Source organism: Thermobia domestica, chromosome 11, assembly GCF_964235325.1.
Source record: "Thermobia domestica chromosome 11, izTheDome1.hap1.1, whole genome shotgun sequence".
Taxonomy (NCBI): domain Eukaryota; kingdom Metazoa; phylum Arthropoda; class Insecta; order Zygentoma; family Lepismatidae; genus Thermobia; species Thermobia domestica.
In genome coordinates this window covers 209483519-209555607 of record NC_137464.1, presented here as the reverse complement: position 1 = coordinate 209555607, position 72089 = coordinate 209483519, and the positions used below count along the sequence as shown (strand labels likewise).

Genomic DNA, 72089 nt, shown 5'->3' with positions numbered 1-72089 from the left:
CCTGCCCCCACAAGTTACGGCCCTGTATGGGAAACGAACATTTTATTTCTTAACACCTGAATGTACCTGAGGGTGACATATTATAAATTAAATAATTAAATATATTTAAACTGTGGTTAAAATATCTGGATGTACAATGCAGAAGAGCAAGAACACTTAATGTAGTATTGTAACATGATTTTTTTTCAAATCCTTTTAAAATAAAAATACCCCTTTGGAGGGAAGAAATTTAAAAGAAAATAACAATTAATGTTAAAAATCTATATTTATAGTACATACTTCATTAAGAATTTCCATTTTTAAACATATTTCAGACATTTTTATTACATATTTATATACGAGGGTTGATATTACATAAAAATCTAGGCTCTACTGGTGAAAAAAATGAAGAAAAGTAATAGACCCAGCGGAATTCGATCCAAGGTCTACGCTAGACAGTGTCTTGGGCTACATTGCGTCACGTATCCTTCAGGTTGAGCTAAGAAATTAAATTGCCCGTTAGGGAAGCTATAGGTTTGCGTTTCCCTTTTTATCTTAATATATATCATAACTTACGTAACACTTCTGCAAGAGTTGATAGAACTCAAGGAAATCAACAATACGTATATTCTCCTATCTTTTCTTCTTCGAAAGTAGAAATTAGTCCTAAACTTCAAAAGCATCTTGAGGAACGTTTTGAGACATTTTACTCGGAAAGAATATGTAATTTGTTTCTGAGTTGAAGAAAGAAACTAAGAGTAACTCAACTCAGGACTGTATCATTATACAAATCTTAGCATCTCGTCTAGCTTACAGGAAGGTTCTGAATAAGCAGAAAATTTTTGTGCAATATCAATAATCTGTATACACTGAGAAAAATCTGTTCTCCGGACAGTGGTATATTGTACAAATATATGGAATCCTCTTGCTTACTACAGAAATCAGTACAGAGCACACGTTATCCGTACGCTACATAGGCACTGCCCTTAGATGCTACATCATGAGGTTGCAGGATGTCTGACATCTAACAGTCTTCCGTATATCACATGCATATACTTATGTTACATTCCTCAGCTATATATATATATATATATATATATATCCATTTGTATGTGGGATCCTGACCGCCTATATTGTTTCATACGGAAAGTACAAACAGATGGAACACTTATGCAGAAAGTATTATAAAACATGCGCTTTCAGTTATACGTTTGCTGTACGTTAAGTCAAAAAACTACAGGATTTACAAACGTAATATATGATTTTACGTACGCCACATACGATATTTTTCTCAGTGTAGGTAAGTAGTCGCCTCATTGAACTTCAGCCGAGGAGAACTGGGTTCGAATCCAGGTAAGTTTTAACTTGTTAAAATGCTTAAATTCCAATCCATACTCAGTGTTACAAGCAAGATCTTCTCAGCAAAGTATCATAAATGGCAGCAAAGTGCTATAAATGAATTTCCTTCAATCGTTTTGTTATAGATTTGATATTATGTAGTGCATTTCTAACTCATGTATAATCAGTTTTTATTTCTTTCTTTTCACATGCAGTGTGTAACGAAATAATACTGTGAAGTAACTGTGTATTGGATATGAAGTGACGATGAGATAATTGTATAAACTCTAATTTAATTCACTAAATTCGATTATTTTATTAAATTACATTATTAACGAAAGAAACATGAACTTTTGAAAACTCATTGAAAGAAAACTTTGATCAGAACTGTACATTTTTAGACATCTGTTGTAAACACATTTTTGTTAATAAACTCGACTAGCTTCCTCTTTACCTTTCCGCATACCTTCAAGCATAGTCTGATACTTCCCGATTCATTGGACTCTTAGGTCATCATTCTTCTTGAGCTGAACAAAACCACGAGGAACACAACAACAAGGGGTATTCGACACAAGATTAGGATAGGTGCAGGATCATCGGAGAGAAGCGGATCGCACCGTTGGAGAATAACCATCTCCATAAGTCAAGAGTACTATTCTGTCGGTTCATCGCCGCAGACACCTTTGAGTTTGTCAGCAGAGTAGTGGAATGAAGATGTAGGAAAACATCATTGGAAACGCATGAAGACGAGAGAACTCGACGCCCCTTGCAGATCAACAGGATAGAAATCCAGATGTTGACTGTCTCCAGTTTATCCAGGCTCCTCCAGAGCAAACCACTCATCATCCAGATGACCAGGACGACACCAGTCTAATTGAGTTTGTCAGGCTAGTGCTCATTCTTTATCTTTTAATCATAACCTATTTCTCTCTCTCACCTTTTCCCAACTAGTCATCTTCAAAATTAAAACATTTGAATTTCATTTAAATTCAATCATAATTTGGTTGTTAAGTACCGTGTTGTACATCAGTTCCATCCCCAATTGTTACATTATTCTATGAGTATTTTAGAGATTCTTCTGAGCTACACCTGATGGCACAGCACCGGCACAATACATTATATACACTATGAGTTTAATGTCATATAAATATGATGCTCAAGCGGTTCTTGTGTCATAATAACTTAAGCTTCTTTCGTGATATCGACTGTAGAAATGTTTATGTGTTTCGGATTACATATCTTTCATGGCGTTTGTAAGCAAAAAAATCATAAACCACAACAAATGGAATTTTTCAACTTCAACAAATGAAACCACAACAAATGGAATTCAGATACTTAGGTAGGGTACTGTACATACATAAGAACGAACGAACGAGCGAGTGAAGAGGCGAGAAATTCCCGAAATAGCTGTTTTCGGCATGTAAAAGCTATGAAACGTATGAATCAATTGAAATCTTGAATCTTATCCTTTTTCTTCTTTACGATTACAATGTCCTTTTATCATCGCCCCAAAAGTAAGAAACGAACGTCATAACGAATATGAAATACATGTTGAATTCGTGTCTGTATCTGAAGATTGTGTAGTCTTGCCATGATAATTCAGACCAAATAATGTGTATCCTTTTCAATAACTAACAAGGAAATGGATATTTTAAAACTGGTCATGTCTTCTTGCAGCTGTGCTGGAAATATTTTATATATTATTTTAATTCTAGGTCATTTCAAATTAACTCTTTGATTATTTATTTGTGAAATAGTAAAGTTCTTGTGTAGCTGACAGTTTTCATCTGTTTTCTTTTTCTCTTCTTCTCTTTATGTTACGTACATACAGGAAGGGAAAAAATCGAGCGCATTTTAGAAGGAAAAGTCGTAGATTTCGGATAGAGGCGGCTTTCCTGGTGCTGCCCTGCCACTGCAGGAGAGCTGGAATCTCTATGTTGTTGTAATATGCCATTACAGTCTAATGAGATTATGTTTTTAATAGAAGGGTGCCCGACATTTTTTTGCACCGACTGTACTTGACGTTCAACAAAAAATTTCTGGCTGTTCATATAATTCATAATATTGTTCGTTATTCTATTTCAAATTAACATGGAAAACTGTAAAAAATTCATTAGGAATTATAGTTTTGGGAATCAATATCTTTATTTATATCTAAATCAGTTATAAGTCTTGTATATGGATGTGTAAATGGATTATTACAATTCTTACGGTGTCAGTGCTATTTGAAAACATAGGTCCACTATTGGACGGAACTTTCAGATTAAATAACCAATCTAAAATTCGACAGAATTTTCAGGACCACCCTTCATCTCTCTTTTAGATACCTAGGTCCCTTTAAAAACTAGTTTAATCCAGATTTTATCAAATTTTATTCGTTTCAAAGCCCCACCGCCAAAAATGCTTTGTTTTGATTGGATGATAAACCCACGCTATGATATTAGGGCGCAATTATTTTTTTCCATGCCGGGAAGTGTTACTGAAGACACTAGATTCTGATCGTCTAGCTTAAAAGGTCGAAAAGGAGCTAGAAAAGCTGCAAACAAGGTAATATTTGGGATTTTATTAACATCTAAAATCACTGGAAGTCTTGAGGAGCCATGAGCTATTAAATTTCATAGTAAGACTGGACTAAAAAGCTGAAATAGTAAGTGCAATATAGTGAAGCCATGATTGCATCCACCGATCGCTATGGACAGGATTCCGAAGTAGTGTGATTTCCGTTTTCCTTTTCCTAAAACCGGTTCTGAAGATCAGTGTTTTCCCCTGATATTTTTCACCTTCCAATTTTCCTGCTAATTGAGGGTTACAAGACCTGTCCATTATAGATTTGTTTATGTAGGTAGCGAGTGATTTTTTTTTACATACATGGCGGTATTTAATTTTGTTGTAGTTAGTATAGTTATCATAATGCACGTGTAAATTTACAGTAAGGGCTCCTATCTGACTCCCAAATTGGGAGTACGGCTTCCAGCGGAATGAGTTGAACATGTAGTTTGTTCCGGGTTCCTGCCCCTTCAGGGCAGGGGTCCTATTGTTAGTTAATACTTCGATAGGTCCCCTCGGGGCATTAATTAAACACTCAAGAATGTGATTTAGTAAATACAAGGGCCAGTTGGCCTTGTTTCTTTCTTCCCCTTTCCTTTCGAGCCGATTTAAAATGGTAAAATATGAATGTTTTCTGTGTATATTTATTAGTATAACATGTATTAATGATAGTGATGATTGGTGTGTATTGGCATGATGTGTCTTGTAGTTTAAGTAGTATGTGTATATTTGTAATGTAGTATCAGTGGTAGTGGTAGTTAAGCGATGAAAGAGTGTGTGAGATAATTAAATATAGACAGTGTAGTATTTACTATGCGATAAATTGTTTATTATTCCGTTATTAAGTGAACTCATACACAATATTTAAAAGTGAACGTAATATAGTACAACAATTCCGTGTACAAGGTCACATTCAGTTGTTCAAGGGTTGATTATATCGTCGCTAGCCCTAGTGTCAAAAGTCAGTACTAACCGCCATTCGCATGTCGATATTCTTAGTGATTTAGTTTCCATGAAATTGACCTTTCTTTTCGAAATAAAACCTAGAAGGTCTAATTCACAGCCCATATGGATGTACAGTTAGGTCAAGTGACCCAATATTAATATATCCTGAAAATTACAACATTCTGCTTAGTCTAGAAATCGAAATATTTAAGTAAATAAACAATACGTAATTTTTTTAACAGAAGTCGGGCGATATGATGCTAGTTCTTCGCTTTGAAATTATATTAAATGTTCATTTCTTTCTTCGTGGCTGCAGAATTTCATAAACACTAAATATTATCGCAGATAATTCTATTTTCAGTGAACATACGTAGGATTTTTTTTCCTTTCGTTCTTAATAAAGCTACCAGGTATTACATAGTATTGTGTGTGTGGTGAAAGAGTCTTGAGTTCGAGTGAGGTTGTCGTGCGGTGATCGGAATGGGAAATGTTTGTAGTGACTATAGATTTTAAAGTGTTATGATGAAATGTGTATATAGGCTGGGTGTAGATAGAGGAGACAGTGTGTTTGTAAAATATAGCGTCGTAGTAAATGAAAAGAATGATGATAGGAATATTATATGAATATTAATATGAATATGAATATGAAAGTATATGAATATTGTAGTAAATGAATATAGAAGATAGGACACCCGTATAGTTAAATATATATAGTAGCCCAGTGAATACTTCGCCACGTGTGGATATATATATATATATATTGAATAGATACGTGTAGCTACAAACATCTCGGGTTCTGACCCCTGCACCATAATATCACGCGAACCGGAGGGCGATATATAGTCGGACTATGGTAATACTTTGTAGTTTAATGTGTTATAATAATAATCAACCATAGTAATACCATCTGATAGCATGGGTAGCATCATATAATCGCTGACTAGACATATTGAATAATAAATTATGAAAAGACAGTAGTAGTTATACAACAGGGCTGTAGTGAATTATATTTTCTGGTCGGTTTTAAAAATAGAATATCCTGCTCCGTGAGATTTTTTTTTCTTCACGTCACCTACTCGGGCTAGCTTACAATGTTCATGGAGGCGACAGCTCTGACAGGGTTACAGAATCAAAACAATTAGTTATTAAAATTTATTATACCGTACCCGGGCATCGACCTCTCCCCCCTTGAATATTTTCGTTTTCTTTTCTTAGTTTCCAAACTAGATAGTGATGGAAATTAATCGATGCCTCAGAATTTAGCGCATTCTGCGAAGGGGAGCTATCGGTGAAGTTTGGCAATAGAAATCACCGATCCAAAATTCAGTTTATTTAATTTTTTTTTATTTTGGCAAATCACTAATTAGGGATATCTTAGCTATTACTCTAGTTTCATTACTGTCCTTGAACCTTCTTAGTTCTTCTGAGGGGTCGAATATTTTTTTTCCTTACTTAGAGATTTCAAAATTGGGGACGCAGTTACCTGGTCCCTTCCCCCTCTCCTTTTATCCTGCTGGTCTGGGCCGGATACGGGGATCGGATTTCAATCTTACAAGCAAATTCTTGTGGGATTGGGATCTGATGGACACAGAACTTGCATCCTTGGCAGCAGGGCCTCCCTCCTAGTTTACGTATTTAAGTAAACTACCCTCTTTCGGCATATGTGAATATTTTTGGCTATGAGTTGTTATATATTTAAATTCGATCACTCTTCTGTGTAGTGAGTAGTACTTTAATCTTTCTCCTTTCGTTGGCGCCGCTTTCTCTCTCTTGTCTCTTTCTTCCTTCTTACTTCGAGATATTTTTTTTAATTTTTCAACCTCCCCCCCCGATTTTGAACTTGTCGCTTACGATTTATTTAACGTACAACTCTGAACTGAAATTACCAGCTGAGACGTTGCAAGACACGATTCATGGATAAAGTAGATATTGATTGGGTCCGCCATCACATTTTGACCTATCGCCGAAATGAACAAAGACTTCATATTTGACGACACTTCAATTACGTTTTTTCACCGTCGTCCCTACAACGACTTATCAAAAAGATAGTCGTAAACCTGGTTCGTTTGCTGAAATAAAAATTCGAAGTGGAAGTATTTCTTTGGCATTAAATCTCACCTTTTTAATGAAAATGACAACGTCTTTAAACGGTGCTAAACTGGTTTATTATTTGATATAACTTTAATATTCTTTTCTTAAAACTGTTAAGTACACAAACTCACTGACTAGGTAACCATAAAACATGTCCATATCAACAACTATCCCATAATAATCTTACATATATTAAAAACATTCTTCTTTTGTTAATATGAAATGAACATTCTACTAAGTATAGTGCACATGTATGAGTACTTTCTGCCCAAGGTACAGGTAAATATTACTCAAACCAAAGTATTTTGTTATATAAAAATGTCGCTCGACAAAGGGACTGAATATAAAAGTCATGAGTTGGCTTGGCTTTTATCTTCAAGAACCACTGGTCCGTTTACATTAGTGTTCTCACATTACATATGTCCATCATATTTTGATCGCACCTTGTGTATCTATTCATTACATTTCACATATACATTAAACAAATCTTACATTTCATCAATATTTATCTTTAATTACATTAATTATATTTATTTCATTATTATCCACTATATTATTAATATATTTTCTTATTAAAATATCGTCGCTTACTTAATTAATCGTCGAAGAGTGCGATTTCAAAAAATGTAAAGGACAAACGTCGGTTACAAATAATATTAATCTTTACGGGCGCATTAAATAACAAATAAGTCAGATGTTGCATTTGAAGGTATACATAGTGGCACTAAGATGTTATAATAAAGAAGAATATCATTCAAGGTAGTCGTTGAATAATTGATTTTATAGAATGGATCTTCTTTTTAACATAATCTTTGACAATTAAATTTTCAACACAAATCAATCTAATATAAATAATCTTTGCTTTTAATTAATTATAAATCGAATTATGATTCTTCACATTAACAAGAAAGAATAGAAATCATTTGAAAATTAATTTTCCAGTCTGCCTAAAACTCTATTTAAGCATTTCAAGTATTTTAAGAATCGTTTTCATTATTGATATTAACACATAAACTCAAAAATAAAAATTTACAAGGATCTATAACTAACATGAATTTAACTTAATTTCAGTAACGGTAATCAGGTTACATTCGAACTTGCATACGGTTCTAATAAAGTACACTGTACTGCGCTATCATGATTAGGTTCTACATGATGTTGTACATGTCTTTCATCGTGATTCTGACTTTGGTATGAAGTCCCATCTCTTGATCTCCAATTACGTCTATCCACGTAGTTCGCTGTATTTCTGGAATTTCGCCATACATTACGTCGATTTTTAAATCTATTTTGACTATATGGTCTAACATACGAATTGCTACTATTAATTAGGTTAGGCGAATTCCCTACATAACCTTGCCTATTGTGCTCATTTTGATTGCTAGAGTATACTCGGCTTAGGTTAGGTTCTGTATTATTCACACTCCGAATATTTAAATTCCGAACAGGCACCAAATGATCTGAATTATTCTTATTTTTACCTATTCCTGATTGTGGATTCATGGCATGGTATTGAGTTTCGTAGCATTGGACAAGCATCAATAAATGGCTGAAACTCATACACTGTGTGGAAAATAAGATCTGTTGCAGTTTAAATGGAAGCAAATTTCGAATCGATGCTATTATTCTCGATTCCGATTGCAAAGGATTAACGACCTTTAATTCGTTGTAGACATTTACAACAAACTCTACAAGAGATTTGTGCAATCGAGGATTGAAGTGTTGATTTCTAAGGGTGGCATCTCTATTTGCCAGCAAAAAGTCATTTTCGTAATTTGCAATCAATGCCGCTTTGAATTCCTCATATGTACTAATGTGATCACGTATTGCCTTAAACCATAAGGAACAAGGTGGGAGTAATACATGGGGTATTAATTTCATATATTGTGATCGATCGATAGACATTATATTGCATTCGTCTTGGAATTTCTCTAAGAAAGAAGTAGCATTCTCATTACACTTACCACTGAATTTGCTCATAGCTCGAATTTCACTCATCTTAACACTTAATTTTACCTTCTTTTTCTCATTCCTTGTTCTTGTTAAGTGATAGTTCCTATCCGTGACATGCTGTGTCGTGACACCATCTATGTTTCGCTCATCAGTACTCTTCGGACAACTTTCTTCTAGTATAATATCTTCATCAGACCCCGGCGAAGGCGAGTTCGTCTCTGGTGAGTGGGGAAACTCAAAGCGATCACTACCCAAGTTATTACGGTAAATGTTGTCTTTAGCCTGTAACGTTCTAATCTCTTCTTGAATAGTAGCTAATAACTGTGTATTTACACGTATGTTATTAGAATTGTTGCTAACCTGGATCTTTTGCTGTTTAATGGAAGATTCTATTACTTCTAAATCTTTTTTTAAAGCACTAATTTCTTGGTTTTGATGATTGTGCTTTTCTTGACAATCATCGGATATCCTTTTTAACTTTTCCTCGAACTGTGAGGATATGTCGTTCACCACCTGGACAATTGTCTGTTTCGTTTCATCTGATTTCTGTTCTATCCGTCTACTTAATTCTTCATATTGCTTGTTAGCTTCGTCAAACCTCAGTTCTATCTTCTGTTCCATGGTCTGGTTAGCTTCGTCAAACTTCTGTTCCATTCGTCTACTTAATTCTTCATTTTGCTTATGAGCTTCGTCAAACTTCTGTTCTATCTTCTGTTCCATGGTCTGCTTTAATTCTTCGTATCGCTTGTTAGCTTCGTCAGACTTCTGCTCTATGATCTGCTTTATCTCGGTAGACATCTGCATTATTTGTCGCTGTACAGCTAACAAGAGTCGATCCTCTGATGACAAACCTGGTGTTACACTAGTTTCACCTTGGTCACTAGTATTTGATTCCTGCTGCATTGTTTCGTTGTCCATTTTTCTTATGATTACTTTACCACTTCGCAATATGGTTAAGTTCGTATTCGTTAACTGCAGTATAAAAGTAAATTCAACCTTACTCTTCTTCTTCGGGAACTGAATTTACAAAGTCCCGGGTGAGGTAAACCAAATTTTTACAACGACTTATCAAAAAGATAGTCGTAAACCTGGTTCGTTTGCTGAAATAAAAATTCGAAGTGGAAGTATTTCTTTGGCATTAAATCTCACCTTTTTAATGAATATGACAACGTCTTTAAACGGTGCTAAACTGGTTTATTATTTGATATAACTTTAATATTCTTTTCTTAAAACTGTTAAGTACACAAACTCACTGACTAGGTAACCATAAAACATGTCCATATCAACAACTATCCCATAATAATCTTACATATATTAAAAACATTCTTCTATTGTTAATATGAAATGAACATTCTACTAAGTATAGTGCACATGTATGAGTACTTTCTGCCCAAGGTACAGGTAAATATTACTCAAACCAAAGTATTTTGTTATATCCCTTTAAGTTTTTTTTAATCCGTTGGTCACTTTCCTTTCTGTTTTGGTTTTCGATTACCTTGTAGTTGATCTGGGCCCAGAAATTGTATTTTGATTTATCTAGTTATATCTTTAGAAATGCTCTGTGTTACGTGCCTGCCTCACAAAGTTTTTTTTTATCATTTAAGCGCGAATTGATTATATAAAAGTTAAAATTTATAGACGCGCGGTGTCAGGTGAAAAAATCAATTTTCTTTTTCATATGTAATGTCGGAAGTCATTTGTTTTCTTGTACTTGCAACCTTTTCTAAAATTTATTGTTGGGGTGATTAATTTAAATGTGTGCGCATTTATTATAAATATATATATAGAGAGAGAGAGAAATGAATACGTCGAAATGTATATGTAATTAGTATGTGAATATGATTTTAAAGTAAAAGTATGATATTAAATGTATTATGAATATATGTAAGAGCGCTCGTGTCCGTCCCCCTAAACGTGTATTGGTTGCTATAGTTTACCAGTGAGTTTTCCGACGAATTTAAGAATGTAGATTTTGTCAAGAATACCGCCGTGCACTCAAGTAATTTTCCTTTTCTTCTGAATCAATGTAAATGATAACCTCTGTAATTATGTAATGGCATGTATTGAAAAGTAACGGCAGGTCTAAACGTAACCCACATCATAACGAATATTATCCCTGAACTACTAACCTAAAATCATTGTGGAAAGTGCACCTTGAATCCTTCTCACCTGCATATGTATCCTGTGACTTGACCAGTTTTTTTTTTCATCCTCAATTTGAACCATCATACTCCGTACACCTGTGGAAGATTGTTTTTCTTTTTTTTTTTAAATCCGAACCATGTATACAGATATATAAAAGTGATCTAAAGGAAAGGTCCCATGACGTGTCCCAGTGTTGAATAAATAACTTGAAATTATTCAATTAATAAGGTTGGAAATGGACCGTCTAAGAGGAGAAACATCCTCTGGTGAAAGTGATTTTTTTCGAAATCCCTAGATGGGTATAAACGTAGCAGTATGCAATTGCAGATATAAACTGTTAAGAGCTACAAACCAAATATAGTCGATGAATGGGTTTTTTGTAAACCACTATATATATATATATATATATATATATATATATATATATATATATATATATATATATATATATATATATATATATATATATATATATACACAAACTAAGTTAAATGGAGCGAAATGTTTTGGACACTACGACTAGTGCGTGATTTGTGATTTGAACGCTCAAAATTATTAATATTTTATTGATCAATGTGAGGTAGAGACTCATATAAGTTCTAATACATCTAAAAGTTTTTTTTTCTTTTCTTTCCTCTTTGTCCAAATTTTTTTAAAAGTGAAATAAGTGTCTTTTTTGCGTTTGTCGCAAATCATAATTTTGCTTTAGCATGCCTAAGATATGATACATGTAATTATATATTTTTTCTTTTCTTTCCATTTGTCAATATGATTGAATATACAAAATTTTACTAAAATATAACACTATGTACTCTATTAATATATAACCAAGAACTTGTGCTTTTAATATTTTCTTCATAATTATTTGTTTTGTCTTTTCTTTTCACTATGGATGTAATAAATTATTTGTATCTTTGTAGTTAGTTGGTTTCCTTCAAACATATATACACTGTCCTGAGTGAGTGAGCGTGTGAATGCATGATAGATTTAATTTAGGTAATTTTAGTGATATCCTTTGTCATATTAAAATCTGTAATATATGTGACATGTTTTAATAGATGTGTTAAGGTAAATAACCTAGGTCATGAAGGACCGCTACTAATGGTTTAAATCGGCTCTAGGAGTGAAACAAAAATAGCAGGATGAGCCTAAATACGACATCTTTCTTCCAGGAAGTTGAAATTCTTATTGATACGATACATAAATTTATATTGAGTTTATAAGTCTGATTTTTTTTTCCTCTTGGCTAATTCATATGTGTGGTCGATCCTAGAGAACAGAGTTCAGATGCTGGATGGTTATCAATCACCGGTTGGAATAACAGTACAAAGAATGATTTCACTTTTCTCATTCCAAGGTCTAGGTCTGGGCAACCCCACGATCGTGGTGCCTGGAGCTAGGTCTGGGTGGTATGAGGGAACATGTGTCTATTCCGAAGCATTCCAAAATTGATTAGTCGTTAATAACATTTAGAATGATTCATCTTTCAAGGACTTTCTCGAATTCTTACTATATTTCCGGAATTATCCAGTAATCTGTTTCTTATTACAATACCCTATTTCTTTTTCTTTCTTCTTTTTCTACCTCCTCCTTTTACCCTTCTACTTTCTTCTCTTTCTTTTCTATTTCTGAATGAAAGAAAACGGAGTCATGACTGAGAGTAGTCGCTATTGCCACGGTCAATAAGTTGTTTAGATTCTTCGGGAGTCCGATATGGAATAATTAACAATAACAAGAAAGTTTATTGAAATTTACTTTATTGGAACATAATCAAGATTTCAATTAGTAGGTGATGTTTCGTAATCGCCCTCGTTAAAGAGAATTAATTTTAGCGACTCCTCTACATTGCTCTTTTCTTCGTTTATTTTTCTTCGTTTACGTTTTCTTTCAATTGGCTAACCGTGACAGGACCTGTTGCCCTGGAAACGGCGGTTTCTAGGGCAACGGACAACGTTTTCTTTCATTGTAGTGCAGATTTTATGTACTGCGTTGAAAGAAATAGAGCTAGGTCAGTCTAGATAAGCGTTTCTCAACATTTTTTTTCTTTGCGGCACACCAAAGTACGTTTCAAACTTTCGCGACAACCTTGCATGTGATTTATTTTTCTAGATGCAAAAAAAGCAAACACATAAAAATACATAGAATACATTTTAAAAATATATGGAACGAGTATGAGATACAAGTCTCACAAGCGAATTACGTAAGACTATTGAATAGAAACATATTAACATAAAGATACTTATGACTCTTAAGCTTTCCAGCTTTAAACTTGGAATTCAAGTTTGAAATCAAGTTGATTGGCGAAAATTGTTTATTTTCTTTTAAAGGTAATTTCTTTATGGAAGATCTTTGAAGACACTAAAAAATCTCGCGACACAGCAGTTGAGAAACGCTGGTCTAGATAGTGTATATGTGTTCGTTATCTTTGCACATATGTTCCGTACAGATTTTATAGACGCTGCTATTTATTTCATTTTCTTCCACGTATATTTTTTATTACCAGAAAGGAGGAAACTCTAGTTCATACATAAGAAAGGGCCTGAGTATAATACCTAGGTAGTGTCCGTACAAACCAGAAATGGTTTATCAAAGTACATAACCTTGATTTTCTGTTTTCTGCACAAGCCAACGAAGGACGTACATAATTTTCTGTCTATTTGCGGCTGTACAGATAGATCTTGGAAAGTAGCAAACCTGTTCTACTTAGTCAGGTACAGAAAATCTTCCATGTGATCCTGCTAAATTTCTCTTCTCTTTATTTTCTAGACTAAAAATAAAGTCTTTTACTAGGTATATGTGTAAGATTCCTAACTAACCAACTAACTAACTCTATAGCCTATGGAACCCGGATGTTCAATACCGCGTTTACAAAAGCTCTCCAGTGACTTCTATCCTTAGATAAATGCATCCAGTTTCTACTTTGTATTCCAATCTCTGCGAGATCCACCTTAATATTGTCCTCCCATCTGCGCTTAGGTCTTCCTAATGGTCGTTTTCCGATTGGTCTTCCAGTCAAGATTTTGAAAGCGTTTCTACTTTCTTCCATTCTAGCTACATGACCCGCCCACCTAAGCCTCCTAGTCTTGACGACCCTAACAATGTTGGGTAGACCATATAAATTATGTAGTTCCTCGTTATGAAGTTTCCGCCATTCCCCATTCCCGTTCCTCTTAGGTCCGAATATTCGTCTGAGGATCTTGTTCTCAAATACTTTCAGTCTATGTTCTTCCCTCAGAGTAAGTGACCATGTTTCGCAGCCATACAAAACAACAGGCATGATTATCGTTTTGTATATTTTAAGCTACAAATTCCTCGACAGAATTCGCGACGACAAGAGATTTTGAACCGAATAGTAACACGAATTCCCTGCTTTTAGTCGACTTTTAATTTCTTCGTGGATATGATTTTCCTCTGTTAATATTGATCCTAAATATTTGAAACTATCCACTTTATCAAAAGTGTTATTTAATATTTTAACGCATCTATAATTTGCTGTATTACGGTCTCGCACTTCCATGTGCAAAATTCCTATTATTATTATTATTATTATTATTATTATTATTATTATTATTATTATTATTATTATTATTATTATTATTATTATTATTATTATTATTATTATTATTATCATTATTATTATTATTATTATTATTATTATTATTATTATTATTATTAAAATAAGCAAAAGGCGGGTGTAAGTGTTGTCAAATATGGGAGATATGAGACTCTAAAGTTCAGAAATTATTGGGTTAGTATAGAGAAACAAACAAATGTACAACTACCACAATCCTACAAAAAGAATAAATATTCAGTTGGAAGTAACTACAGCATACACAGCATCCAGTAACTAACGAGCTTGATACAGGAGTCACCAAAAAAGGGCACATCTTAGAGTGACACTGGAAAGAAGAAGTCCCATGTTAGGCCTACATAGGTTAATGCAGAAAATCTGAACAGCACACGTCTTCCTGTAGCTCAGCAATTTCAATGGCGTTTGGGTAGAATCCGTATCCAGGCCGGTAGCCAGCCCAGAAATGTAGTAGGAGGGACCGGTAGAAGTTATGGGAGCCCGACTCAACCATATTATAGTTCATTTGCTAGCCTACCATAAAAAATTTAGAAAGTAGTAAAAATTTAAGGGGCCCCGGCGCCCTAGCCCCCAGTGGATGCGGGCGCGTCCTCTAAAAAAAAAAGTACAGAAAAGCTGTGGCACGAAAGACAAGTCTGTGACAAGAAAGTACGTCAGAATCGACGATTCGCAAAGATTAATAACCTGTGATAGGTGTCAGTCGAGAGCAACTATGGTCAGTGTAACGCTTATTCACGCCATATTACCGGCTTATAGAGCATGGTCCACTACTTACAAAAATCCCTAATTGTCCGCAAGACCCTGCTGCAACGCAGACATTGCGCATTCGGAACGAATATCGAGAGATTGATAAGATAGATAGGCGGATGTAGAGAGATGTACGTGTATGTGTGAATGCAGACAGTTGCAATGATTAACATCGCATACTTTGTTGTTCGGTATCGTCATTATTATTATTGGTATAATAATAATAATAATAATAATAATAATAATAATAATAATAATAATAATAATAATAATAATAATAGTATTTCGAGTTTACGTTCCGTACTTTTTGGTCATATAGTTCTTCAGAATCTATTCCTGTTCTTCATTATCTGCATCAAGAATTTCAATTTTTCCTTCCTTCGAATGTTTCAAATATAATTTGACCTCATTTCCTTCCTTTCCTTTGTTTCCGTCACAGTCCCATCCACTTCACCAACTTTTTTTTATCACCAGTGACGTCACGCTTCCTCTTTGGCATTCTATGTGGGTTCTTGTAAAAGAAAAAAAGTAAGAAAAGAGCTATTTCTAACTTATTGAACAGTTCCATATTTTGTTCAAAAATGTTAATATTCAACAATCGACTTTTTGATCTTTTAACATGCTGTTGACTGGTTGATTTTTTAATAGTTGATTCGTTCGCACTTAATGGATGAGTCAGAGTCTACACACACACACACACACACACACACACACACACACACACATACACACACAAGCAAAAATGCTTTGATAGGATAAAGTTTAACAAATATAAAACTGGAAATTTTCATATTATAGAAAATGTCCCTTTTTCCCTTAAGAAGCGAAATTTTCGGAAGCATGGAAATACGTATTCCCTTATTTTTAGCGAAGAGTTTATTACGCATCTTCATAACATCAGGGATTTTTGAGATATATTACTTTCACAACAAATGTTGAACCCCTCTTAAACCCCTTAGGATACGCATTTCTAAGAATTCTTATTTAGCTCTTGCTTTCCTGGCAATGTGAATTCTCTGTCCGAATTTCACTTTCATACCTGTAGTAGTATGGCTTAGGCAATAATGAGCCACAAACTTCTATCTTTTTTTTTTTTTTTGGTACTAATGATCAGGTCAGTAGCCAGCCCAAAAATGTAGGGGGGGGGGGATCCAAGCATATTGTATTTCATCACCATATCACAGTTTATTTGCAAGCCTATTGTGAAAATTTTAGGGGAGGCAGCAAAAATTTAGGGGAGCCCGGCCCCCCTAGACCCCCTGGATACGGGCCTGCTTGTGATGTTGCGTATTATTGAAACAAGTGATCTTTCTTTTTCGCTCTTAGTAATTTTTAACTCCAAATTATATCCAATAATTCTGTAATGACAAGTAAAACTCCTATTATGTTCCACAAAATAGTAGTATTATTACGAGTGCTCATGAGAAATGCTTTACAAACATAAGCCATACTGTTGTAAACAAATCAGTCAGTCCTTAGTTGTTATCTTCCGTTTTCCTTACAGTGTATTCCAAAAGAAAATTGAATACTAATAGTGTTAATGCATCTTCTCGTTTTAGACCACTCTTAATGATAGTGCTCGTGTATAAGTATTTCACTACTGTGGCTTTATTTTAGGATCCATTTACACAAGTTTAAATATAACTAGCTTTTTATTTTGGTATACCAAATACGGTTTCCTATTGCACTTAATCTTAAACCAAAAACTTATTAGTGGAAGGATGGATTTTTATTCCAAAATATTAATTGGGGTTAATGGCCCCATCTCTCAGAATTTCACACCCTGGTAAGGAGAGATAGGAGCAAAACACAGAAAAAATCTAAACGTTGAAGAATATTGAAAATATTTGACGTTTGGTTTAATTCAGAGCAGCACCTACGGTGGTGAGAATCCACCAAGTATATATATATATATACATACAGGTGACTGACAACAAATCTAAAAACACTTCATACAGGACACGTAAGTTTGGCCGTCCACTGTACAACACATTATTGCGGTTGTCGATCGTTTTATTGTTTTCAATGTGTCGTGTGGACCTTCCCCTTCCTTCAGCCAATTCACCTGTGAGTGTCGCGGTGTAAAAGTGGTGCGGTAAAATGGGCGACCTGACAGTCTTCCAAAGAGACATGATCGTTGGTGCCCGTCTGGTTGGAGCTTCAGTGGCAACAGTGGCGAACATTGTGGGGGTATCAAAAGGCACTGTGTCCAATGTTACGAGGGTATACACAATTCATGGGCAAACAACATCTGCAAAGCACAACAGTGGTCGAAAGACAATCCTGTCAGATAGGGACCGGAGGGCATTAAAACGGATTGTAGCAGCTAAAAAGATTGCCGCAATGAAAATTACATCTGAACTCAATTCCGGCCTACAGAACCTGGTTTTATCGACAACAGTGTGACGGAAACTTCATAAAATAAAAATTCATGGCAGGGCCGCAATCGGCAAACCCCTGGTCACAGTAATAATATTTATACTCTTTATCACAAAATTATTTATATTGTACTGTTTATTAAAAAATAAATACAAATATTATTTGAAAAGTAGTTAACAAGGCACCTAGACAACATGATAAGTCATCAATTACCGTTGAGTTCATTTTTCTAGTCGCTGCCTTAACCTAGATTTTTGGGTAATTCAAATTCTGGTCACACTGTAATTTCTACGGATGGCAACACTGAAAATTCTTTCGATTCGAATTTTCGGGTGTAGAATAACATTATCTATTATTGTAGTAAATTACATTCTATTATCGATTTTCACTTGCGAAACACGGGCAAAAGAAAAAATTGTTAGCTTTTGAAAAGTGTTTAGTAGTCTGCTCCCTAAAGTAGTAAGTATGCGACTTTCCTTTACTCCCTAATTATTACGTAATTTTCTTATCTATATTTATACATCTTCTTCTTCTAATTCACATTTACTTTATTTCTCTCTCTCTCTCTCTCTCTCTCTCTGTATATATCTATATCTATCTATCTATCTATCTATCTATCTATCTATCTATCTATCTATCTATATATATATATATATATATATATATATATATATATATATATATATATATATATATATATATATATATATATATATATATATATATATATATATATATCATATATCATTATATTCAATCTATATCTCTTATTAACTAATATTTTCTCTTTTTCTATTCACAAGTTCGACGTCGGTAAATGTGAATCTACTGAAAACATAAATTAAGCTGATTCAATCACAAATACAGCCATATTCCTTCCAACTCAGTGTCAATTGTTTTACCTTACAGAATTCCATTCTTGTTTAATGAAAACTTAAACGTATCCAAGATCCAGGATTATAGAGTTTGATGTAAACATGAAATTTTGACGAGTTTATCTATACTTTTATATTTCAAATTACTTCGATTTTATAATGGCAGATGACTTAGGGGGACGGAGAAAGTATCCCCCGAAATCTCTTGAAATTAATGTTTTATATTTATTTATTTATTTATTGTCTCCGTGCCACTACGTAAAACAAACAATTATATATATATCCTGTTGCTATTTTTTAATTCAACCCACTCTATAAAACGTTGAGTTGAGTTTATTCTGAGTTTAACGCCCCGTTCAGCAGCGAGACTATATAAGATGTGGACCTACTGATTAACGAGGAATCCGAACCACATGAGCTCCCGCCCGGGAATCTCCCACGCCAACGGCTATAATTGCAGGAAACATATTAAAATTACTTATTTTGGACACACTTTCTCCAGCAGGTCAATTTTGTAAAATCAATACGTTTTTTAGTAATTTCGATTCGAAGAAAGCTTTCAATTTTTTTAAAATTTAGATCATAGAATGCACCATAGTTTCAAAATTTTATGTAGTGCGCTGCGGTTCAGACATACAATAGCGACGCATTACATTGTATTTTTTTTTTTTTTTTAATTAACCACAAGCAAAGTTATTTCGGTCTTCTAGCTTTGTAATCTATTCACTCAGTATTATTCATTCATATATAATTCACTGTAAATATCTAAAATAAAATATTGTATCGTCTACAATATTTTGTAATAATCTTAGCCAATGCTTCTCAAAGTGTGTGTTGCGACCCATTGGTGGGTCACGGGCCGTTGTTTGGTGGGTCGCGAAAAGTTTAATGTTTGCAAAATTTAAATGCTTTGAAATACACTATCATTGTATTTGAGTAAAAGTAGGTGGGCTAGAAAATACTTTTTTTTTATTATTTAATGTGGGTCGCAGTAACAACAAGTTTAAGAACCACTGATCTTAAGAAATAAACAAACAAAGACAATTTAATTTAATTTTCCTGCGCTTCGTACATCTTTTGGTTTGATTTGATTTTATGTTTAGCATCTTGTTCAGCAGCAAGACTTTATTAGACGTGAACCTACAGCTTAACCCTGTATCCTAACCACATGAGCTCCAGCTTGGAATCAAACGCGAGTCTGCCACGCCAAAATCATATAAACCAACCATTAACCACAAGGGTACGTGGTTAATAATAATAATTCTAATGTATTATAGCATTTAACCAACAAAATATGTCCAAAGATAAGATATATACCAGTCGATATATCTGGTTAAGCTGAACAAAATAATATGGATGAGTATAATCCTCATGTGTAATTTTCGAGAATACGAATTTTTTTTAAGATAAAAAAATGATACTGTACATGTACTATACCCACGTTATTATAGACATGAAAATTGTACTGAATTATAGAATCATCGAGCGTTTCACTATTACACTAGCAAAGATAACAATACATAATATTGTTAATAAGAGTTAGGAATAGTCCAAAATTTTGATTAACTCTTAAATTTTATTTTATTGTATTTATTTATTTATTTATTTATTTTTGTTTAACTATATGATACCTGTCGGTAGATTGTCCGACCAGGAAACCTATATATTCACCTGACGTTTTCTTCTACCTAATCCCTTTCAAACTAATTGCCTCCTGCTTCTATGCACCGAGTTTGGTAGCCTTTCTGCTACTATGAATAGGCCTGGGAACCCTCAGATTGGGAAGTGCTACGAGAGTAGCCGTGTCATTTCACTAGATCTCTCGGGTGCAAAAGTGAGTTTGTTTTTGGTACCTTTTGATTTTTTTGGGAGGAGGTAAATGTCCCACGAGGCAATATCCGAAGAGTAGGGAAGTTGACGAAACAGCGAAGTCTTGTGCTGTGGTGAAAAGGATAAGCATATTGGCTGCATAAAAGGAATCATTATCCTGGTGCAGTTTTCGGGACGTTGAAGTCCACAGATCTAGTCATTTCGGCCAAAGAGCGTCACGTAGACGACGGGAAATGTCTCAAGAGAACTTCTTTGTATTTGTACGTCCTTCCTGTGCCTACTTATGTTGCACATTGCCTCAGCAATCGAAGAACACAATCAACATTTGTTTGAGTTTGCTTCGTACGTGGCGAATTTCTCTGGGTTTTTGCGAGCTTTGTGAAGTGTTGGCTAGGTCAGATGTATCCACTGAATCTACTATAACTTCGTTCTCGAGTCCTAACCGTACACTTATGTCTTTATCATTTTAGCCGCACCGAGACGACAGAAGATCACCTAACATAATCTCTCCTCTACAATGAAAAATGCAAATAAAAGTAACGCCATCTTCTGGTTAAAGACGTCATAGACTCCTTTTCCAAGATGCAAAATTTCAGTGTGAGGCCCTTCATGAATCACACTACACGAAATACTTGTTGACAGGCTTATTAACTATAGCGTTTAAGGCAACAAGAAGCATAATGGTTCATCGTTCACAGAAAAGGGGAAAAATTATACACATGCGTTTCGTCGGGCCTGCGTCAAGTAGAAAATGTACAGCAAGAAAATGATAACTATTCGAGATCATTTTGAAAATAATAACTATTCTCTTTAAAAAAAAAAAAAAAAAAAAAAAAACATTTCGAGAGTAAACAATGATACTAGTAACCGAAATTTTTTTCTACATGTATTTTCCATCGGTAATTGAAGATCTCCCTAGTTTTAGTTTCATTACAGCTTTCTCGAAACTAGAGTCAACAATCTTCCCAAATTGAATTCACACCTAAACATTGAACTAGCGTCAAAGGGGAGCCTCTCGTTACGCATTAAATTCTTCTTGTAGTTCATAAAGTGCAATTGATTACAGTTTTTCATAATTACAGTAACGTAAAGCGTCATTATATCTCATTATAATATCTTAATTTTATTTAATTCTTTATAGTAAAATTATACTTGAAGCGATGGACTATTTTGCATAACACTGACCCCGCAAAGTGTAGCTCATGCTTTCGCCTCTGGTGCGTGCGGTTCGATGACTGATAGGGACACTCAGTCGAAAAAGCGTTGTAAAAGCTTTTTCAGTTCAGCCACCTTGAGTGAGTTCTTCCTTGGTTTTTCTCTTTCTTACCTAGTAAATTCCGGGATGGTACTCACATAGGGTCTTCGCTTGCTTCCTTATCTATTTCTTTATTTCTCCCCGATTCGTGGAGAGTCTGATCGCTGAGGGACGTCATCCCTTATACGTAATAGGCTAATATGGCCGTAGATGGAGAAAGCCCAGAAAGCTAATTTCTAATGCGATTTTTGTGTAGAAATACACCACTCAGTAACTTAGCAGCGTTATCACCGTTTTCAAGCAGCTGAGGCCAGTTGAGTGATCTTGTATTCCAACTATTATAGGCGAGATAGTGGAATGGGAAACGGCCTACACTCAGAGAGTTGCTGTTGCATGATTGTCTATTCACTCCTCAATTGCACTGGGTTTAAGCCCTGGTCGGGGTACGAAATCCATGTTAATAGTAAATCTTATCCTTCATAATCTCGATATTGCATAAGCAAGACAACATTAAAGGCCTGACATACTAAGCAAAAGAAAATGGTAAATTTTGTATTATTTTAGTACATCCAGGCTATTAATAAATGTAGTGATCGTTATTCCAACAAGTTGGTGATAGAGACCAGAAAACCGAGCATGACAACAGTATGCTGACGGTAACAAAAATAGAATACTCCTAAGTCTTATACTATCATCTTTCAAAACTCTATCTAAAACGAGTCATTCCCAACTAATTCTTCTCTTGGCTGACGACTGCAAATGATTTCGGGAAATTAGGACAGCTCAAGATGTGATTGAACAGCAAAAAAAAAACCTCTCAGATCTTCTGGTGTAGCATGTGGAATCTAAAAGTAAATCCCTTAAAATCTTTAAACAAAAACAAAATCCCTTCTACCTACTTCATTGCTAAGGTCTCATCTCAGAAGGATCTCGGGGTTATGTTCGATGCAAGACTTCTGTTTACTGATCACATTGCTGCCATGACCAAGAGTGCTAAGCGATTATTAGGTCTCCTGTACAGGTTTACAGAGATTACGGATATTACAGCCTTAAGTATATTCTATAAAACGTTTATTTCAACCAAAACAGAGTACTGTTCCAACATTTGGAGTATGGCTAGCGTATCAAATCTCTCTCGCATTGACTCAGTTCTAAATTTCTTTGTTGCCATTGTCAGGAAAAGAATACCTTCTGTACGCTGTTAAGTAAACCTGAATTGTTGACTGTTCTTGGCATTTGTACACCTTCATCTCGTCGAATGCTACTTGTTATGATATTTCTTCATAGAATTCTAAATGGAAAACTTAGAACTGAAGAACTATTCTCTGTTTCACATAAGCTGATAGGAAAAAGAAGAAGTTTTTTCCCCCACCACGCTCAAGTACAGGTGAATGTTGGTGTTCCGTCTTCCACCATCAGCCCCCGCACACGGAGGTATAGAGTGTATCTAAATATGTCTAGGCCTAAATAATAAATTACAACTTTCATAATAACACTACGTATTTTAAAGCACTTAATTACATTTATCTGCATTAGTGAGTAAGTAGCACATGTGTCACTATAATGGAAATTTTACTGAACAGTTGTATTATTTATTTTCCTTCTTTTTTTGGCGGTCGGGGTTGTGACATAATGTTGGAATGGCAAGGGATAGCACGGTTTGTAATTGAATTGGTATTTACTGTATTGATAGAATAATTTCACAATATAAAATCGGAAACCAAGTACGACACCGAACTCCAGACTTGGCATAGTGTTCCCACCTGCTGTACTTTTATACATGAAATTACATTACTTAAGGAGCGCACCCGCGTAAATACGATGTATCCACACAGAAATCCTAGTCCTTTATTTCTCAGTGTGGTGGCAAAGTACCTTTTTATTTGTTTATTTGTTTGTTATTTATTAATACGCGGCATTACAGTAAAGCATCACATATATAAGATTAACCAACATTGAAGTCTTCTGAGTTTATTAAGGGAAGAAGCATTGATATGGTTGACTTAAAAAACAATTCCAGATTAATTGAAGCCTGACACGAAGTAGTAACTACAGATGCCACGCAATTTGAACAGGCCATGTCTGAGTATGCCGTTTGCAAGCAAAATTATAATTATTGGAGCGTAACCATTATAGTGAATTTGACGACCCTAAAATCCCCTAAAATTTGGCGCCTTGTGCGGTTGCAATCCTCGCCCAGCCCTTTCGTCGGCCTTGAGTCTAGTCAATTAATAATACAGGAAATTGACTTTTGAATTGTTACTTGATTATTTTAATAAAAACGGAGTTGTCAATAGTGCTGACGACCGTTGTGGGGGAGGAAGAATAACAGAAGTTGGGAAATGAAACGAAATCTTTGAGTTTTACATATGGCAGTTATAACGTGTACGCTAAAGGAGACTGTGATGACGAGAATGAATGAAACAGTGGAAAGAAAAAAGTAGGAGGAAACGAGGGAACTCCGAAAAATCTGTGAAAACAGTGCTTTTCCACTACAAAACCCACTTGGCGCGAGCTGCGATCGAACCAGGGCCTCATGCACCAGAACGCTTTACCACGGAGCCACTAGTTTGGAGTTCTCACAGAACACTTGTCTGGAGGTCAATGCAATTAATGGGTGCTTACTTGCATTAACTTCAAATTCTCTATAAAATCAAATACAAATACACACGAAAGGACAAATAATACTGAGTAAAAGGTATTAGTATCAGTTGCTGGTCTCCAGAGGCTCTGTATTCATATTTTGGTCACTCTCGTTAGAGTCGTCACTGTTGTCTCAAAGGTTAACGATTTTTTCTGTAACTTCGTCAGTTATCCTGTAAAGTTCTCAGTATTTCGTTTCTTCCATCTCCACTACATGTTGCACAATCTTTCCACTTTTCACCTGCTACCTTTCTAACCCTTCCTCCAAAAGAGTCTTCACTTCACTAAGTGTAAAACGTTTATTGTTTCGTGCCACATGTCCCGTTGTTTGACTCCAAATCAGTTCGATTGGATTAAGTGTACAGTAGTAGGAGGGTATTCTGAGAACTTCCCTACCTGAAGAGGCCGCCATTTTGTCCACTTTATATTTGCAGCATTCACTCTTGACTGCAGGAGGTATAAGACTAATTAACTCAGTTTTAACGAACGAGTTCTCATAAGAAATGCTTTTGTTTTACAGCCATTTTTTACTTTATTTTTTGTCCAAGACATTGTGGGAACCCGGTCTACCTTTACTCTGTGATAAGATGCGTTATCCAAGGCTATAACACAGTTCGCTTCTAGGTGTGGAAGTATGTTCTGAAACAAAGGCAACATTTTACCTTTACCGGTAGGGTTCTTAAGTCCATTGGAGAGTCCAGAAAGAAAGGCTTGTTAACTAGAATTCACAGTTTCATCTACCATTACCCTTGACACAGTATGAGAAGCATTTACCCATGTCTAATCAAGATAGTAGATTTTCCTACTCTCTGCTCTGTACTTCTTAATTTAACTAAGATATTTTCTTCTTCATAATACGATGCCATCCCTATCAACTACAACAGACCTTTTATTGCCCCATACGTACCTGAATTTCATTATTTTCAACAGTCTATGGAGAGTTGTGTGAGAAAAGCAGGCAGTGCATCATCGGTATTTACAGCTACCAGAATTTTATTTAATGTTGGCAATTCATTATGTATCTTTGATCGAATTGCCGATTTCATGAAGTCATAGTTTTCCGAGAAGGAAATACTTGTACGCGTATTTTTGGGACTTTGAAATTTATTTTCATTGATTTTAGCCTCTCGCCTAATTCTACAACCAGTTGTCTCTCCTACACTTGTCTATTTCCCAATCATGTCGGCTAATTCTCCAACCGTTAAATTAGGGTGTTGTTCTCTTAAGGCATAGAAGACATTCAAAATGCAACGCATCTTACCACTTCGTAACGCTTTCCCGGGCTCATGTTTTATCACAGAACTACTGCAAGCATCATGAATTGTCGCTTCACAAAGCACTAAATACGCAATTATTTACAATTTAATATGGACTAAAATTTGTTTCAGATAATATAAACTATACAAAATATAATGGATAGAAAATACAATTTAATATGCATTAATTTCACACGACACTATATGTAAGGTAGTCGCCACACACGCTACATTCATACAATATTTGCACAGGTCGATAGTCTGCGTACTCGATAATTAGACAACCAGAAGATTACCTTCCTTGAAATTGTAAATAAAGACAGAATCTCGACAGGATTGATTTGCTTCCTCTCCCGATTCTTAAGTGAAACAATGATGGAAATTAACTTTATAACGAATTGATTCTTATTTCTAGAAATGCAATTTAATAAATAGGACTAAAGCCAAAACTTTAATGCATAAGTTGAAAGAAAACTTTTCTTAAAAACAAAAATTAAAAACAGTAATTGTTATTCGGAGTTGACAGGTAAAAGAAATAGCAGTGCTTTCTCAACATCAGGTGCGAGCGAATTGACGTACAAATTAAGAGTGTACACGATTCTGTTTATTAGAAAAGCTTCCATCCCTGTGAAGGTCAACGGCTTGCTTTCCCCTCTGTACTGGAGAGTAGTGGGAGGGAGGGGAGTTTCCTATCAGATTTACTGGAATAAATAATAATCTCTAAATTTAATACTCGGGTACCTGCTAGAACAACTAGAAATAGTGAACTACTTCATTACAACACGCCTCGATTATCAATTGTTCAGCGTTCTTTGTTCCATAGACTGGCTTCTGAATTTAACTCCATTGCTTCTGACGTGGATATTTTTAAATCTGCGAATGTATTCCGACGGGAAATTATTGCTACACTTATACGAGAGAATCTTAGTTTTATTTCAATTTGGTATTGCTACACTTATGGACCTTTATATAGCTTTTTGTTTACACTTGTTATTGTTAATTTTATATTCTATGTTATATAGTTTCAGTGTAAAATGGCTGCCTTTCTGTATCTGGGAAATAAATAAATAAATAAAATAAATATTCTGTGACGTCATAGTTTACTTTTCGCATTCTGAATTTAAAAAAAAAAACAGAAAGAACAAAGAGCGAACATCAAAGTTGGCATCCATAAAAGCAATGCTGACAGACAAACAAGAACATTGATACTGAGGTCCATTACTTTGCAGATACATTAATAGTGGGTGAATGACTACTCGTACTGTCAACACTTGTGTATTTCATTCTCCTATTTCGTCCCTCTCCTTCTTTGCTTTACATATTTCTCTCTGTCATTTCTTCTATCCTGAAAGAATGCTCCTACGTCATACAAGAGCCAAATTGAAAATGGATGATTAACTTGTATGGTTAACTCGAATCATATTCTGCACCGATCAGAGTTTTTAACACGATTGTTATTACTAAAAGAGGATTCATTTAGTAATAGACAGACAGAAGAATATTGTTTGCTCAACAGAATATCTTTTTATTGGCACTCAATAATATTATTCTCGTATGTTGTACATACTAATGTGATTCAAAGCCTTAAATAATTCTGTACTAACAACATTAGGTTTGTCCATATTTAGGGTTAAGTAGATTCTATGGCAGTTCGTTATCTTCTGACGCGTTGTTTAATAGTGACAATAGCTACAAAATATCTATTATAAACTGAGAAAGTACACATTAACGATACGATATATTACTTAATTTTTTATCTTTTTACATGTCAGGATAATCATACCTATTATAAACTGAGGATACACACATTAATTGGGCGGTGTTATGCAACAACCATTCCACTCAGAACGAGTAAGTTTTGGGGAAATACCAGTTATATGTTTCTCAACCCTATAAGATATTACTAATGTCTGGATTTGTATGTAATTACATTTTTTCCCTTCATATGTAGGTTCGTCAAATCCTTAAATGTTTGTGATTCACACCTATAGGGTGCTTCAACTCAAGTTTCATATTACATATTTTGAGCAATATTACATATTTCTATCGTTTCTACACACACACACACACACACACACACACACACACACACACACACACATATATATATATATATATATATATATATATACACATATCTCATAAAACTGTCTTAAAATTTTGCGTTTACTGATATTTTAATTTAAAATTAAAATAATTAACTCTCCAACTGTGTAAGGTTTGCATCTAGATTCAATTTTGTCATGTCTATTTTTTCGTTTATTTACCGAAAGAGAAATCTCTTTCTCTTTTTTTTTATTTGTCAAACCATGGTTTGCCGATAACAAAAGAAATATAAGAAGAAACAAGTAAAAATCCTTCCTCCGGGGTACATTAGCAGCTCCCTTTATTCTCAACTCTCGAGGAAGATAGATCACGTGCCTGAGAGGAGACTGGCCAGGAAATTCCTAAAATGAAGTCTATTTGATTGTTATCGGAAGTCGGATCGGAAGAAAGATGAAAGCATATCCTGCAATTCAAGTTAAAACTGCATGCTAGTGTGCTTCCAGGAATTTACTGCAAGAGTTCGTTCCAAGAAGCTGGCGACAATGGCAATATCATAGCAGGTAACCTAAGCTTTGAAAGAACTTCGCTTGTTCAACTGAATGACAGGACGACAGTACTCTAGTATTGCAGTTGCAAAACGCAAATGTTCTGTATTGACTGTCGAAGTTAGGAATGGTTCCAGTTGCCTCAACTTTATCCGCGAAATTGCGGTTGTGGGTAACTATCGATAATGCGTTTACTACGGACGGTAAAGTGGTGTTGTACCAAGTGTTTATAAAACAAAATGGATATTCAATGAAATCTCAGAACATTTACGAAGTGCACTCCATGCAAGAAATAAAAATTTGCGAACTGCAAAAACACAAGTACTCTTGACACAAATGCATCAAGATACTTCATTGAGTGAGTTTTTCAAAGACTTGTGCCAAGCAGTGATAGCAGCAAACATTCCCTGGAACAAATTTCAAGTGCCAAAATACCGTGCTTTTCTGGAGAAGTATTGCGGGCGTCGAATTCCTGACGAGTCCACTCTTCGAAAGTGTTATCTCGAAGTTTGTTATAGGGAAGCTATAGATACCATTACGGCTGAAATAGGTAGTTCATATATATTTTGATTTCTGTGGACAAAACAACAGACGTTTTGGGACGTTATGTAGCAAATTTAGTGATTGGAAAGTTAAGTGCAGATGCTCCATCTAAATCCTATCTATTTGCGAGTAAATTGCTGGAACGCACGAATCATTCCACGATTGCTCGCTTTGTAAACGATTGTCTTAAAGTGTTGTGGCCGGGAGAAGTTGAGGAAGAAAAAGTCTTTATTCTCTATACAGACAGTGCAGCGTACATGTTAAAAGTGGCTAGAGTACTTACAGTTTTTTAGCCTCACTTAATTCATTTCACCTGTATGGCCCATGCTCTTCAGCGTTGCTGAAGAGGTGAGAGACAACTTTTGCGAAGTAAATCAACTAGTTTCTTCCACGAAGAAAATGTTTGTTAAGGCTCCACAACGGGTTCAAGTTTACAGAGATCAACTGCCAGACGCGCCACTTCCTCCGGAGCCTGTGCTAACGCGATTGGGCACTTGGATACAGGCAGTACATTTCTACAATGAACATTTTTTAAAAATAAGCCTGTTGTTCATTCATTTCAATCGGAGACTGCTGTGTCAGTTGGTATTGCTCAGAAACTGTTTAATGACTCAAAAGTAGCGTGTGGTATCGCATACATAGACAGCAATTTTGGTTGGCTACCTACAAGCATTAAAAGGCTAGAGATTGTTGTGCTGCCTCTTCCGGAATCCACGGAAATCATAGAGGATGCAAAGAGACTGCTGCAAGATCTGTGTGGAGATGTAGAAGAAAAAGTTCGAAAGAAACTAAATGCAGTGCTGAAAAGAAATCCGGGATACGACAGCCTATTGGCAGTGTGTGAGATTCTCATTGGTGAAACAAGAACCCTTCTGAAGATATTTCCCCTAACTACATCTTCCTGTTGAAATACGCTCCTGTTACCTCATGTGATGTGGAGATATCATTGTCTGCAATCAAGAATGTTTTATCCGATCGCCGACAAAATTTTACTTCTGATCATTTGGAAATGTACCTTATAACCCATTGTGCAGCAACACACACTTGAACTGCAGGCACATGTTTTGTAAGTACTTTATTTCAAATTAAAAATGTTCATTAGTGAAAATATTCTTCAATCTTAGTTCAGTTAGTATTGTTTAAAAGATAAAGGACTGATCTTCCCTGCATGAAATAAATGCATATAAAACAATACATTTCGCCTTAAGTTGCTTTTAGTATTTAAATTTGTATATTGCGTATAATTCATTTCAAGATTGGGCAGTGGTGGCGGATGCGCATTTAGTCTAAAAGGTTCTAGATTTGAAACGGGACCACACCACACCACATGAGATTTCTGACGTACAAATGCCGTATGCATTGTTTATCTCGGGGCTTTCCTGTTTCTCTCTAGCCGATTCACATCTTCCTTCATTCGCGTCTGATTTTTATTATCCTGCAATCAGGCACGTCAGTGACGTATGGGTGTCTCAGCTGTTCAAGCATTTCACTTCATTGGGGGACTTGCATTAAGCAGGATAAAGTGTAGTAGATTTGCCTTTTTATTTTCATAATTCGTTTAAATATTGTATACTCATACGCGTGTTAATATTACGTTTTCATAAATATGTAACATATGTAATATTACATATTCTTATATAATATTATATATTTCATACATTTTAAGCGATTTTTGTTACATATTTATGTACATATTTAGGAGGTTGATATTACATAAAAATCCGGACTCTAGATATTAGAGTATGTGAGTTGACTTTTCTCTTCATAGATGACAGACCGATCGTAAACGCGTAGCAGATTTTTTTAGTTATGATCTTACTTAAGTTCGAACCCTCCAGCAGGGTTACGTCATTTTTTTTTAAAAAATTTCGTGGGTTGATTGGTTGTTGCATAACAACGTTCAATTGTATGTGTTTCTTCTATCATTTTATGTCTAAGTAATAATTATCCCTGAAGCAATACCTATCAAATACTGAAAATGCACACATTAATTGTATCATAGGTCTATTACAACGCATCACTTGACCTTCCATTCTTTTATATGTCAAGTACTAACTATCCGTGAAGCAACATCTATTCGTATTATAAACTGTGGCTCCGCGTAGCGTAGTCGCTAATACTCTTGCCTACTGTGCAAGCGGTCTTGGGTTCGATTCCAGGTGGGGGCAATCAGTGGGAGTGGAAAGTATAAAACGATTTTTCAGGTCAGCCACCTTGAATGAGGTTTTCATGGGTTTTCCTCAGTCACACCAGGCAAATGGGTACCTAAAATAGATCCCAGGTCGCTTCCTTCCTTTCCCAATCCTTTCTTCCTTCCTTTCCCTTCGCCGAGGGCGTCATCTCTCAAACGTGACGGGCTAAGTGACCATAGATGCCTAAAGCCCAGAAATCTAAATCCTAAATCCTAATCGTGATATAAACTGGGGATATACAAATTAATTGTCTATCCTTTTGTGTCAAGCAATAATTATCCCTGAAGCAATGTCTATTGCAAGCATAAAATCACACATTAATTGAATATATTACGATGCACCACTTAATCTTGCAAATTATTATATATCAAGTACTAATTATCCGTGAAGCAACATCTATTATAAATTAAGGATACACACATTAATTGTATGTATTACATAGTATAATATTCTTTTATGTCAAGCAATAATTGTCCCTGAAGTAACATCTATTATAAACAGAAGCACACATTAATTGTATATATTACAATACATCACTTAATCTGGCATTGTTTTATGTGTCAAGTACTAATTATCCATTAAGCAACATCTACTCGTATTATAAACTGTGGATACACACATTAATTATATTTGTTATTTAGTCTTCTATTATTTTATGTCAATTATCCCTGAAGGAAGATCTAATGAAAACTAAAAATGCATCACTTCAATTGTTTTATATATCAAATGCTAATTATCCGTGAAGCAATTTACTCGTATTACAAACTGAGGCTACACACTAGAGACCTGCACGGGCCGAATTTTCGGCCCGAGCCCAATCCAGCCCGAATGTACCTAGGCCCAGCCCAGCCCGGGCCCGAAAAGTTTTAGAGATTTTCGGCCCGAGCCCGGCCCGGCCCGATAGTTTTTTCAAAATTCTTGGCCCAAGCCCGGCCTGGGCCCGATAAATTTTAAAAGTTTTTAGCCCGACCCCGGCCCGATAAATTTTTTTAAAAAATTAACTCGAGCCCCAATCTTTCTCGAAATTTAGTACTAAATTTGACCTAACCCTCAGAAACATTTTCTAAACTTTGGTTCACAACCTGACGCTTGCCTCCCGAATGGTACCATTGCCTCCTAGAACTTTGCCTGTCATCGAGAGAACAAAAACTCCATTACCTGTAACAAAAATCTAACTTAATTGATTATTAGCATAAAGTGAAGATGGCAATATTGTTTAGCGACAGGCAAAACATTCCCACCTCTTCTTGCCATATTTTGGGTTTAGTGAAGGTCAAGGTCAGAGCTCAATTTACCGCATAATGCCTGTAATCCTCTATAGTTAAAGTGGAGCCGCTAAGCAACACAAACTGTAAATAGCTATTGCATTCTTTGTAACATTTTTCACGGACACACTTCTTCAACGTTTGGCTTTATTCCAATTATCGTTTAACGAAAGTCAATAATTATTAAAGAATTGCAATTGATCGGCCCCAGCCCGGCCCGACCTCAAGCGAAATCAGAGTCAGCCCGCCCAAGCCCGGCCCGTGCAGGTCTTTATTACACACACTAATTGCATGTATTACTTAGTCTTCTATCATTTTATACCAAGCAATATCTATCAAAAACTGAAGATGCACAAATTAATTGTATGTATTACAACGCATTACTTAATCTTCCATTGTTTTATGTCAAGTACTAACTATCCGTGAAGCAACATCTACCCGTATTATAAACTTAGAATGCACACATTAATTGTATGCATTACGAAATATTGCTTAATCTATCATCTTTTATACAGGACAATTTGCCGATTATTATGATCCTTGGATAATTGGTTTATTCGTGCTCTTTCTTTTTAACATTGCACATCTCTTCTTCCTGTAAGGTGATGGCATAGTTCTCTTGACTTCTTTCACTAGACAGAATTTGGAATGTTTCTTTGGCGGGAAGACACTTTGGTTCATCTTTGATAGCAGGCGAAACGTGAAGAAGTAAATTACTTCAATTATGCTTAGGACACTGAAGCCCAAGAATAGTCCAAGGATTCCGCCACAATTTGCTGAAAGAAAGAAAAGGGTTAAAAATAAATTTATTGAGAAGAGTAATCAAAATTTAATCTCCTTCATTACAGGAGACATACGTTAAACTATTTTCCTAAAGATACGTACGGTTTATAATCTAGAATCACATATTTCTAACATTTACAGAAGAAATGTGTAATATTAGTTTAAAAGTACATTGCTAAATAATCAAACTGTGTAGGCTTCTTACCTCTGAGACATGTAATAAAGTAGAAGGTGGAAGGTTTTAAGCAGAGAATTGTCCATAAAGAAGCAATTACAAAGTGAAATGAAGTGAAGCACACCATGTGAAGATAGTGTGTTAACTCATAATGCTGAACCATACACGTGTCTCAAAAATGTTCGGAGTAAATAAATGTGGAAAGTATATGTAGAAGGCGAGGAAAAAAACACATTTGGTGTTGTATTTGTCATCATGTATCTCCACATAACAACGAGTAATGCTTTGGGCACTTGGCCCAGCCACCACCTTCCGCCGTCCAGTACCTTCGGCGCCCGGTACGTTTATCCACGCCCCGCGCAATCTCTAATCTGCGGTTAGAAGTAGGAATGAGTACTACCATAAGAAAGTGAAGTGCTAAATATGGCCTGGTGGTTGCAAGATGAACTACAATATTTGGCAACTCTGTGAATGTTGCTCCATGTGATATTACTGCATTTCTATTAGTATAATCAATACTTGAGTCTAGGTCAAAACCCCCACAGCCAAAACCCCCACACTCAAGAAATGTCAAAACGCCCACACGATCGGTCATAACTCCCACACAAACGGACAAATCCCCCAAACGCACGAACGGTCAAAATCCCCACAGCCAAAACCCCCCACACTCAAGAAATGTCAAAACCCCCACATGATCGGTCAAAACTCCCACACAAATGGACAAAACTCCCACACATAGCAACGGTCACAATCCCCACATAAATGGACAAAACCCCCACACAAATGGACAAAACCCCCAAATGCAGAAATTGTCAAAACTGCCACACAAATGGACAAAACCCCCACACAATCGGACAAATCCCCCACACTCTGAAAATATCGTGATTGCACGTCTTTGTTGCGGCTCTTTACGACGCCCACTTTAGTGTTTCTGTCATTACAAAACAGTGCAAAAAGAATAGTTGCAACATCAGTTTAAGTGGAATAAAAAATGTTATTAAAAAGTACAAGGGCAAGACATACAACCAGGATCATCTCAGAGTGTGGGAGATTTGACCGATTGTGTGGGGGTTTTGTCCATTTGTGTGGCAGTTGTGACAATTTCTGCATGTGGGAGTTTTGTCCATTTGTCTGGGGGTTTTGTCCATTTATGTGGGGATTGTGACCGTTGCTATGTGTGGCTGTTTTGTCCATTTGTGTGGGAGTTATGACCGTTGGAGGTTATGACCGATTACCAGTGTGGGGGTTTTGGCTGTGGGGGTTATGACCGTTCGTGTATTTGGGAGATTTGTCCATTTGTGTGGGGGTTATGACCGATCGTGTGGGCGTTTTGACATTTCTTGAGTGTGGGGGTTTTGGCTGTGGGGGTTATGACCGTTCGTGTGTTTGGGAGATTTGTCCATTTGTGTGGGGGTTATGACCGTTTGTGTGGGCGTTTTGACATTTTTTGAGTGTGGGTGTTTTGGCTGTGGGGGTTTTGACCGGTTCCCCAATACAATACTTTAGCAATATGTTTATTTTAGTTGAGTAAAAATGTAATTGCAGTTAATTACCGCGACATTGGAGAACACTGTAATTATTGGTCCAAAATTTTATTGTAATATGATTTCTTTTATATCATAATAAACATATATTTCATAAAAGATTTTCTTTTTCTTCATAAATTCATTCCTTGGGCCGCAAAGGGTTAACATGTGGTTATGGAAATCACAGCCTACAATAGATACCGGCTCTGGGATCATAATGGAGCATTGCCCAGTGCAGCAATCAATCAGAACGTCATTCAAACCGTTCCTGCATTATCAGGAAAATACAGTAGCAGCTAGATAATAACTATACATCTGCAAATATGTATATTACCTAGAAATTCTAAGAATGTATGCATCACAGTTCTTTCGCTGAGAGTGAATTCGCCTGGCCATACGACCCCTATTTCATTTGGCTTCCTGGAAGATATAACATATTCGTATCATTAGAAAAGACACAATTACATAATTACAGAAAAAAAGCTAGTAGAAAAACATAATCATACTCTGACAATAAGCATTTATACCATGTATTATTATTTTAACCAGCGGTGGGTATGGCTACTACAGTTAATATTCTTTCATGATGCCCGATAATAATGCTATCATATTAATTCCACACTATTAGTAAATCTTTTGGATGTAGTACGACCAAACCATTTTGTAATAATATTGTTAGGCATGGACTTTAAATGACTATGATTACAAAGCAAACACTAATATACTCGTAGGATAGCACATAATTAAGTTGTGGTTTCAATAATGAATATCTGTTTTGATTTGGAGGATTGCTATTGTTATTGTTTACAACATAATATGGAAATATGTTTACATTATGTTAATGACAACATCCGACAAATGCTGGACATCATTAGCGTCGAACTAAGGTGCTGTATCTAAGGAATTTTCCATGACTATTTAAAATTTCGGGTCCTAACGCTTGACTCTAAGCTATTATATGGTTCCGGTGTTATTTTCTTATACCTTATCTAAATGACATCCATATTGAATAAAGGTCATTTATGCTCTTTGCTGCTAACTGCTCGTTTATGGGGCCGTTAAATGAGCAGTTAGGTGGATTTAGGATTTAGATTTTGGGCTTTCGTCATCTATGGCCATTTAGCTTGTCACGTATGAGGGAGGATGTCCCTCGGCGAGCACACTATCCGAGGAAAGGGAAGGAAGAGAGGAATGAGGACCTTAATTGTCTTAAAGAATTGTCGATCATCGTCCGGCATTGAGAAACATCGACATTAATTGTACCTTCTCCTTCGTCGCTTTCTAAGAAGAATGTCCCAATAACCCTTTGTGAAGTAACCCCATACCATGCTGTGCACCTGATCGGATGCATTTGACGTGCGATAATGCTTTTGGATTGTTCGAACCCCATATTTTGCGGTTTTGTTTACTTCATTAACCCTATAGATGAAAACCAATCTTATCGTTCATTATGAGGTTGTGAATAAAATTGTTTGCATTGCTACCAATCCTTGGAAGCGATTATCATATTCCAGACGATTTCGTGTTCCTGATTTTCAACGTGTGTATAAATTGAATCTTACAGGCATATAGGAATAACTATCGCAAAATTCTTTGCAGGGACCGCCTGCTCATCACTAATTTTTGAGAACGTTTTCTCGGTTTCGGGGTTTTCCCGACCACTCTCTTGGACGCAAGCAAAACTTTTCTGCGTTCAAACTGAACAATGTTTCCGGTATGCGGAAGATCTCGGACATCCCATCTGGTGAATATGTTTCACTAATCGTAAATTGTTGGTGTACTGAGCACGTTTCGAACATGGAAAATATTATTATGTGAACGCTATGTTAAAACAGCCAAATGCTCCTTTCCATAAAGTAATATTGTACAATCTTACTTCTTTGTACGATGTGAGTCTCTCCATGATAAATTTTCTAAGTTTTTGTTTCATGAGCGTGAAAAAATACAAACAATTAAAAAAGGTTATTTAGCACATACAACAAATCATAACATTAATTATGCGCCAAACTATATATATTCCATGCTCCTTCGCTCTCTCTGGTGCAGGATCAATCTCCGAGGAAGTACTGTTCAGATAAAAACACATAGAATCTCATTTTAAGCAGTAAGATCCGTTTCACAAAGCCTTTGTGCCAAAAAAAAAAAAATGGTGTTAAATTTTAACCAATGAAATAATATACTTCTAATAATCTCTATTCATCCAGTTCAAAAAATCCCCTAAATCTTGGAGGAATATGTCGCATCTCTAAAACAAGTAGATGCAGACATCCAGACATTTTATCTGCCATTATAATAACAAATTACAGGCTGGGGTCAATGGTATAAAGACAAGCATAGAAGGTCGATTTTTCTCTATCTATCTACCTATCAATCAGTATATATATATATATCCGATTAGTGGTTCCAAACTTAAAATCGAACGTTTATTAAGTTCAGATAAGATCAAACTCTAAAATAAAATATCAATATCAATGGGATACCGTGCTTTGAAACTTCATTAAGGGTCCAAAATTGAGGTTAATACAGACCCAGTGGGTGTACCGCGGCGGTGTTAAAGAAGTAGATGATTGAACGAAGAAAAGTAGAAATAGAACCAATGTTATTGTGTTCTCTCAATATATATATATCTAATGTGTTATTAGTAACGTCCACGTTCGCATGGGGACGAAAGAATATTAAAGTACTACAGTAATATTAATAACTGGCTTATCCATCAGCTATCATCCTAACCTTTTTTTCTGGTAAGAACAATAATTTAGTAAAAGTATCACAACTACTTCGAAACCCTGTTTATCACAGATAAACCTATAATGTAATTGCCTTAGTAAATATCTAAGTTGACAATTTGTTTTAGTTTTTTATATATTGAGCAAATAAACCAAGCTTTATTTAGTATGCTTGACATTTTCATCAAGTAAACAAAAGCATGTTACATTTTCCATAACCTTTCACGCAAATAGCTTTGTGAGCGTATGCAGTTTCCGGCAATATTTACATGAGCAGAAATGATGTCATTTGTTTTTAATGTTTATTGTTCTAGTACTTGTTCAATTATTATTATTATTATTATTATTATTATTATTATTATTATTATTATTATTATTATTATTATTATTATTATTATTATTATTATTATTATTATTATTATTATTTTATTGTTATTATTATTATTATTATTATTATTATTATTATTATTATTATTATTATTATTATTATTATTATTATTATTATTATTATTATTATTAATTGACCTCTCTACAAACTTCCGTGCCACATGTATTAGATTTTTCACCAATTATTTGTAATTTATTGTCGTTGGACCAGATACTTAACCTTTCATTATTATATTTCCTTTTTCTTACTTATAACTATTAATTCCGCTAAAAATTATAGAAATGTTATGCATAAACCAAAATTACTGTTGTTTGTGTTTCGCTATTTAATTCTTCTAGATCTTGTTGTAACGTGATGTCTCCCCCCCCCCCAAAAAAAATGGACCAAAGACTGAACCTTGAGAACATCCTTTCGATATTTACTTCTTAATATTATACTAGCATCAATTACTTAGGTTAAAATATGAAAAATTAATAATATGTTTTGTTAGTCAGTCACTTGCTGCAGCAGTTTTTGATAAATTGTTTTTTGTCTTAAAAATTAACTATGACTAGATTTAAACGGCCTTGGAAAGGACACTGTTCATCTTAGCAACCCCGAAAACTGTGGATTCGACACTAATACGAGTCATTTTCCATCATATATATATATAGATATCCTCCCTTCCCTAAGTTGCGCCGTCAAAGTGAAATAATAAAAAAAAACGTTTGCCAAGTCTTTGTCCGAACACTGATTCACAATATGAATATAAATCGTTTTCTTAACACGGGTGAAGCTTCCATTAATTAGTTGGCTTCTATAATTTACTCTTTGTTTATTGCACAGTATTGGTGTTGCACAACTCAACTATTCTTCCAGATTTCTCCAATCACATTATTAGCGCATGATACTAATTTCACACTTCCACTGTTTCTTAAAAGCGTATGGTATATTTTAGGAGTCCCATTTTAACTTAGTATAATCAGAGAATCAGAACAGGGTTTTCATTAAGTAATACTAAGTAAATGCGTACTTATTGTTTTGTACTCTATATTTTGTTGCACATCGGATATTTGTGTTAATTTATTAGAACTTTCATTTATGTCAACAGATATTACATATACCTTTTTTTCCATATCACTGCGTCTTCAAAATCTACTATGTGCAGCTTTTGCACAAAATATGATCGTTTACTGATATGAAGTATTTAAGTACAGATCACATTCCTACAAACACCCTTATGCGAAATCGTTCATTTGACATCAGGGAATCAGGGAAAATTTCGTCATAACACATAACCCGCCAGTTGACGTTGCAGTCAAATTGCTCAGACTATTATTTTCGGCTAAGTGTTCTCAAAGACATATATTTGATTTTATGTTAAAATAGTAAACAATAGTGCTTACGGAGCAACTGCACACTTTATTTTTGACTGCTACCTAATAAACAAACAAACAAACAAAAAACCGTCATTCGTTTTCTATACGATGACCAGACGTCGCGGTATAGCCAGGACAGTCTAATTTTGTTAAACCGTTGTCCTGTTTTGTTTTTTTCTGATTCTCAAACGAAGGGCATAAATGTCTCGTTTTTGAGCAAATATGAACAAAGTATCCCGTAATTGTTGTTCAAAATATAAATGATTAGAACAAATTCTACACTCTTTTGTTAAAACTACTGTGTATAGAGTTATTTTTGGTATCAACACTCATTGGGAATTTTTAGCCTGTGCCTGAAACTGCTAGTTGCTAGGTGCGATACGGACAAAATCTCGCGGCCGAAATACCGCCGCCCAAAATCTCGCCGGCCTAAACCTCGCGGGACAAAATCTCGCCGGGCCAAAACCTCGCGTGGCCAAAACCTCGCCGCCCGAAACCTCGCGGGACAAAATCTTGCCGGACCAAAACCTCGCGTGGCCAAAACCTCGCCGCCCAAAACCTCGCAGGACAAAATCTCGCCGGGCCAAAACCTCGCCGCGAATGAAACTTTTCTTTAAAATTTACCCAATGTGTTTCTTAATATGCAATTCCACATTACAAATAATAATAATAATAATAATAATAATAATAATAATAATAATAATAATAATAATAATAATAAGAAGAAGAAGAAGAAGAAGAAGAAGAAGAAGAAGAAGATACAAAACATCGTGTGCGTGGGCTTTCTCAGGTTATTCCCGTTTCCTCCCACTTTCTTTATTCGATCATTTCCTTCATCCTGGTCATCTACGTCTCCTTTAACCTATAGGACATAATCAAGGGACGTCGTAAAAACACATATATTATTTCATATTTTCATAAATATTATTAGATTTTTGTTAAAATTTTAAGTTTTTGGATGTTCCAAAGTTCACGAAACTAACCTCGTTAGTTGTCATTACTTTCCTTATGCAGACTTTCTTTCCCTATAACCAGTTTAAAAACATCCTGTCGCCCTACCTTCACATTGAAATCCTCTAATACAGAAATAGAATTTTCATATGGTATCGCGGGACTTGGTCAAATACCCGTGATACATCTTCTGAAACAGCGTCTTTTGTACCGTCATCCTTATTATCTGTTGGAAGATTTACATTTTGGTCAGGCGAGATTTTGGGTATGGCGATATTTTGGGGCGCGAGGTTTTGGCCCGGCGAGATTTTGGCCCGCGAGGTTTTGGGTGGCGAGGTTTTGGCCAGGCGAGGTTTTGGCCCCGCGAGATTTTGGCCCGCGACGTTTTGGGCGGTGAGGTTTTGGCCAGGCGGGATTTTGGCCCGGCGAGATTTTGTCCCGCGAGGTTTTGGGCGGCGAGGTTTTGGCCAGGCGAGGTTTCGGCCTGGCGAGGTTTTGGGAGGCGAGGTTTTGGTCCACGAGGTTGTCGCCGCGAGGTTCTGGCCGCGAGGTTTTGTACCCAAACCTTGCTAGGTATTACTTAAGAAACGCTGCAGCATTCCCCTTACTTATCTATTTTGCAACTTTACACCAATGCAACGCTTAAAATACAATACGTATACTAAGTTTATACCTTTACCCCCATCCCCTTGCAATTCATATGCTTCCCGTTTATGACCGTTAAAATTCTAGTCACCTCAGTTTCCTATCTTTCCTATAAAACTGCATATTTTTTCACATAGGGATTTTGAAAGCGCAGCGGCATATACTTAATAAGTTCAGCTAGGTTCGTAGCCAAAGTAAGTATATAGAGCAATAAGATTTGCAAAACTACATCTTCACTGCTTATTGAGCAACACATTCTGCAACAATTAAAACTATCACAAACTAATTGCCCTCCCCAAGTCTTCGGCTCGTCTGGCGTCAGGTAGTGATGCCAAAATGAAAGATTTTAAAATCCCATCTCGGAGGCAGAAATACTCATTTTGCTCTTGAATTCCCCACGTTGTACTAAATAAAAAAATATAACTTTAAAAAAGAATTTGAGAAAAGAAGCTATTGCATATCATACATTTCCTTCACTATATTAATAAACTATCGATAAATTTAGAATTTCTACGTTTATCAAGTAGTTGATGAATAAGTACATTTCTTAGTTGAACGATACAACTGAAAAGGTAGAGAAAATGCATATAATTTCTTTTTGTCATCATACTATTGTCTCAAACGTAAAGATACTACAAAAACTTTATTCACTTGTTGTTTTGTCTAGAACGTATTCGAAGTTAGTTGTTTCTCATTTTGCATTTTGTTTCTTCCCGTTTATTATGTTTTTTCTTATTTTAAAAATACCAAAGCACAATATAAATTTCTTGTAGTATTTTTTCTTTTGAGAATTGCGAGTTACTTCTGTCCTATAATGCATATTCCGGTGATCAAAATTGACCATTAACACTGATCTCAAGATTTTGAGTAGTCATTGGTCTACTTTCCGCCCATAGAAAATTTTGTTATTGTCGATGATAAACCACATATTTGCAGCCAATTGTGACGAAAATTCCTTTTATCCCATTTTCGAGAAACTAATTTTTAAAAATCCCACGAATGGGATTTTTTCATGAGTTGGCATCACTGGCTACAGGTAGACGGTAGGAGCACAATTAGCAATAACCTAACTGACAACTGCTGGGAGTAGCGTGACTGACATACTGGGGCGTCTTGAGATTATAATAAGGGTTAAGAAAATTTAAATATTTCGCCTAGATATTTATATAACACGAAAATCTTAAATGTTTAGAAGTTTGTATATCAGCACTACTCACAGACTAATATGTATAAAGAGAATTCAAAATTTTGACAATGACAGTGTGTACTAATAAACCGTAATTTTGTTCTGATTTTTATTTAATGTCATACTACAGTCAATGATGCCAACCGGTGGAAAAAAATTCATTTTGTGGGGATTGTTTTTGACAATTTCTCGAATAGGTATAAAGAGGATTTTCGTCAGAATTGGTAGCATATAAGGTATTTTCATATGTTTATTTCATCAATATCAACAAAATTCTATATGAGCTGGAAGTAGGCTAATGCAGCTTGAATAAACGTCAAATCAGTGTTAATTGTCAAATTTTGCTATTTGAAAATGCATGTTAGTGTGAGAGTGATATATGCAGAAATTTGTGAATCTCGTAAACAAGCAGAAAGGAACATAAATTGTACACTGGCGTTTTTTAAAATTGTGAACAGGAGAAAGTAAATTATCACACAAGAAGTTGCCAATTTCTAAAACTTCCCACACGGAATAGCTGGAGAATATAGTTCGTTAAGTTTCATTACGTCCAGAAGAATATTATGGCACAAAATCGTGATGAAAATGCTAAATTCTAACAACAAAATGTGTTTGTTTTCATCAATAATTTGAATAGCCTCTTTTAATTAAGGATATTACTTATTAGGAATTTAGAAGATCGCAATTTATGAATAATTCACTTAAATATCGAAAACAGTAAGTAACATACGCAAGTTTCCATTTTCAAATTTTATAAATTTTGTAATTAGTATAGCGCGTGGGAAATTTAAGAGCAAAATTGGAATTTCTGTCTTTTGAGATGGGGTTTTATAATGTTCCAAGTTGGCATCTTTGACTACACCTCAGACTCAAGAAAAAGTAAATATTGTGTGTTCGATCATAAATATAAACAAACGTAGCTATTACTTACCCTTTTAGTTTTTGTTTTGAGAGTTTGTACGTAATTTCTGTACATGCAGGGAAACATCTTGTGTAAGTATCTCTTACTTTATATACTTTGTTCAGTAGTTCTTCTGAATAATTCCCAATCAATACACAACCAAACTTCACAACTGAAAAAAAAATAATAATATAGGTTTGAAATTACGAAGGCCAATTTAAGATGGAAATATCAAGTATATATTAACAAGGTAAATTATATTCAAGAACTTATATAATCATACATACATTGAATCAGAGCCGCACCCAACGAAGTCTGAACCGCCCCCCCCCCAAAAAAAACGAAACTTCGTAATTCGATATACATTTGTACACTTTCTTAATAAAAGTATTTTTGTTTAGCAGATGAATACTTGACTTAGATTAAAGATTTTACCTTACTCATCACCTGTACTATTTCTTTCCCGATAAGCACAATCTAATTTTATAATTTTTTGTGTGAATATAAGTATTAATACTTAAAAATTATTTATCGTTTTTCTTTTTCGGCTGTAGAATAACACCCATTCGATATTACATAAACTTAGTGTCTTGCATTATTGCCCCCTCCCCCCCCCCCCCCAAAAAAATAGGACGTCTCACAACAAAAATTTTTGGATGCGCAACTGCATTGAATCTATTTGACAGGATAATATTTCCCAATAGGTGGTGGGTGAAACGTGGCATTACTTATATTTTATAAGATGTAAATAATGCCCTGTATGTATGCTTAAAACACAAATGAAGGTTTATAATTTAATTGTTATTAATCTTGGTATCTAACTTAACTACAACAACAACAACTACTAGACATATACCAAAATTAAAAGATATTGGCAGGGACAGCGTGTCTCATTGAAAACTTGACTTATGACCCAGTGACCCACCACCCGCCGTGACCCACTCTGACCCATCAAAATCCATCGTAATCAACTCTCACCAATGATCCACGCCCTCCTCTTGACTGACTAAAAAGTTCACACTTGTAATAAAACAAGGCTGTGAAATTATTTGGCACTAAAACCGGAATTTAAATTTCTATGGTCAGTCGCTCAAGTACCGCTCTGTTACAGTATTGGTGGATCTGACCTTCACGATTTACAATGGTAAAGTGCTTGTCATGGGCCATATTATGATTAAATTCAATTTAATTATCCTATATAATTATTTCCTTGTTGAATTATAGATACTTTTCAGTGGAAAATAGGATGCAATTTGAAAGTCTCAAATCAAGGTAAAGTAGGAAACATAAAGGGAAAAAAAAAGAAAAAAAACCGTAAAATTCGACTGCATCGCGAAAGTCAAGTAGTGACTATTATTGCTATTATTACAATTACAAATATCAATATCCAAAAGTGCCTAAACTTCCTTCTTTCACTTAGGCATACTCATCTCAGGTAAGCACATAGAAACAAATGAGAAAGGAGAGAAAACGGATGTCTTAAAAGTAAAACGTAGACAGTAGATGCTGACTACAATGCGCTGAGCGTAGTGGTAGGTAGGTCAGAGTAGGTCAGTAGATCATAGTGGGTCACGTCCTGTTGATCCACGACCCACTGACTCACTTACAAATCTTGACCATGAACCACTCCATCTCTGGTATTGCGTCACACCTTGTCTTAAAAATAAAGATGGGATTCGAAACACTGCAGTAATTGGGAATTATTAACATAGGACATAAATATAGAAATAGGGTATTGTGTACTAACAAACAGTTGCTATTTTTTTTCGAAGGAATTTGTTTTACTAAACTGTTTTTATATATTTACCTTGTCTAATCTCTATATCCATCCTTCCATCCGGGAAACAAATAATCTGAAGAGCCGCTTGATAGATCATCATTAATTTTGTCAGAATGTAGAAGATTAAAAGTCTAAAGATTAGAGCGTTGGACTCACGTTCACGTAGTCCCGGGATCGATTCCCAGCCGATGCTTCCCAATTTTCGCCGTCCACCCAACGTCGTGAGGCAAACTGGGGAGTTACGTGAATGAAAGTCGTGACGGCCATGGTCTAGAAAGCTCCTGATACGTCGGTTAGTGGCGGCGACGCAGCGCGCTGACTACGTGCTCATTGCTATAGTGGACGTAGTTCAGCCGCTCGCTGACAGATGGCGTTGGAGCGGATCAATCCCTCAAACGGGCTGGTACGCCACTTTTTTTTTTGGCGGGGGTAGAGGGTTAGAAGTTAGGAATCGAGTTATTTAGTGCAGGGGATACTCGAACTGGAAGTGGTATAAATAAAAATTCCAGTTTAAGCGTTGATCACTGTAAGGGAAAAATTGTAACAGCAAACGTTTCATTTCCATCGTTAACTCTCTACTAAACCCAGAAGCGATATAACTTCCGGTTTCTCTAACCAAAACCTATATCACTTCCGGCTTTAGTAGAGAGTTAACGATGGAAATGAAACGTATCGTTAAAATTGAGAGATTTTGGAATGTAGAATATTACTTTGCTCTTGATTTATGTCATCTACGCACAGGGGCGGATCCAGGGGGGGCTATCGGGGCGATTGCTCCCCAGAAAAGGAAACTTTCTTACTTTATATGTATAAATAAAACCCATCCCAAAGTTTGGAGCCCTTAAAAGTAGCAGTATAACAACCTACCGCCCCCCCAGAAGTCGGTCATGGATCCGCCCCTGTCTACGCAACAGTAATACTCAGAACCCTATTTTGTGTAATATGGATAGCACGATAATATATATATATATATATATATATATATATATATATATATATATATATATATATATATATATATATATATATATATATATATATATATATATATATATATATAGTATCCTTCAAGATTTTAATGTGATTTAGTTACAAACTGAAAATTTTAGAATGAGAGTAGGATAATAATAAATGAAATCTAGATTGATCTATAAACGAACGCGAGTTCGTTTATATCCGTGTTGTGAAATGTCTTAAATTAAGGCACCTAAAAGATAGTACAAATTGTATTGTATTGGCATTAAATCCAGTTGAGAATGCTTCAAGAGCATTGTCAGAACGAACTTAACCCTCTTCTTGGCAATGTATCATTTGGGATACATATTGATTTGAATAGTTTTCGGTGGCCTATTCTTGTCAGTGTATCCTATGGGATACATTACGTCACAGCCTTGTCTAAATAAAACATGTAACTAAAATGTGCAATTATGTCTTATTTTACAACAATTTGACATGGAAATCGCATCCAGTATTTTTCTGAGTAACGCAAGTCTTCTTGTCAAGAAAAGGGTTAAAAAAGAATTAATGTTTCTTATTAACTTCTACAGGCCTTATCCAATTATTCTATTTACTTTATTATTATAGTCTTTAAACAATTTTTGTAATATATCTTTCGATTTATAATTTCTTTGAGTACTAAACTTTTCCCACATGTTTTCTTTAACCCTGCAACCCTCGCGCGGGGTAAATATGACCCCAGAGGGATATTTTTGTTTGGCTCTCCTAGACAGTTGGCAATTCTGACCCGGCCACCCTACTATTAAATCATGTTAAGAGTACAATACTTACAAAAATATGCTATTAATATTTTTCGTACACAAAAAATATGTTTAATATAAAGTGGGGTCACTGTGACCCCACGGAAGGGTTGTTGATACCTAACACCGCGCGAGTGGTGCAGGGTTAAGAGTTCTGTTAAAACGTTCTACGATATGTTGTTTTAAGAAGATTCATTCTCAAAATGGAGAGCTCAAAATTAAAAAAAAAAAAAAAAATGAAAATATGACTTCTGTATGATTTACGGTTACCATGAGTTCTTTGAGATAGTTTTTGATGCTCTATCAAATGGAGGGCTCAAAATTGAAACATTCGCAAATAACAGACACACACACACACACACACACACACACACACACAGTCATAGAGAATTCAGCAACGAACTTTTTATGTTCGTTGCAAAAAACTAGAGTTTACCATTTCATACTAATGTTATTATGTATGACCTACCTGTTATAGCATCGTTTACACAGGACATGCTTGTACCATTGCATAATTGATCATCCCCACCTGCGGATAATAATTAAAGCAAATACGTAATTTATGTTAAAATAATTAAACATAATATCGTTTAGTTCTTAAAAAAAAGTCCTGATTAAAATAATTATAAAAGAAAACACTTTTAGAAACAATTGTTTTATAAAGTTCGCATTATTTGTGGGGTACAAAGGGATTAATAGTAAAAGTAAAAAGCATTGAATGCTCTTCCTAAGGTTCACATTAAACTTTTTATGAATATTATGGATGATGGCCGACAACAGAAATTTCACTCAATGCTTTTAGTTTTAGTCAATTTATTTTACCCCAACAAAAAATATTTCCTTCTCCTCAGTGCATTTTACAAAAGAATTAATTAAAACAAACTTTTAGCTTATTATTTACCTTCCAATCTTCATTCAGTATGTTAGTAGTAATGGCCTGACTTCAGGACACTTTTGCGCCCCTGGAATATGGCGCCCGGGTGCCCAAATCAATGACCTAGTGGTACCTAGGACCAAAACCGACTACATTTTGCCAGGGGTACCTTGGTCCAATCTCTAAACTTTGGCAGGGGGTACGTAGAATCACCCTCCTTAAATTTTGAAAATTGCCAAATCTAAAAATTTGATATGGTAGACTAGGACTAGGGTATGTAATGTCCAAAATTATTGTCGCATGTCTATAAATATGTTGTTGTAGGAATATAATTTGATAACGAACTCGCCCGGTATTTCTTATAATGTTAATATGTGTATAATCAGCAAAGACATGTATGTGGCAAATTTCATGTCAAAAGAGCAGTAAATAAGAACAAGAAAACGAAAATAAAACTTTCTTGTCCATTTAGCAACATTTTGTTTTACTCATTATAATTTTCGTATTTATAATTCTTTTCCTATGAAATTTATCACAAATATACATTTCTCGATTATTCACATGGTAATCAGTATTAAAAGTGCCCTGCAAAATCATTATCAAATTTCATTCTTATTAGAAGACAGTTATAGGTATGCGACACTCACTTTGGACATGAGTGTACATTGGCCTACCTCTTAAATTTTAGAAATTACCAAATTTTCAAATTTGGTATAATAGTATAGAGCCCTTAAAATACCATTATAAATTTTGGTAGTTTATCTCCTTCCCTTTCATGGGTAAAAAATTGTCAAATATGTAAATTTCGGAGGTGATTCCACCCAATTTATTCCCTTTGATAAGGATTTAAAATGTTATATGAGTAAGTACAGAGGTTCATTTCGTTTATAATAAACGTATAATTTGGTGCTCCCTTTTTAAATTTTGTTGGGGTACATTGGACCATTTCTTACATTTGGGAAATAACAAAATTCGGTAAACGTTCTCTAGAACCCATTGTAAATTTTGGCGTTTATCTTGTTCCCTCTTATGGGTAAACAATGACCAAATATTCAAATTTCGAAGGTTATTCAGATTTACTATTCTTTTCAGTTTCAATTTTGTTGGGGTACATTGGACCATTTCTTAGATTTGGCAATTAAGAAATAACAAAATTCGGTAAACGTTCTCTAGAATCCATTGTAAATTTTGGCGTCTATCTTGTTCCCTCTTATGGGTAAACAATGACCAAATATTCGAATCTTTTCAATTTCAATGTTGATATCCAAAGAGCAAAAGCAGTAACAGGCAACGAAAAGCGATTTATGCAGTCTACTCAGCGTCCCAAGAATAGGTTCCATCTCCTCCATTAACTTTCTATTCAAACTGAAAGTGGTTGAAATCAACTGTTTCCAGTTTCAACGTTGATTGCTAGAGAACAGAAACGGTAATAGCTAGCAACAAGCAGTTAGTTTGTAATCTACTCAACGTCTCAAGAAAATATACCATCACCACCCTCAATACTCTTCCAAAATCGGAAGTGGTTAACATTTATTATAAGTTACGGTTTCAATTCTTATTCCGTAGAGACGAAAAACGATAAGGAATATCCAAAATCCTTAAAGAAAAGAAAACAGTAAGAGATAATGAGAAATGGCTTTTTCATATGTATTCAGTGTCCGAGGAACAGCATCAATCATTGATATTATTATTCTATTACGACCATTAGTTTTAGATGTACTACTTCAAGTTTGAGTATTGAATTCACTGAAGTTTAAGGTAGTTTCACACTGTGAAGCGAAACTTTCTTGTTATAAAGTACAGAACGTCTATAGATAAGCGCTCATAGCAAAAATAAATATCGTAATTTGACAAAGGGTTAAAGTTTGTTTTAGGAAAACTAGCGTTTAACTGTTGAGCGGAAGATGTGTACGTTGCTATCACTGTTTACAAAGGTTCTGCCAAATAATACAAACAGCAACTCTTCCAACAAATTTAGAATGTTTAATAAGTCATAAGTCCATAATAGTAGGCACTGTCAATATGTCAAGTTGATCTGTAATTTATGATTTTCTAATAACAAAAATAATAATACTTGAAATATTTGAGAAGGATATAACATTTAATTACCTTGGTCGGTAACCGTGGTTGAATAGAAACAGTGTTGAAGAATACTGCAGTGATTGACAAAAAAAACTTGTCCTTCGGGTATTTTACAGTTCAAGCAGTTGTGTGTCAAACGCAATCTTTCATTAACTACACTTTAGGTAAGAGAAAGAGAATGTGTTACACCCTTGAATCTTCTTCTCATGTAAATGTTTAGTAGCATCTGCAATAGGAATTCTTAGAATCATATGTGAGAGAAAATCAACAAGAAATCGTATTTTCCAAAACAATTAGAAAAATGAAATGAAATCTTTGAGTTTTACGTCCCACGGTTATGCCGGTTAGGCTAAAGGAGACGGTGATTATGAGAAATGAATGAAATGGTGGAATGAAGAAAGTGGGAGGAAACGGGAGAACCCCGAGAAAACCCACGCACACGGTGTTTGTCCACCATAAAGTTCACTTGGCGGGAGCAGGGTTTGAACCCGGGACCCCATGCACCAGATATGAACGCTCTACCACTGAGCCACCGCGGCCTCCCAAAACAAATAGAATTTCAATGTAGAATCTTATTTAGGCACTTCTTAAGAACCATTATTACGTAGGTATTATGGTTTTACTTGCCTGGAAAATAAACAGGAACACATTTACACATCAAGTGAACAATCTCATAGAATGCTTCTGTCTTGCAATTACGTTCCGTATATGTCCTGAAGTAGGTCAGATTAATTTCGTTTTGAAAGTAACAACCTCTTTTCTCCACTGGGTACTTAACAAGTTCTTTACTAGTTTGTACAATGTCAGGTGTCACGCTAATCAAAATTCCTTGTTGTATTTCTGTAAGATTCCATTTCTTTGCATCCCACAGAGGCAGTTCAACGGGACTGTGCACATATACCTGAAAGTAAAAAGAGAAAAACTATGGAAAGAAAATTCAGTATGTTTGATTAAAAGAATCTATAAGGGACATTCATAAATCCGGTAAAAACCTATTGCAGCAGAAATAATACACTATACACGTTAGGTCACAAGAAAATGCTTTTCAGTGGTACCAACAGTTGAATTCTGAATTCTGTATAGAAAAAACTACGGATAGGAACAGTCGAACGATGCGTACGTATGGATTCATTGCTTGAACAGATTTCAATACGAGGGTTATTCGGAAAGTAACCGCCATTATGGCATAATGATAGTAGTGGGCGAAGCGCCGCCATTGTTGCATCACACAATTTGTGATTGAGTAAGCTTCCACCTGTGTTAGTAATATGGAAATGAATAAAAGATGGAAAACGGAAGTGAGATTAAGCATAGTTCATAATTGTAATGATGATTTGGAAATAGTGAAAATAAATTTTGCAGTATTTGCAAATAAATACAGGTAAAACCTAAGTAAAACAAATAAATAAATAATGATAGGTGTAAAATCAAAGTTAACCCTAGGAACACCAAGGTATTTTTGTGTTACATCTAACACCAACGGGGGGGTCTCTGAGGCCCACTACATAAAGGTCATTATTTCTCACGGAAAATATTTTCTTTTGTCTGATAATAATTTGGGGAGTGTAATACATCAATAATTTTTATTCTCTATTATTACTAAGTTTCTAAGTACAGTGTTGCCAACTATATGTGTGTAATTGTTCAAGTTAACATTTTTTATTTATGTCAGAAACTATGACCTGTTTATTTTATTTGTTTGTGTAGAAAAACTATCAAACAGATCAGTAGCAACTAAGTACAATGTAGTATGTGTACAAAGGCGGCTTCTAAAAGCATTTTGGTGGTGATGCTGTACAGTAAGGTAGACTGGGAAAGAGTGGATATAATTCAGTATTCCAGTGAATTCAGGATTAATCTTTTATAAATCCATCCCGGTTATCCTTGGAATGGCGAATTTTTTTCAAATTTTGTTTCCGCGATAAGATAGATAGTGTTAGGGACGTTCATTGGACACTATAGGGGATGTCACCAGAGAAGTAGTATTGTCAACACAACATAAGTTACATTTTTTCTAGTAGTAGAACATCAGGTCTTTGCACCTATGGAATGATCATGTAAAACGTAAGCAAACAAGCTACGACTTGTCTGTCAGTTTTGTAAACTAACACCACTACAACATCATGAATATTACAAGGAATTCATTGCAAGAAACGTACCACTGCTTCCATTTGTTCCATTTGCGTTATCAAATAAAGTGTTCAAATCACCGTCTTTTGCATCAAAATCTGACAGGGTTATTTCCACTTTGCTATATTCGAGCTCACTACCTTCTATGTCAGGTTCATTTAAAAGATCTTTAAGCTCTTTCTCAATTGAATTTTGGCGAAGAACACGATTTGCCATTGTTCCAATGCTGCTGCAGATTCCCACATACAGTCACAGTCACAAAATTACGAACTGCCAATTTCCTATGAAATATGCGTCTTCAGTCAGTGTTGCAGGCTACTGCTCGTAGATTTTATGATTAAAATTATTTGATAACACCAGAGGTGCAATTTTAATATAAAGTGACATATTTAGGTGTAAGCAAGTTTGAAGAAATAAACTAATAGAAAATAAAATAAATTATTAAAATATTTAGGTTAATTTAAAAATAAATTATTAAAATATTAGAAACCACATGTAGGTTAGAGGAGATATTAGAGGAAAAGAAAGAAGATAAAGAAGAGAAAGAAGTGAAAAGTAATAGAATGACAAAACTAATGACCTAGACAGACTAAAGGGAAACAAGACTAAATACCGTGATGTAATGCTCTTTTTATGTTTATGTTGTTATGATGTAGAGGGGGTTGTAATAATTAATAAATAAATAATTTTTAAAAAGTGAAATTGAAGCACATTTTCAAGTTTAAATTAACTTGCTAAAAAGAGAGCACCTCGCCCCAGCTAAAGCAGAATAAATAGAACAAGAGAGACGAGATAAAACAAAAAGTAAAGAGAAAAAACAGAGTAAGAGGTAATGACATTTGCTCTATAATAAGTTGAAGTTCAGAAGATACATACAATATTAGAAAGAAGTGGAGGTCTAACAAGTAAAAAAAACAAAGAAAAAAAAAAAGAAAAAATTAGAAAATATCTTTCGATCGTCCCCTGTAGTTAGCTCCTGAATACAGAACTTTTTGATGGCACTAAAAGGCATCTTTCTGTAGCCTTCAAACGCATATAGTGGATTTCAATTACTGAAGCATTTTTGGCAACTATAACACAGTTCCTCTTGCAGTATAACAGGGGCAAGAAATTACGGTGGGCAAGTGTACAGTTCCCTACGCATTATTCATATATTAAAATTGTTTGAGTTTTATATCAGGTTATCGTAAAATAAGTATCGCTGTTCAGAGAACTCTGGAGACGTAACCACTTGACAGAATGCAATCAAACTTGGTAGGAACATATTTGGGAATATGCAGAAGTGATTGGTGTAGAAAACAAAATTAGTTCCAATTTTCGCCACGAGACGTAATTGTGGCGCTGCACAACGCCATGTAAGTGCAGCATGAAAATAAAAACGACACACTGGTGCTGCTTTATGATAAGAAAGGCTGTAATTACCTCTCCAGGTGCTTACGCCTGCATGTGTTTCAGTGATACGGATTTGAGTGCCACTATGTACCCAAAGTGAATTGATGGTGATCCGATGTTTGCTTCTTTTTTCTCCCCACACTCTTTGCCTTGTACTTAAGGGGTCCCAGGTTCGATTTCCGATGAAGACACGTGAGTCGGATGCCATGTTAACCTCTAGACCCCGTTCTTAGAACATCATCATTATCTTATACGGTACTCACGCGCCTTCCTTGCCCAGGGCCTTCACGTGAAAGACCTGTCTATTAGCAGAAACCCACATCATCATCATCATCGACCATAACACATCACTATACCACGGAGTTATTAATAGGAGTACAAATCAATGCCAGACGTCACACTGGGTGCATAATTATGACGTTTTTTTCATTGAATATCAATACTATCATTTTCTTCCATACCACACTCGCCGTACTTAACACTGAACAGAAACACAATAACTTCTGGATGCGAGATTTGACACTAATCTTCTCCTGGAATTTTGGAGGGAGCTTGCATTTTATGAGCACAGGAAAGACTAATATTTAATTCCGCTTTTGTAATTTGCCCAAGATTTTTAAAGGGATGCTTCAGCTCAAAAGCCCTCTCCCTCGTAAATCCGCCACTGACCACAGGGTATTAATAGAGTTGGTATTCAATGCCACGAGATCCACAGGAGAGGTAATTACAGCCTTTCTTATCATTTACCATCACTAGTGTCGTCTTTCTTCCACGCTACTTTTGGACGTACAGTACCTTGCAATATCAAAGGTGATGAATCTCAGCGTTCCTTGCAACTCTCTATCTCAATACTCTGAATCATGATTCCCAGAGCTAATTTTTTGTACCTACAAAATTAACCCCTTTCGCAAAATTCTTAACTTCCTTATTACTACTAGTATCTAGAAATTTACCTCCTTTTCTGGAATTCTTAACTTCCTTATTACTTCTAGCACCTATAAAGTTACCTCTTTTCCGGGATTCTTAACTTCTTTATTACTTCTAGCACGTACACAGCTACATCCTTTTTCAGGATTCTTAACTTCCTGCTTACTACATAATGCTCATTTGAGTACTTCTTATAAAATTCCTAATTTGAATTTTCTAGTATATGAGTGCTTCCTATTCTCGTGGCCTGATGTCAACGTTTTTTCTTCAGCAAAAAGATTGTTTTCCAACTTGGCCCCAAATACAATTCTAAAATAAATTTCCGAGTAATTATGGCTTAATTTTGAATATTTTATATATATATATTTATTTGGTCAACCCGTAGTGTTTCTTATTCATGTCGAAATACATTACATTTCACTGGACTCAAATTCTTCTGTTACTGTTGCAACTAAATTTCTGAAACTAATCAAACCACATGATCTAATATAATTCAAACTGTTTTACAATCTCAGAAAGACTGTGATTTTTTTTTTTGTATTCAGTTTATCCACTAAATCAAAATAACACAAGCATTGGAAACTGTTAAATTGAAAAGAAAAAGTGGTCCGACAAATCGTACTTTTGTCTGTATTCCAAAGATGTGAGGCATTGATGAAGCTTCAAAGTATTTCATCCGCAGTGTGTGTGTGGAGGAGCGTGTAGTTTGAGCTGGAAAAGGCTTTGTGATGATGTGGGGATGTTTGTTTGTAGTATGACTGAAACAAATCGTACAGATAAAAGTTAAGATAAATCACTATATTTGAATGTGTTTGTACATTGTCAATGTGAGCATGTGTTGCCATTTCTTCAACACTATCATACCGAATTCTTCCAAACACTGAAACAAAATCCAGAAGCCCTTGCAGGCCAGAGGTGGTGTTACCCAGTATTATTTAAGTTCTGGAGAATTTCTTTTTATTTTTGTCTAGTGGAACAGAGTAAACTGTGTGTTCCTAAATACCAATTTTTGAAACAAGAACTATTGTCCAGACATCTGCTACTAAAGTAAATGTCAGCTGAAATCATGCACAGAAATATATAATTAAACTTCAAACTACAGATACATATTATTGAACTACAATGCATACACGGAAATATAATATTTAACCCACAAATTACACACAGAAAAACTGAGAAACATAGTTACCTTAACTTGTCTTGGTTTCTTGGTCATTTCGGTAACATTTAACTTAACACGGAAGACACCATTGAGAGGTCTAGGGTAGAGCTTATGCGATAGTTCGTGATTATCAGCATTCACTACAGTTGTATATCCTTTTTCTAATGACCAGTTGAGAGTTTTCGGAGTTTCACTGTAATACGAAAATCATGACAGAAACTGGAAAGGGGTTTAGGGAACAATGAAGAATATATATATATATATATATATATATATATATATATATATAATCGCATTAGAATACATTTGCATAATGGAAATTTGATTTACAAATATGTAAATTAGTCTTAACGTATGTATTTACTATCGTGTAGAAAACACAAAATATTAACCAAATAATTATTACAAGGCTGAAGGGTCGATTTTATGCACGAAAGGAGTTGAGATTACTGAAAATATGTTTGGAACATTTATATTACATGAATTTAGACTAGATCGAATTTTTTTTGAGAGATCAATATAATTTTATTCAAAAAATTTCATCAGCTTGTTTACAACTGCATTCCATCCGGAAACAACTTTAGGATAGAAAAAAACTACTGTTCATCCACTACTTAAATTACTTCATCCAATTGGTGAAGAGCACCAACAAACTGAAAATATCCAAATATTTGTACTACTTGTAAAATCTCTAATGTTCCCTCACCTTGAATATTGTGATGCAGCTCTATCAGACTTAAATGAAGAAACAGAATACCGTTTGCAATGTATCCAAAATGCCTGTAAATGGTTTGCTTATAATCTCAAACGATCAAATCATTTATCTCCATACTACAGAAAGCATTTTGAAACTTGCCGATAGACGTGATTTGCATCGACTCACATTTCTCTTTAAGACTTTGCTTTTTCAACAACCTTCCTATTTATTTCAACGTTTGCAACCACTAAATGCTCACCATGATCACAATACAAGATCCGGTGTAAATAAACTCCTTTCTCCTCCCTTACATTCGTCAAAATTCTACTCGAATTCGTTCTTTGCATCCACTACCCGTGCGTGAAATCACCTTCTATCTAACATAAGACAATCTCAGTCAATCAGTCGGTTGAGCAGATCCTCCATAAATCTATCAAGGCTCACTGGAAAAAAATGCTGATTTTTATACTTCCTACCTTTTATTTCTTTTGTTCACTAAATGTATGTGACTATATTATGTGGTTATTTGTAGTAATCTAAGTAATTTATGTGTGCTTGTGATGTGATGCGTGCGTGTGTGTGTGTGTGTGTATGATTGGGAGTGTTTTATATATTTTATACATATTTTATTATTATTATTGTATTACTAATCATAATACTATTGTATTGCATGGTCAAGTGAGAGACAAGGCATGATTAGCCTTAACTTCGACTTGCAAAGTAAGACTAAATAAATAAATATCAATATGTATAATGGAGAAATGATCCCAATAAATTCCTTCCAAATGGAAGCGTTTTATATGTCATTAGAATAAAGAAAAATCACTCGTAGTTATCAGTATTTGAGAAAGGCGAAATTCGTTGGGTTAAGTTCTGTCCCCTTAAATCCCTATTCTACAAGTTCGAAAATGTTATTATTACCCTTGTTTACGTTCATTTTAAATATTCCTGCGCAAAAAGCAGCTTTCGCGTGTCTCTTCACTCCTCTCATTTTCATATCTTGATTCTCACCATCGTGATTAATCCGATTTGATAGAAAAGCATGATTAACTAGCAAACTCTCACCATCACGACGCCGAACACGTATTTCAGACTTTGACCGTTTCCGATTTTGAAATCGCTACTACGTATACTATAAGTCATTACTCGGCACTATGTATATCGTATTGTCATTAACAAATCAAAGTAATAAGTAAAAAGCCGTTGTTACTCTTATTGAGAAGTGTGAATCGAGAGCGGAGCGAGTAACATTTCTAACAAATGTATTTCCTTGCAAACTGACAGCAATATTGATTTAATAGGGCGCCATACCGGGCGCCGTGTCGTTTGCTCTTTTCCAATACTTTTTCTTTCTTCTTGTTCGTTGGGCGCCCTCTTGCTATCAGGGAATAAGTAAAATCTTGTGACTTTCATTGTAACGTGTGAATTGCGAGTGGAGCGAGCAAGAACATTTCTAAGAATGTATTTCTTTGTAAACCGACAATAAATATTGACTTAATAGGGCGCCATTACATATACGGGACACCGCGTCGTTTGCTCTTTCCCAACACTTTCTTTTTCTTGCTCGTTCGGTGCCCCTTTGCTATCAGCGACAGGGCTACTGCCCCGCTAGCCTCCCTTAGCTACGGCTCTAATTATAATTGATGGTCTGCAACTGCATTCAACGACAATACGTTTCTAATGGCTGATATCACGCAACAAAAGACCTTGTACATATTGTACGTGGTGTGAGTACATTTTATTTCCATGAAAACCATACAAAATGAACACATGACCATGTAACCAGAGCAGCAACGTTGAGTGAGAGAGGAGGTATTACAGAGCAGAAAAAGTGTCTCAAGATCAGACATGTTCACACTCGCGAAGGTGGCCCTCTTGAGGGCATCCTCGCCCTCAAATTCCTCCGTCCACAATGACGCGAAAGGAAGAAAAGCTTCGACAGCGAGGGCGAAGAGAAATTTCCAACACGAGTCGAGGGCGAGCGAGGGCAATGGACAACTCCCTTCGCGAGGGCGAGTACAAGTCTTCAGCACAATGACGAGGACGAGGAAGAGCTATGGACAACTCCTTTCGCGAGGGCGAGGACCAACTGTCACTGCAAGGGTGAGGGTGCGCGAGGGTGAGAGTGAACGAGGGAGAGGGTCAACTTCCACTGCGATGGCGAGGGTGCGCGAGGGCGCACGAGGGCGAGGAACAATTTCCTTCGCGAGAACGAGGGCACGCGAGGGAGAATGACAAGCTTCCTTAACAACAACTATTTTGAATTTAGTGTTTGACCATTTTTGGAGTTATATAATATTTAAAATAACATCTGCCATGTTCCCTAGATGAAAAGTTGATGTCATAGCAAAATTATAGAATATTCCTCTTTTACTTCTACATAATTATTAAAAACAATAATGCAAATCAATATAATATTTGCATGTTTCTCATGAAAGTTTCCGGATAGAAATAGCGCTACGTTTAGAATCGACTGTTCCTGATTGTTGCCCTGCCTGTGCTAGAGATTTCTTTTCTTAGATAAGAAGTGTCTACACTGTCATGTTTAAAGAGTGGTAGACAGAGTGTCACTCACGTCATTCAGCAGTAAATTACATAATCTTAAGAGCGCTGATATCTGAACTAACACAATCTGTGAGAGAACCAGCAGAATGCAGTAGATCAGATGAAGAAACACTCGATGGAATGACTTTTGTTCGTAGACGGCCATTTTGCACTGGGCTCGCTCGGGCTCGCGCTCACCTCTCTAAACTGGGCTCGAGTTCACTCGGGCTTGGGCTCATTTGTTTCAACTGGGCTCGCGCTCGGGCGATGTTCCCTCAGTTCCACTCGAGCTCATTTATTTCATTGAGGCTCACGCTTAATTATTAAATGAATAGTTTGTATTAAGTTTCTGGACACAAGAAATGTGTTCTGAAGTTGATTGAGCTGTAGTTTATTTCTATACATTTCCAACTTCTGTTGTAAAAATAGATATTAAGTGATATGATACGTCCATGAACACTCGCCACAGTGCTATTTCTTTGCATGTTTTTTCTCTTCTCACACCCAAAACAAAATTTTATATGCTCAAAGACTCAGACACACAACATTACATATATATATATATATATATATATATATATATATATATATATATATATATATATATATGTGTGTGTGTGTGTGTGTCTTGAGGCAATATATTATATGCAATATTTATACCAGTTAGTTGGGAACCTGGGGTCTCACAATAGTGTTCCCAATCGGGCCCTGCACTTTCTAATTCCAAACATTACCTTTTTTCCTCTTACTTTGTAGCAAGAAAGCTTAATAAATTTTAACTATATGACTTCCTTCATGAACAGTCTGTACTTCTAATTATTTGTTTGAAGATATATTGTCCTGCTAAAATACATTAAATATGATAATTTCTTAATTAGTACTTATGTAATAGTAATAAAGTTCGGTCGAACACATGTTCTTACTATTATTACTATTATTATTAGACAACAGGCAATATTACCTACTCACCAACCAATACACATTTCTTGGAAATGTCGTCAGAACGAACCTTCAATTTACGGTATCCGAAGAAAAGATTTTATTTGCGGCTCTAACGTCTACAGGTAATCTACGACTGGAATCCAGTGCTGGATTCACAACGGGCTTCGGGGGGAAAGGGACAGTGAAAGGTTTCTTCGATGATCTGAAGCTGCCGCAATATGGTGTCGCTAGGGGGAGGGGCAAACGACACTTCGTTCTGTGCTGACGCAGAGATTTCTTTGAATTTAATGGAGGCGTTTTTCTCATCAGCTTAATAAAAATAGAAACTAACTTCTACACACAAAAATAAACTAACATTAAAAAATGGGTCAATGTTTTTTTACACATAGGAACATATACAACATATTACAAAGGGTGTTATTGCTGGAATTGTAAACGAAATTCACTAAACTAATTTCGTGCAAATAACTAACTCAATCTTTTACGTAAATCTTATATATATATAATTCAAAGAAATATCTGCGTCAGCTGAGAACGAAGTGTCGTTTGCCCCTCCCCCTAGCGACACCATATTGCAGCAGCTTCAGATCATATATCTTATAAATAAAACAATACTTTTTAAACATCTTCACCCTTATCACTCTTATATATTGCACTACAAGACATTTTTTTAAATCTCGTGAGCAACACTAGTTCACTCAAATTTTAGGTATCAAACACTATTTTAGTGCTAAATGATCCGTGCGTAAAACTTATAAATTGATAAAAGTGATTGTACGATTACAATGAAGAGCATTTATGAACTTTTAAAGATACTCAAATCATACACAATATACTCCAATAATAAATATGGTTTAAATGTTATTAGATTTCACCCTTCTTACACATCTCGTGACGCAGAAGGATTCTGAGAACTTCTAGATAGAGGAATACATTTTGTACGTAAATTTACAGAAAGGGACGAGAAGTGAGTCGTCGAGAATCGAGACAATAAAGAAATTTCCGAGAATTGAGACGAGACGATACTTTTATAAAATTTACGAGACGAGATTATGAACCTTATTTCTCGTTTCGTCTCGTCTCATGGGCGACACTAGTTTGCACCGAAAAACGTAAAGGAAATTCTATTCAAATTTTATCTGAAAATATTCATGGTAATATTAAGCTTGAAATAGTGAATGATGTGTTCCATTTTAGGTGATCCGGACTAAGTTATACGTTGGTATGTTTTCTTTGTTTAGGACGTATGTTAGCAAGTAAGTACTCGCGCTCTTTTTGTGACACTAGTACTCGCGCAGGGGTCCAATAGATTCCCAAATTAATAATAGTTTTATAACAATAAAAATATATATTTTAATAATTAAGACAATGTAGCATAACTCTAGACGTGTTCTTAAGATTATTTGCTGCAATTAGATTTTTCAACTCGTTTTGAGACATTTTTAAATATATTTTTCGTCAGGACTTTTCGTCAACACAAAAGTTATCTGGTTGGTGGTCTGTGAACACCCCGCGCGAGTACTTAATGGTTCAGGAAATAATTCAGCAAATAGACTGGAAATTTGAGGATCTGATCCTCGCGAGGTCACTTTCACCCTCAAATAATCTCGCCCTCAATGATATGAGGGCGAGGGCGATGGATAAATCCGGGAGGGTGAGGGTGAACGATGGTGATGACCAATTGCCACTGCCAGGGCGAGGGCGCGCCAGGGCGAGAATAAGTTTTCAGTACGAGGGCGAAGGAGCGAGAGGGCGAGGAGAAGTTTTCAGTACGAGAGCGAGGGCGATGGATAATCATCCTCGCGAGGGCGATTTTAAACAAGGGCGAAGGCCAACTTTTCCTGCGAGAACAAGGATGGGCGAGGGTGACGGACAACTTCCTTTGCTAGGAGGGGGTGCGCGAGGGCGAGGACAAGTTTTCAGTATGAGGGCGAGGGCTAGCGAGGGCGATGGACAACTCTCATCGCGAGGGCGAGTATAAGTTTCCAGAACGAGGGCGAGGGCTAACTATTACTGCGTGGGTGAGGGTGCGCGAGGGCGATGGACAATTCCCTGCGCGAGGGAGAGGGTGAAAGTGAGCGAGGGCCAATTGCCACTGCAAGGGTGAGGGTGAGTGAAGTCGGAGTAAAATGAACATCTTTGCTCAAGATTGGAAGAACCTAGGATGTGTCGAAGTGGAAAAAGGGACTATTTTGTTTTATCGTACACACGGTTACACAATGGACATTGTGGTGGACAAACACCGTATGCGTGGGTTTTCTCGGGGTTCTTCCGTTTCTTCCCACTTTCTTCATTCCACCATTTCATTCATTATTCATCACCGTCTCCTTTAGCCTAACCGGCATAACCGTGGGACGTAAAACTCAAAGATTTCATTTCATTTTTACGGTTACACAATGAGTGAAGTTCTCGGATTCGTGATAGATTCTCGTATCTCAGGAAAGCAGAAATTCGGCTTGACATTAATGTGTGCGTATCGATAACATGCTGCGGCAAAAATATTTCTTCACTTGTTATGTAGGTTATGATGGAGTGAAAAAATCAAACCCTTGCGGGGAATAAAGATGAAAATTATTTTAAAAATCATGAATGGTGTAGTCAATCTAGTCATTATGCAAATTTTGTCACTTACTTCGATTTCATTGGGAGCTTTAAAAAGAATTTCAATATTTTTTAAAAAATCAAATATTCTTTTTAAAAAAATAGCAAAATTTTAAGGCCCTTGCGGTGAATGATGATGAAGTACAAAAATTCTAAAAAAAATAAATAAATAAATAAATAAATCACGAATGTTATACTAGTTAATACACAACTTTTGACTTCTAGTGCTATTTAACTGAACAACTTTCGATTTTTTCGCTCCACCCTAATGTAAGTACCATTTCGTTGGTGACTACACGGCATCTAGGAAACTGTTTATGCGATTCTTTCACCACATCCTGAGTACAGGTTTCTGCGGTTAGAACGTACTGTGTGGTTCTTTACGCCGATATTATTTTACTATCCTTCTACTCTGACATACCCTTCTACTTGCAATTTTTGGGTTGATCCCTGCTCCCGCCCCTCATGGATCACCGACTTACCGTGAACATTTCAAACAGTTAATTCCCACGTTACATACAGTACGTTTTAGCAGAAATCTTCAACTCTGAATCGTTACCCCAGAAAACGGCCTAGGGTTAGACTTTGTGGACACCCTGTATGCAGATTGATAGATATAGTTAAATACATACATAGATATGGATCTTGTACTCACACACACACACACATACACACACACACACACACACATATATATATATATATATACATATAACTTACTTTGTCCTGAACATATTGTTCCGATGCAGTATGTTAAAGCCATAGCAGTAAGATTTTTCAGCCACATATATGTACGTAATAGACTCACAGTTGCTCACTTGCTTATGCCATTCGCATTCGTACAACAGATCTATTTTCTGTATAAATAAAATACAAATGTAATATATAATAAGCAAATAAATGAAGTAAAAGTAAATACATTATCACTATATCTATAACAAATACAAAGTTAAGAGTCTTATAATTGAAGGACAGACCGAAAGAGGGGGCCAAGTCACAGAAATTAAATTCCGAGAAATCGAAGGGTAAAGTTAAGAACAAATAACTGCAAATTTTCCCCTGTAAAGGTGGTTCTTTTATTTCTTCATACCACTCTACAGACATCTGTGCAACTTTTAATTTGTAATACGTAATGTAAAATGTGTTTTATAAAGAGTAACAAACGAATATTACTAATGTAACGGAAATATTTTGCAGTGATGATATCTGGAAGTTTATTTAATACAAACTAAACGCAATAAGTTAGGTTAGATTTGTTACCTAACCTAACCTAAATTCACCAAATTGTCCGTGTTATGGTCTGATTTCAGGTTTCAGTAGAATTGGTGGTACGCGGGTGGAATAAATGGCATCATTTTTATCAGATCAATATACTTCAGATACTTGATCTTCCTACCATCAGGAAAGTTGATCTTCCATCTATCAAAGCTCTCCAAAAGAGGTCCTATCATCCGTAGCGGACACAATACATTTGCTCCCTGTGTCTGGATGTTTCTGGAACACACGAAGTTTCTTTCATATACCTCAACTGATGTGTAGGTGCACTTAACTCAGATGAACCCAGGTTCAGTAGCCGATACTGTGACAGGAGTCACCTTTCGCATTTTCACCTTGCTGCCAGTTTCATCCAATGTGTCTTTGAATAACACTTTGGAAATGGATTGTACATCTTTCATATCAGATGACGTGCGTATTACATGAAATGGATCCTGCACTCTGGCTCTTCAAACAAGATTGTACCACAAGATCGTTCAGGGATGTACATATGACTTGTTTTCTTGATTTTTTCTCAATAACCACAAAAACAGCATCGCATGGCATAAAAACATGGCTTGGAACCAAATAATAGTAACATATTTCTTCAAACTTGTGTGAATGAAACAGAATGCGATACAACAAGGAAATGGTAATGTTCTTTTCTTGTCCAAAGCAGAGCCCGAAAAGAAACATAGTTCTATTTTGTGTAGAACATAGCCCGGATTCAGAAAAAATTCCAGCAAGTAGGAACCGATTTCAGAAGAACCACGGGATGCTATTGTTTCTAGCCACATACACATGTATATATTTTTCATATTGCATTGCTGTTCACTGTTTCATTGTTTTTTTCTTTTTTTCTTTTCTTTTTTTTTATCAACATTTCGTTTCCGCATTTAACACTTGTTTACGATCTTTTGTTGCAGTTGTGTTTGGTAGCGTGCAACCAGGCTCCGCCACCTTCTTTTTACAAGCAGACATGTCTTCTGATTGGCCGTTATAGCTGGACTGTGGTTTGACCCCTGCTCTCAGGACACGAGTTGTTGTGCAGCAAGCCGTCACATACTTTCATTCGTATTTTTGAAAACACAAGGAACAAATTACAGACACACTTAGGAAGCTTATAGACAGATGACAAAGCAGTGAATTTCCACCATAAGCTCATTTTTCGTTGGAGTGTGGTTTGGCCCCCTCTCTTGGTCAGCCCTTCAATTTTTTATGAATACTTCAGCTATTATAGAATAAACTATAATTCACACAATGACATAGTATCATAAAAGTGACATGCGTTTGATTTTGTTTTACCTAGTAACTTCACTACGTAAGCTTCGTATATTTGCAGATACCAAACAGTTCTGAACTACTACTCAAAATTCACGCATCTCATTGGCTCAATGTTGGTTTGATGTCATTAGTATGAGATGCACCTAATTCGATTTCAGGTCATGTAAGTTTCTGGTGATTCTCCATTTATTTCTCACGTTCACATTTTAACACTTTTCATAATCATTCACTTTAATTAAGCACATGATTTCATAAGCCTAAAAGTCATAATCACGGGTCGTAATTGAAGATGTAATTTAATATTTTTGTTTTCCTTTCTCCTTTCACTTTTCTTTTTTCTTTCGTACGACGACAGGCGTCCCAATTGACCTTAGGTATGTCTGAGTTCTAACTGGAAGAAGAACAGCACACTGAGAGATTAGGGGACTTTTGATATGTTATTCTTGGCATTAAATAGAGCAAATGTACCAATATTCAGCTTTACACAATTATTTGTACTATTATTACGTAAAGTGTCTGGCCTGCAGGTGTTCACATAATGGTCCCGTGAATGACGGGCAATAGTGCAGCACGCGTCACTTAAACGCACGTAACTCTGTAACTATTAGCCGTACATGCGTTACCAAGATACCGATGGAAAGATGAAAGTTTGGTGAAACTTTTTTATTCGGGTTGATTTACGATATCTGCGATAGCAAAACGTTCATAACCAAGCAAAGAAAAAGCGAGTTCATTTCATTTCGACTTTTGAGGCATTCAATCGTTTTGTGTGGCCTGGATGATGTGTAACTAAAACAATATATAGCTTGAACTAAAGCCCTATTATTTTTCTTTTATTTGAGACCTATTTTAGCTTTGTGGGTTTAGCCGTTTGTAGGTAACAGCCATTCCAGTGATAACTTCTGCTTTTCCAGCAGTCCAGACTTTAACTGCCTGGAATTTCAGGAAGCGACCATGGAATATTGGGGGACTTTTGATATGTTGTTCAGGACCTCCAATAGAACAAATCTGCCAATTTTTAGCTTTAGACTACTTTTCGCACAGTTTGACCCAAATTTTGTCTAAAATGACTGGCCTACCATGGGAAATCAAAATTTCACAATGTGGCAATATCGCAGACTAACTTGGAACATTTATCATTACTCTTCGAGTACATCATGTACTTAAATTGATTGCTACACTAATAGTTGATGCTACTATCTATCTATATCGACTTTAGCTGCCATCTGGAAAGAATCGAGGTAACTATTTGATAGATTGGTAGATCTAATCTATGGTTCTTTATTAGTGACGTTGCCACATGTCTCCAGCCAAGGATCCGAAAGGTATACAAATATATATATATTTTGCTTTATTATAACTTGTAGAATATTGCCCTGTGGCCCGTGGGCGTCATTTTTAGAACAACCATATATACTGTATATATATATATATATATATATATATATATATATATATATATATATATATATATATATATATATATATAAGGATATGTTTCAAAACAACACTGACAATGGTTTGGAGGTGATTCCTGACACGAAGATAAGAGAAAAAGTATACACCAGCTTGGGTGCACAAATGCTTGCTTTCTAAGTTATAAGCTGCCGAAAACATGAAAGATTGAACTTTAAAATTGCATAGCTCTAAAACTGTGGGACCTACCGTAGTCGGGTCAAGACTTAGGAACTAACATGTGTCCTATTCAAAATTCCATGTTTCAGAATCCTAAGGTACTCACGCAACAATTTTTATAGAGGGAGTTTGGCTACGGGCATATAATTTGACGTACTCACATAATGAAAATATTATAACTTACCTTCATTGTTCTGTTTGAGTGAATACCTTCATGTCCAGAAGTTGTGTCACTGAAAAGTTATAAATTAGTTACTGTCATAAATAAGAGTCATAAAAGTACGCTGTTTAAATACACTCGGAAAATATTTAGCCAAGTAATATTATTAATAATATTTAAAAGAAATTTTTACATTCCAAAGTAAACATTGCATATAACTACTGTAGTAGGTTGCGATGTTAAGTAACTTTTGTACCCGAGTCCAAGGGCGCCCATGTTGTGGTTTCCAAGGGGGGCAAATATAAGCGACATTTGAAATATGGTTTCAAATTTTGCGGTATCTATTCTAAAAATTCTATCGGTTTTCCGATCTTTCGAAGTACAATTTCCTCTAGGGGGCGAGCGCCCCACCTTGCCCCCCTGATGGGCGCCCTTACCCGAGTCAGAATTTTATAACTCGTATAATATTTCCCTAAGAACTTTCTTCTTAGATATCTCTGGTCTTAACAGCTTACTTTAAGTTTCAATAATATTATTAGCGCTTAACGATTTTTTTTTTAAATCAAAATTTGAGCGGTAAAGCAATTAATAGATGTCATTGAGCTCCGAAGCGGATGTAAAAGGTAAAAACTGGAGACCCAGCCAGAACCCAGATTATGATAGGCATATCATGAGTTCATTATAAACTTTTAAAAATATATAGATAATAGATTTAATTACTTTTGTCACTCAAAAACTGGGGTGGCAAGGCACTTTCAGCCCCGGGCTACATTTGCCTCTGAAGCTAAACCAAATGATGTGGGTGCGTGTAAATCTTCACGAGTAGTATTCCAGAAAATTATTTAAGCTTACTGTTTTGTAAAATGTTAATAATTGTTGCTGTATTGTAACCACGCAACCTTATTCCGCCTTATGCAGAGTCGTTTTGACTTATGATTAGTATCATACTAAAGGCCTGACTACTGGAGGAAGAACTCTCTAGTATGGTACTAATCACGCGTCAGAACGACTCTGCATAAGGCCCATTAAGACTAAACTGACGCTAACGTAAACTGATGACTCTCATCAAACTTTTCCCTCTAACCTAACGAGGGAATAGTACACAGCATGGATAACAAAACATAGTTCAAAGTTATGATTAATACTTGAGCTTTAATCTTCCTGTAACTATTACAAAGCATCGTTAGTACCTAGTGCAGATAATAGTTTTCTTTCTGCTATGAAAGATTGTTTATATATGTAGTTTATATGAAAATTATGTACTGTGAAGTAAAAATGAAATCAAATCTTTGAGTTGTACGTCCCACGGTTATGCCGGTTAGGCTAAAGGAGACGGTGATGATGAGTAATGAATGAAATGGTGGAATGAAGAAAGTGGGAGGAAACGGGAGAACCCCGAGAAAACCCACGCACACGATGTTTGTCCACCACAAAGTTGGCTGGAATTGAACTGTACGGTGAAGTAGTATATTTTATCAATTGTTTGATTTCTTTAAACAGTGACACACATATTCCTAACAGTGACGTATATAGTCCTAACAGTGACACACATAATCCTATCAGTGACATACATTCTTCTGACAGTGACACACACTCTCCTAAAAATGACGTACATGGCCCTTACGGTAACACACACTCCAAACAGTGACGTACATATTCCTAACAGTGGCACACATAATAATACTCTTGAGTGACATTTATATATACTACTGACATTAATACATAACCTTACTACTGACATGTATATTCTTAACAGTGACGTACATAATCCTGACAGTGACACGTAATCCTGGTAGTGACACACATAATTCTAACAGTAACACACAGTCTTAACGCTGATACACATACTCCTAACAGTGGTGTACAGTTCTATAGTGACACGAATAATACTAAATGTGACAAAAATACTCATAACAGTGGCACATATTCTAGTGACAGTGACACTATACTTCTAACGGTGACATATAATCCTAACAGTGATATGCATAATCCTAGCACTGACACACATAATCCTAACAGTGGCACATATAATCCTAACAGTGACACATAATCCTGAAAGTGACGTACATATTACTAACAGTCACACACATCTCCTAGTAGTGACACACGTAATCCTAAGAGTGACATGCATACTATTAACAGTGACTCAAATATTCTTAACAGTGACGTACATAGTTCTAACGGTGACACATAATCCTAACAGTGATATGCATAATACTAGCAGTGACACACATAATCCTAACAGTGACACACATAATCTTAACAGTGGCACATATAATCCTAACAGTGGCACCATAATCCTAACAGTGACACATAATCCTGATAGTGTCGTACATACTACTAACAGTAATACACATCTAATAGTGACGCACATAATCCTAAGAGTAACATGGATACTACTAGCAGTGACACACATATTCTTAACAATGAAACAATACCCCTAACAGTGTTACACATAGTCCCAACAGTGACACGTACTCCCAGTGGCGTATTTACGATTTTGTTTCGGGAGGGGCTTTGCTAACTTTCGGGGGGGGGCTTTGCCTGGAAATGTAAAAATTCTGCAAGATATTTCATTTACTTTACTATACTAAGTAAGATTTCGGGGGGGGGCTTAAGCCCGGAAGCCACCCCCCTAAATACGCCACTGCGTACTCCTAACAGTGACACACGTAGTCCTAGTAGTGATATATATACTGTATACTTGTTCCTAAGAGTAATCCAATAGTAACGCAAATATGACTTCAAAATTTTCGATTTTTACATTAGAGAAAAACAATACATGAAATTTTCTATATTTAAGTCTCGTAACATACTTACTTGACTGATGTTTCCGTTCCGTATTCTTCCTCTGCTTCATAAATGCCTTCTAATTGCTCAAATATAGGAACACCATTCTTCAACTTCTTACATATAGTAACGGCTGGAAATGGATAATTTGTTGCATTATATGTGTGTGGATTCTTCAGCATTTGCAGCGTGGGTGAGTCATCCCATTCCCGGTAAGCTTTTAAAATAAAATAGGCACATGCTAAAGCTGAGAGCACAACAGAAACAATCCAAACAAATCTGAAAATAAATGAACAAATAAATAAGAAATAAATAAATAAAAGAGAAAAGAATGACGTTAATATACAGCTCTGACAATAGTAGCATAATTTTTACTTATCCTCGTTTCACCTTACCAACTAACTCATCCCGAGAAATTCTAATAAGCCGGGGGTAAAGCAGAACGGGAAAATAATGGTAGCCCTTGTTTGTCACTACCTTTGTTTAGATTTGTCCCAGAGAAGGAGAAATTCTGTCCGGCTCCCCTCTGAAATAATTACTAAAAAAAAAAAAAAAAAAAAAAAGCTACTTTTTTAAAAAGAAAAATACATCTTTCTTGATATTCTCACAGCAATGCCACATTAACCTTTAAGTGAACAGTCTCGAATTACATCGACCATTGAACACTGACCAGTGAGCTTTCAATTATAAATGGCTTTTCAGCCAATCAGGAACAATATGTATTTTCTTAAGTCCGTAGTGTTGAAGTAGTACTCTGTCCAGGCACATGTATTTGTGCTAGTGATTACAGATAAGTACTGGCAAGTTTTGAGGGAAATTATATCCAGAGTTGGCAGGTAATTTACTTATTATGTTTTCTACTTAAATTACACGTAATCTATTTTGAATTTTCATTACGTATAAAATCAGTATTTTACTCACACGTAAGCTATTTTTCTTCTTTAAAAAAACAAAACCAGTTTTAAAGCAGAGCACAAAATACAAGTATATTGTAAATGATCTTTCCGATTTCGAAGTTTAATAACTCACGTTTATTTATTCACATTGGCATGTACACTCATGTGAAAAACTTAAGAATAATGTGAAAACATAGACAACAGTTTTGGAGAGTATGGTAAATGCATATAATTTATCCTATTACACATATCTGACTGCTTGACACGCGTAACTCCCGATGTTGCTACTTGATGATGCTGTATACATCCATTGAACGATGGTTGGTGATGAGCGCTGTTTCAATACGCAAGCACTTGTGTTCGAGACGTTAGAGACTTGTGAGTCAAAGCTGCATTACTTGACATAGTGCCAGTGTACGTGTAGGAGAATGACGCAAAGAGACCATATTGATGATATTATGCGTGGCAAAATCATCGGGCGACTCGAGAGGGGTCAGAACCAGATGGACGCGTCTCGTGAATTGGGTGTCAAACGAAGTGTCATCTCGAGGATCTGGCAAAAACGTCTCTCGGATGTTCGGTGGTGGTCCAAGGAGCAATAGTGACCAGAAAGACCGTTACTTACGTCTAACTTCCAGGGGCAACAGACACAACACCGCCTCACATCTCTCTAGGGACCTTGCAGCTGCTACAGGAACGTCAGTGTCACAATTTAAAGTGTACAGACGGTTAGCTGAGGGACACTTGTATGCCAGAAGACCAGCAAGGTGTGTTTCATTGACCCCACAGCTAAGAAGAGCTCGGTTGAATTGTTCCAGAGAACATCACGCATGGACCCCTGAACAATGGCGTTATGTCCTGTTCACAGATGAATCCAGGTTCAGTCTCACCAGTGATTCTCGACGTGTGTTCATCTGGAGAGAACCAGGAACACGGTTCTTTCCAATTAACATAACTGCTATAGACCAGTACAGGGGCGGCGGAATTATGGTATGGGGTGGGATCATTCTGGGGTCCCGTACACCTCTGCATGTCTTCACACGGGTTACCGTCACTGGTGCAATGTATCGGGATGACACTTTGAACTAATGCGTTAGTCTATTTCGGGGAGCAGTGGATCCTGATTCATGAGTGAAAGTCTTTCCGATGATGTAGTTTTGTCTGTTTTTGTGGTTTCTTGGTAGAGGTAAAAAAAAAAAAAAAAAAAAGGCAGGAATGTGAAAGGGGTCGTTGTGCAGCAAAACAGGTTGTAGACAAGGTAAAAAAAAAAAAAAATAAATAAAATAGTTTTATTTCAACTGCTCAATCCTGACTGTGAATGAATTAAAATTTGTGTGTGGTCGTGCTTGTGTGTCGAACATATTAGTGTTTTTGTTTTCCAGACCAAATTACACATTTTTTCAACAAGTTTTGTTTGACTAAACGTTCAAATGGTATTTAACCCTTTTAAGTTTTTTCGGTCGTTTTCGACCGATATTGTAGTGTCTTAAAGATTCGATTAAAAGAGAACTAAGAATGCTATTTAGTTCCGGTTTTTTTATATTTTCCAAGAGAGGGGGCATTCAAGAAAGCCTTGGAAGGGTCTATACGCTTCCGAGCGTCAGAACATAGGGGGGGTACACAAGTAATTAGTACTATAAGCAATATTTTTTAGAGTGATTTCCAGATCTCTATGTTTACCCAGGGCCGCATCAGAGGGCCCGAAAACGGAAAAAAAGGGATTTTTCGGCAAAAATCCCTATTTACTCAATTTGTCCCTCCTTCGGGACGTCCGAGGGATATGACGTTAATACAATCTGGAAGCTTGCTCCATTCTGAAGAGAATGGTGTATGAATCGTGATCCTACGATAATTAGGGACGTGTCAAGAAATTTTTGAAATTTATGTAGGGTATTCTGGGACATTCTGGGAATATTCGCTGAGAGGAAAATATTTTTCCCGTCCTTAGTGTTGAAGATAGGAGATTGGTATTTGGCACAAGCAATTAGTATACTACGTAGTATTTTGAAAGTGATTTCTGGATCTCTATGTTTACCAGGGTCGCGCCAGAGGCCTCCAAACCAGGGAAAAAGGGATTTTTTCGGCAAAAATCCCTATTTTCCTCAATTTTTCCCTCCTTAGGGATGTCCGAGGGACATGCGGGTGATACCATCTGAAAGGCTACTTCTGAAGGAAACGACTTATGAATCATAATTTTACGATCATTAGGGGCGTGTCAGATTTTTTTTAATTTTGTAGGGTGCATGTTAAGGAAATTTTGGGCGTTTTTTGATGCTCTCTCAAAATGGATAAAAAATTTTCCCGCCCTAACTATTAAAGACAGGAATTTTGAATTTGCCACAAGTAATTAGTACAGTACGTAGTATTTTTATAAATTTTT

At 35.7% G+C, this 72089-nt stretch overlaps 2 protein-coding genes across 2 annotated transcripts; both read right to left on the bottom strand.

Moving 5' to 3' along the window:
* Positions 1-26674: 26674 nt before the first annotated feature.
* Positions 26675-46865, bottom strand: LOC145664696 (uncharacterized). Its single transcript, XM_081731557.1, has 4 exons — positions 46809-46865; positions 42833-42974; positions 34982-35067; positions 26675-32939 (listed from the first exon to the last, which is right to left on the bottom strand). The coding sequence occupies exons 1-4, from the start codon at positions 46834-46836 to the stop codon at positions 32695-32697; spliced, it is 501 nt and encodes a 166-aa protein (XP_081587683.1). The 5' UTR covers positions 46837-46865; the 3' UTR covers positions 26675-32694.
* A 3049-nt stretch (positions 46866-49914) lies between these two features.
* LOC145665442 (pickpocket protein 28-like) lies at positions 49915-70114 on the bottom strand. The gene is made up of 6 exons (XM_081732750.1): positions 70056-70114; positions 68844-69092; positions 66048-66096; positions 62411-62547; positions 54934-55099; positions 49915-50196 (listed from the first exon to the last, which is right to left on the bottom strand). The coding sequence occupies exons 1-6, from the start codon at positions 70112-70114 to the stop codon at positions 49915-49917; spliced, it is 942 nt and encodes a 313-aa protein (XP_081588876.1).
* Between the last annotated feature and the right edge of the window lie 1975 nt (positions 70115-72089).

What these genes read in the sequence shown, in the direction of transcription:
- LOC145664696 (XM_081731557.1), bottom strand. Translation starts at nt 46,836, where the DNA reads ATGTCCTGTGTAAACGATGCTATAACAG. An exon ending in TGTAAACGATGCTATAACAG is followed by an intron (nt 42,975 to 46,808) that starts GTAGGTCATACA and finishes TTTTTTTTTCAG; the next exon opens with TTGTGAAGTTTGGTTGTGTA. An exon ending in TACATTCTTAGAATTTCTAG is followed by an intron (nt 32,940 to 34,981) that starts GTAATATACATA and finishes TCTTTCTTTCAG; the next exon opens with CAAATTGTGGCGGAATCCTT.
- LOC145665442 (XM_081732750.1), bottom strand. Translation starts at nt 70,114, where the DNA reads ATGTCAAGTAATGCAGCTTTGACTCACAAGTCTCTAACGTCTCGAACA. An exon ending in TCTCGAACACAAGTGCTTGC is followed by an intron (nt 69,093 to 70,055) that starts GTATTGAAACAG and finishes ATTTATTTTCAG; the next exon opens with ATTTGTTTGGATTGTTTCTG. An exon ending in AGAAACCAAGACAAGTTAAG is followed by an intron (nt 50,197 to 54,933) that starts GTAACTATGTTT and finishes TTTTACTTTCAG; the next exon opens with GTATATGTGCACAGTCCCGT.